The sequence below is a fragment of the Papaver somniferum genome, chromosome 2, assembly GCF_003573695.1.
Source record: "Papaver somniferum cultivar HN1 chromosome 2, ASM357369v1, whole genome shotgun sequence".
Classification (NCBI taxonomy): domain Eukaryota; kingdom Viridiplantae; phylum Streptophyta; class Magnoliopsida; order Ranunculales; family Papaveraceae; genus Papaver; species Papaver somniferum.
Window position 1 is genome coordinate 202,268,525 of NC_039359.1, and position 72,089 is coordinate 202,340,613.

Genomic DNA, 72,089 nt, shown 5'->3' on the forward strand with positions numbered 1-72,089 from the left:
TATAGTTTTCTCTATACACATTTGAGATTTCGAGCTGAGCTTACATATTTCTCGAAATATGTGTTGGTAAGCTTTCGCTTCGACCAAGTTCATCTTATATCATGAGAAAATTTCCGAGTGACATCTTACATGGTTTGTGTGATACAATCATTTGATGTAGGCTTGAAATGTTTCGATAATGATAATTTCAGTATCTTGAAAATTGCTTTGATGCCAATAGTGTGTCAAAACGGCTATTGTCATTATAGAAGAATGTTCCAGTGATTGAAATAAAGAGTTAATGTTGTAACCATCTTTGGATATAAGCATATATAGTGTGTTCGCACATTAGTGTATAAATCCATAAACCGGAATCCAAGAGTATGCATATGTGTGTATACGAAATTGGTGAAGGAGACAAGATAAGTATGCGTACCCGTACGCATACTGACGGAAGTTACCGAAAATATCTGCTGAGTTTGGGAATTACAAACTCCTAAACTAGTCACCTTAAGTATGCGTACCCGTACGCATACTGGCGGAAGTTTTTGAACCAAAAATTTCTGATGAGTTTGGAAACTTAATAAACTCAAAATCCGGTTGCTAAAGTACGCATACCCGTACGCATACTTAAGCTGGTTACTTTGTTAAATCGGTCAGTTCATGGACTTAAACATATAAATCATAAGGAACACAATCTTTGCAAACCTTGGCTATAATGTCCATGATTGATTCAAGTGAATCAAACCGATTTGGTTTCAATTGTGTTTTCTATACAATTGAACAACTCTTTAACTAGTTTCATTTGAGTCATTTGAACTAGTTATGGTTAAGATGAATAAGGTTGATATGAGAGTAATCATATGGCTAACCTCAGTTAACTATTTGTGAACCAACCTGGTGTACACGTTTAGGTACGGTTACATAAACCTAAATGAGGGTACGTTTAATTTGTGTGTAAAAAACTAAGTTCGATCTAACGGTTGAAAGATATTATCTTGGTTGAATCAGGTTTTTCATCTAACAGTAATTATTGAATGCTTTGTTACCAAGGTAACTTGGATTGCAAACCCTGATTTGACAACTATATAAAGGAGAACTCTAGCAACTGGGAAAACTAATCCCCACACCTCCTTTGTGTTAATAGTCGCATAACTAGAGTCGATTCTCCTTTAACCTTAGGTTTCTTCTCGAGACCCTGTAGGTTAACGACTTGAAGACTTCATTGGGATTGTGAAGCCAGACCCAACTATTATCTTTTTAGTTGCCTGATCTGATCTTGTTGTTTCTATCGTGTTGAGTGCAATTGAAATAATTGGCTCGAGATTTTATATCTCCGATAGGAAAGATAGAAAAATAATCACAAACAAACTTCGTCTCATCGTTTGTGATTCCATAATAACTTGTTTCGCTAGTCGATTAAGTTTATTGTGAGGTGATTGATAATACTAGGTTGTTCTTCAGGAATATAAGTCTGGTTTATCAATTGGTTCATGTTCACCTTGATTTATCAAAAGACGGAACAAAAACTCTTGGGTATATTTCTAAGGGAGACAGATTTATTCAATACTATAGACTTTTCTGTGTGAGACAGATTTTTCTATCAAGTGTTCGACTTTGGGTTGTAGCAACTCTTAGTTGTGGGTGAGATCAGCTAAGGGAATCAAGTGCGTAGTATTCTGCTGGAATCAGAGACGTAAGGAGCGCAACTGTACCTTGAATCAGTGTGAGATTGATTAGGGTTCAACTACAATCCAGTCCGAAATTAATTGGTAGTAGGCTAGTGTCTGTAGCGGCTTAACACAGTGTGATGTTCAATCTAAACTAGGTCTCGGGGTTTTTCTGCATTTGCGGTTTCCTCGTTAACAAAATTCTGGTGTCTGTGTTATTTCTTTTCCGCATTATATTTTGTTATCTAATTGAAATATCACAGGTTGTGCGTTAAGATCAATCAATTAGAATATCCAACCTTGGTTTGTTGATTTACATTGATTGACGCTTGAACATTGATCTTTGGTACCGTTCAAGTTACTCCTCTTATTCAATCGGGATCGCAGATTTCTATTTGTTGAGTGTGGATTGAATTAAGAGTTAGAGATATTAAACTCTTTGATATACTTTATTCTAAATTGAGTCTGACTGTCTAGTCGATTCTCTAGAAAGTGTGTTGGAGTAAGTCCTCTAAGATTTCCAAACGAATTGTTGGGTGTGGTTGTTAGACCCCCGCATTTTCAATTGGTATCAGAGCAGGCAAACACGTTAAAGACCTGATAAGTCTGTGTTTGTAGCAATCTGTGTTCCGAGGACCTGAAAAGTATCTCTTAAGATAAACGCATATTATATGTCTTCCAAAAGTTCGGATTATGCCAAAAATCTTGGGTTTTCCTCAAAGGATAACTCCTTAGTAGATTCTTCTGAATTCCGAGGGAAAAACAAGATTTGTGGAACTGTATCAGAATCCGAAATGGAACTCTCCAGATCATTAAAAAAATCTGCTGATATCATTGATGTTCAAGTCTCTGAAATTATGACTCTTGAAGAAAAAAATGATCTGCTCATTGATGAATTTGAGAAATCTTTTGAAAGGGAACGTGAACTCTATATCTTCATTGAATATCTCTCTAACGACATCAAAAAAATGGTTCAAGAAACTACTCTACAACGTGAAAAGATTAGTACTCTTGAAAATACTGTTAGAGAAGACTCTGTTAGAGAAAAGCATTTGATCAAGGCTCATTCATCAGAAATAAACAACTATCGTGTTGAAAAAGAGAAACTTGTTGCATCTCTGCAACTTACCCGAGAACAGTGTAACGCCTTGAAAAAGGAAAACTTTGTTTTGATGATTAAGTCATCTTCTACACCTTCTCCTGATACTCACAAGGTTTTACCTAGTGTAAAGAAAAATTCCTACAAGGAAGTACCTACTAAGAATCACTTGCAAAATGTGCATGTGAAGGATGAAGGTTTGGATCAAGGAAATCATGTCTCAATTCCACGATGTTGTTCCTTCTGTGGGAAAAAGAATCATTATGCTCTTGATTGTTTTATCAGAAGGAAACAGATTTCGAATCTTCATAATTTGCTTCTTTCTACTGTCAATGGAGTAAACCGTCTGACAACATCTACAGTGAGTTTCTTACCAACAGAAAACCAGAATCTTATAAAAAATGATCTCTCTTCAAGAAATCATCACAGGTTGCATATTCCTCATTACGGTATAAACTCTTGTGCCACTAATGAAGACTTTCCATGTGTTTATAAGAACAAGTCTGGTAAGTCTAGATCAAGAAAATGGAAATCCTCCAAATTCCCTTTTCTGGAACCTATTTCTAGAGGTCCTAGACTCAGTCCTCAGAAAAATCCTTTGGATGGACTTTTGAAAGGGTTTATGAATAATTCCTATGAAATACGTTTTAATCGATGGAAAGAAGGGAATATACAAGTAAAACGGTCAAACAACCTGTACAACCCTTCTCCCATGTTTGATAGTGAGATCACTTCTCACTCTTTGAATCTATCTTGAGAGGTACAAGGATGATGACTATGGGAGTCTCAAGATTTGTTGTACATCTTTGTGTGTTGTTTTCTTTTTTCAATCAATCAAAGTTATGCAAGCCTGTATCATGACTCAGGCTCTAATTTTAAGGATTATTGAGCAATATTGACAAATTTTGTATTTTTCCTCTTACTGGATTTAGTTTAAATCCATTCTTCTCTTGTGAACGGTTCATGAACGTCCGTTTCCTACTCCTGTGAGTTCATAGGGTTTCCTTAATGAGAAGTGTCTTCTCTTAATACATATACATAATACATATATTGTATTAGTCCATCCCTAACAAAAATTATATGGATAACTCTGCAAAATCTCAGGAGATTGTGCATCTTGATATGGAGGAAGACACTCAAGGATGTGATTCGATTCAAGAGCTGGTTCTAAAGAAGATGCTTGCAAGAAAGGACCACAACTCCTGGATTGATGATTATGTCAAGGATTTAACTCGTTTTCAAAACGATTCAAAGGTCGAGTTTGCAAATCTCCAACTGCAAATAAACCAACTCTTGGATGGTCAGGCCAAAATCCTTGCAAATCAAAATATTCTGATACGAAATCAGAAGAAGCTCATCATGGACTGTGTCAAAGCTAGATAACTTTCTCGGGTTGTTGATCGAAAAGTTTGTGTTCTAATTAACGAACATGGAGTGTCTACGGTCAAGAGAGTAAAGGAAATTAGTGATACCTTCTATGATGGATTAATTGAAAGGTGTGAGGTTCTAAAAGAACTTTGATTTTGTCTAGTAAAACTTCTTTTTATTTTTGAAGAATAACTAGGGTTTGGAATAGCCATTATTGTGAGTACACATAGCTATGTCCAATGATTTTCATCTTCATGTTTTTAGATTTATTTATTTAAATTCTAAGTTTTTTGGAAGATGATTTCTTACAATTTTTAATATTTATGATTTTATAAATTGTAAATTGTTATGGGATATGTTGTTTACGTCCGTGAACCTGTGACTGTCCCATACTTGTTCAAAAGTTATCTCTATTACGTCGATATGAATGTATTGATGGAAGATAGAATGAACTTTTGGCATTACAAAAGTTAAAGCATTTTATGTCATATTTTTATGGAAGAAAGTATAAAACTTTTGTTTACAAGGATGAAGCCTATTGTATGTCATTGTGCAAATAATGATGGAAAATAGGATGAATCCTTGTCTATTCCGCAGTATTTGGTCGATCTCCGATCCACATTTTTGTGCATATACTGTGATTGTTCCATAAGTTTTCTTATGTTGAGCACAACCAACTAAATTAATCATTCTCTTTTGGTTATTTTAGTTGTTTCTCGGTAAGTTCTCTTATGTCGAGCATGACCAATTGAATTGATCACTTTGTGGTTAATTTGGTTGTTTATTTCAATTAAATTAATCATGAGATTTCTGGTGATTAATTTGGTTGTATTTTTCGATTGAACTAACCATGGGTTCTCTTGTGGTTATTTCAATTGAATATTTTTGGATTCAAATTCATGTTCTTCATATGATTTGTTTGTCCAAAAGAAATCCTTATTTTCTTGTGAAAGTAAGGTCGCCTTTGTTGTTCCTTCGGGGATGACATTTTATGGGAGAGAGTTCATTTTGAACTTGTGCTTAATTTCCAAATCTTTGTAGGGAGTGCGGCTGCGGAATATTTAGGGGTTATCTTGTATCTTTATTAACTCCTTGATGAATGCATTTAGCTTCGGCTTTATGATTACATCTAAATTTGTTAGTATGTTAGTACACCTTTTGGTCATGAAGTATCTCCGTGGAAATTTCATTAGGATCCACTAATTTTCGTACCTTTGCCATTTTTTTTGACAAAAAGGGGGAGAATTGATGTGTAGTTCACACTACAAATACATATGGTTTACAGATTATATGTAAGGGGGAGTGATTTTCATGTTGAGATATGTATTGACTAAGGGTAAGCGATACATATCACCATAGTATTGTTTTCAAAGTTGTGATACAATTGAACTTTGATGCTGTGTAATGATACTATGACACTGTATAACAATGATTGGGAGCATTTTGTTTTCTCATTGTTATGCTACGAATCTTCAACAACTGTGATGCTGAAATTACAACCTTTAGGATCATGGACTACTTGGAAAGTGACGAAGATTTCGAGTCGCGTTGAAGATGCTAAGGAGATCAAGCATGTGGATGAGAAGCTACATTTTTTATCTTTTTTGTAATCCATATTGTATTGATAGTTTTGTCACTAAATTGACAAAGGGGGAGATTGTTAGAGCATTGCTCGGTCGAACTTGCATGCGTTGCTATCTCAAGAATATTTGTCAATGTTAGTGATCAAAAGTATAAGTCTTGATTTCTAGCCTATTTATAGGTGTCTCGGACTAGGACATAGATAGTGTAGTTGAGCTTAGATTTCTCGACGTCCATCTCTTGAAGACGAGAAACTACTAAGGGGAGCTTGTGGATCTTCTTCGACAAAAGGTATGTGGAGACTTCAACTCACCTATCACTTGGAAAGTCTATTTCTACTATTTCCTATATTGAGACATAAGTCGTGTTACGATATAGTTTTCTCTATACACATTTGATATTTCGAGCTGAGTATAACTCGCTTACATATTTCTCGAAATATGTGTTGGTGTTGATGGTGGTTTTTAGCTTAGGATTAAAATCGTAAAACCTTAGTCAGACAGTGACATCACACTTGAGTAATAATGTCACCACTAGCACATTTATTGAACCATTCAACATGTTTGCGTAAAATTACCGGGGTACCTTTTTTATATACCATGTTGCACGGCAGAGCCCTCGGTACTGACTGGCATCATCTCAACCATGCCAACCGCACCACTGTGCCAATAGCATGCCATGCAAGCCACATCTCCGCGCCAAAGGCATTCCAACAATGCCAGCCGCACCACCATGCCAATGGCATGCCATGCCAGCCACATATCCGCGCCAAAGTCATCCCAACCATGCCATCCGCACCACCGTGCTAATGGCATGCCATACCAGCCACATCTCCGCGCCAAAGGCATGCCAACCATGCCAGCCGCACCACCGTGCCAATGGCATGCCATGCCGGCCACATCTCCGCGCCAAAAGGCATGCCAACCATGCCAGCCGCGCCACCGTGCCAATGACATGCCATGCCAGCCAAATCTTCGCGCCAAAGGCATAACAACCATGCCATCTGCACCATAGTGCCAATGGCATACCATGCCAGCCACACCTCAAGCCATGCCGGCCATGCCTCCATGTCGTTGGCTTCCAAACGAAGGGTTGCAACAATCAACGACTACCCTTCCTTCTGATATGCAAATCTCAGCCGTCCAAGTTCGCCACCAAACACATGGCAAATTTTGGCCCAATGCCAAGCCCTAATTTTGGCCGCGCCTAACCTATGCCAAAACCCTAATGTTGGCCGCGCCTAAAACTATGCCAAAATCCTAGCTTGGTCGCGCCTAAACAACGCAAAAGCCATGTCGGCCATGCCTCCATGACGTTGGATGCCAAATGAAGGGTTGCAACAATCAACGGCCACCCTTCCTTCTGAGATGCAAATCTCAGCCATCCAAGTTGGCCACCAAACGCATGACAACTGTTGGCCCAACGCCAAGACCTACTTTTAACCTTAATTTTGGCCGAGCCTAAAACTGTGCCAAAATACTATCTTGGTCACGCCTAAACCATGCCAAAGCCACGTCGTCCATGCCTCCATGTCGCTGGCTGCCAAACGGAGGGTTGCAACAATCAACGGCTACCCTTCCCTCTGAAATGTAAATCTCAGCCGTACAAACTTGCCACCGAACGACTTGTGGCAATCTCTTGGCTACGGTGCCAACTCTTGGCCACGGTGCCAAATCCCTAATTTGGCCACGCCAAAGCCATGCCGTCCATGCCTCCATGCCGCTGGTTGCCGAACGAAGGGTTGCAACAATCAACGGCCAAACTCTCAGCCATCCAAGTTAGCCTCCAAACGCGTGGAAAGTTTTGGCCCAATGCCAAGATTTTGGCCGCGCATAAACTATGCCAAAACCCTAATTTTGGACGCGCCTAAAACTATGCCAAACTCTTAGCTTGGCCGCGCCAAAGCCATGCCGCTGGCTGCCAAATGAAGGGTTGCAACAATCAACGGCCACCATTCCTTCTGAGATGCAAATCTCTGCCGTCCAAGTTCGCTACCAAACGCGTGGAAACTTTTGTCCCAATTCCAAGCCCTAATTTTTGCCGCGCCTAAACTATGCCAAAACCCTAATTTTGGCCGCGCCTAAAACTATTCCAAAATTCTAGCTTGGCCGCTCTTAAACCATGCCAAAGCCACGCCGGCCATGCCTCCGTGCCGCTGGCTTCCAAGCGGAGGGTTGTAACAATCAACGGATACCCTTCCCTCTGAGATACAAATCTCAGCCGTAAAACTTCCCACCAAACGACTTGTGGCAATCTCTTGGCTACTGTTCCAACTCTTGTCCACGGTGCCAAAACCAAAATTTGGCCACTGTGCCAAAGCCCTTATTTGGCCACGCCAAATCCATGCCGGTCATGCCTCCATGCCGCTGGCTTCCAAACGGAAGGTTGCAACAATCAATGGCTACCCTTCCCTCTGAGATGCAAATCTCAGCCGTACAAACTTTCCACCAAACGACTTGTGGCAATCTCTTGGCTATGGTGCCAACTCTTGGCCACGGTGCCAAACCCCTAATTTGGACACAATGCCAAAGCTCTAATTTGGCCACGCCAAATCCATGCCATCCATGCCTCCATGTCGCTGGCTTCCAAACGGAAGGTTGCAACAATCAATGGCTATCCTTCCTTCTGAGATGCAAATCTCAGCCGTACGAGCTTGCTACTAAACCAAATGAATTGTGGAAAACTTTGGATACGCTTCAAACTCTTTGGCCACGGCGCAGACTTAGCTGTGCAAATTCTATGGTCACGTCACCAAACCCTAATTAGCCACGCCAAGAGCATGTGCAAGCCAGGGCAGCACTGTGTCCACGCCACTGGCTACCAACGGAAGGTAACCACAATCAACGGTTAACCTTCCTCTCAAGATACAAAATCTCGACCGTCGAAGGTCAACACCGAGATTTACAGCGTGACCTAAGAGTGAGGCGGTTAGTAAATACAAGAATTAATGGTGAAATGTTTCCTTCATTATGGAAACATCAATTCCAGACGTTACCCGTTACCGCTTTCTTCCATTTACTCAACCGTTTCCACTTTTTACGAGACCAGGGTACGTTTCGTTGCGACTTGTATAAATAGGTCTCACCTATTTCCACCAAAGAACAAGTTTTTGGTCAGAGAGAATACAACACTCAGAAATCACTTGTTATCTTTCCCATATGTTAGCTTTCCACTTTCTGATACAAGTCGTCAAACAACTACTCTTCCACAATCAACTATTCAGGTCTCAACAATCTCTTCGCTTCCCTCCCTAAGACCAACCCTTCTCCTTCACTTTGTGACCGAAGCAAGTCTGAAACGACCATTTCTTGGTTTAGGCTGCATTTGTACAGATTGATCTCTCGAATCAAAGTACTCCCTTATAGTACATTGTTTAGGGTTTAGACTCGTTTCTCACCCACACACTCGAAATTACCAAAATCAACAAAAACTGTTTTCACCCTTAAACAATTGGCGACCACAGTGGGAGATCAATCTCTCAGTTGCAATATCAATTTCCAATTTCCAGTTTCACCTTTCAATTCCAATTTCAACATGGTAGAACTCAGATCCGGGTCAGCAACAAGCCCTGAGAACACCAGCACGGAACTCGTCCCTGGTACTGACACTCCTTCCTGTGACATCAATACGTCACCTACTAATCCCAGCAGCACGAAAAGCGCTCCTCCAGGTGTTACACCACCAATCACCAGAGCCAGAGTTGTTGTCTCCCCTAATGTTTCTACGCAGCCTGCTAATCCTAACAGCACGGAAAGCGCTCCTTCAGGTGTTACACCACCAGTCACCAAGGCCAGAGCTGACACTACCGCCCTTAATGTTTCGTCGAGTATGGCGCCTCCAGTTAATCAGCCATAAGGACGAGAAACCGGAGGAGCCATAGGAAGCCGACCCCATGTCACCATCGTTGATTTGATGGAAAGACAGGAGGTTCTTGCTAGAGCCCAGACGGACATGGTTTCGACTCAGAAAGAGGTACTTTTCTTTCTCAAGACCCTAATGGAGCGGATACTACGGGAGTCGCGACATCCAGAGTCGATGAGGAAGACCTCCAATACCCCCTGGCGCCGACACCTCAGCAGGGCACACCTTTGCAGACGAAGAAACTCGCGCCAGAACCCCATTGGAGAGAAATTAAACGTCCAATTTTTTCGCGCGAGAAGATTTGGAGCAACTTCTTCGGAATCGAATAAAAAGTGATGATATAGACATTACTCAGCATCAACCCCCTTACCCACCTGAAATACAAAGAATTCCTCTTCCAAGAGGATACTCTTATCCTCAATTCACTTTATACGACGGCACCGGGAACGCACGTGAACATATCTCTCGATTCCTGGAGTCCCTAGGTGAACATGAATACAATCACGTTCTTCGTCTGAGAGAGTTTTTGAAGTCGCTTACCGGAAGAGCATACACGTGGTACAACAGCATCACACCAAACAACATCCCCAACTGGGGTGGCATGGTTACGGATTTCTAAGAAGTACTTATTCGTGTCTGGGCAAGTTACCTTCTTGGATCTAGGAAGGATGTTCCAACGAGATAAAGAACATCCAAATGATTTTGTAAAGAGATTCAGGGTTCAAGCGCTAGACTTTCACGACCCCAAACGTGACCGAACAGCAATTGGTGAATTCCTGCATCAACTGTATGGCTCCCATCTATCGCGCCTTACTAGAGAACCTGCGGTTCCAGAAATTCTCTGAACTCCATGCGGTATCCAAACGATCGGCCACGACAACACCAGCATTGTTAGAAAGAACCAGGCCAACCAGAGGCGAATATGCATGCGAAACTCGAGGAAGTAGGCGTCTCGTCAACAAGCAATAAAACGCCGGTCCCTCCTATGAGAGCGTAGTAGATGAAGGAGGAAAAAGGAAGGCCCCAGCGGCAGACCAACAGCCTAAGTACGCGGCACCAGCACGACGGGCGGCTCCGCCACGGAGGGCCGCCACCAAAGCTCCCATGCGTCATCACGAAGCTGAAGAAGATGTCATGTATTTCCCGTTCTCGATCGAGGAGGTGATTGAACTCTTAGAGGCATGGATCCAGGATGACGTCATCAGACTACCACCTCCCAGGCGCCCACCGATCGAAGCCGAGATGGCAAACCCCAAATACTTCCCCTACCACAGGTTTGTTCACTATCCGACTGGTGACTGCAACAGACTGAAGCATATCTTCAAGGAAAAAGTCAAAGCAGGGGAACTTCAGCTGGTAAACGAAGGAGTACATAAGGATCCACTTCCAGTCAGGAATTGTCGGATCTCTGGGGACTCCGTACACGAGACTGTACAATCCATGATGCAGCATGTATGCGAAATTCTCTACTTTTCCAAGGCACAGCGTCAAGATATCTTTACAGCCCTCAATCGTGTTGTGTCGGGCAAACGACTTTTTCCTGTTACGGAAGCCACGCCAGAAGACCAATCTCTTTCAGGGAACGATGCCGAAAAACACAACTGGGGAATGCTGATCACGGCCTATCTAAGAGGCCCTGAGCTCGACAACACACTGATCGACACGGCATCTGACTTCAATGTCGTTACCATCAAGACTCTGAGAGCTGCAGGAATTTTGAAGCAAGAGGCTACTCACTCCCCAACCATGGTCAAGAATTCGGAAGGAGAAGCAATGAACGCATACGGCTACATTAACCTCGAGATCAAGGTGGGAGATGTTATAACGCATAGCAAATTCCACATTATCAAAGAACTAGGTTATGACATGATCCTGGGGTGCTCGTGGGTATTTGACAACGAAGAAAAATTGGGAGCATCCCCTCTGCCAGTGTCGACACCCGAAAAAGTTTCCAACAAGCCGTCCAACCTGCTGTCGTATCAACAACTTACCAATAGAACTCGATCACCCGGAGAAATCCCTCTGGCTCTCGCTCATAGATTCCAAACACAAGGAAGTCAGGTCAAACAACCTTCTCTACAACTAGTCCATTCTTCTCTTAGCCCGTCATGGGGACTTAGTCTGATTATCGGTACGGACATTGTTAAGAGATGTGGGTGGGACGCTGGGCCTTTCAAGCGCTTCACCAAGAATTTGGAAGTTGTTATCGAAGATGACGATACCAAGAGCCAAGCGGTTACACGACGCCCAAAATTTCAAATTGGAGACATGGTAGTCAAGGCAACCTCATTTCAAGTCGAAAATATAACGGTGAAGATAGTTGTTCGGACTGATTCACCCGAAGAAAAGGAAGACGAGCCATATCTGGTGGCAGATGTTCTTTTGGGCGTTTACTGCAAACTCATCAATACTGACAAGTTGGAAGGCATAACAGTTCACTCGCAATAGCTCAAGCCCTTCAATACTTAAAGCACGGTTCTACTTCCTCCTCCAGCGTTCTTCTTTTAGTATTTTCTTCAGTGATTTCCCTTTTCACTCAATATTTGTATTCCCTCCAAGATGAATTCACCGCTTGCATTCTTAATTAGGTTTCCGATTTTTATTTGAAGCATAATTTTCCTTTCAAACGAGTTTTCTGGATCTCAAAATAAAACCCAAATAAATCCCGAAACATCGTGAAACCATTACCCATCAAATCACGACCAGAAAAGCCGAAACCCTGCAAAAAAAAAATACTTTACTCGAAATTTTGAAGGGAGGAATATACAAGGAATCATCAGATAACAGGAAAGGTATGGAATATCAAACAACTTATTTTGATGAAGGTTTTGGATCCTTTCGAAAAAGAGGTTTTATTAAAAGAAGCTAAATAAGTGGAATGTTATTTTTCGAAAACCTAATTTCTTCGTCAATACAAAGAAGATAAAAATGAGTATGTGAAACATCAAAGCGGCTACACGCCAAAGAGAAACGGCAAAAAGGGAAACTGGTCATCGAAAGCAGACGCCCGGATCACCAACGCCTCTGTCATAGCCCTTTCAAGCACTTTCCCCAACAATCTTTCGGACAACAAACGTTCCATTCAGAAGCCGCATCTGTAACAACGACTGCAACATCCCACCCGGATACCGCCTCAGCAGCAACAGTTTTCGCCTCCTGTCCAACACCCACTTCGACAACCATCTCAGCATATGCCACCATAGCTTCTCCAATGTCCCTTACATAAGTTTCGGCATCTACTCCAAAAGCTGCCTCAGTTTCGTCAACCACAGCGGCGTCTTCCTCGAAAGCTTTTTCAGCGGTCTTTCGAGGATATCCTGGTTCATCCGCACCAGAATCAAGGATTATGACACCATATCAGGCAGGGAAATTAAGCTGGCTCTCCCCTAAAAGTTTCACAGGCTCAGTCGTCCATCGTTTCAACCGAGAGGCGAGTCGTTCAGCCCTAGCACTGGGCTGTGAAGAAGTTTCGTTGCCCTGAGGTATCTCAACGCGCTGGGATGCTTCACCATCTCCTCGCTTTTCCTCCATGTCCACCAGATTCATGAAAGCCTGAGCATGCATCCGCACTCCACATAAATAGGTTGAAGGCATGTCCTGAATAATTTCTCCAGCTTCACGAAACAGAGAATTAATTTTGTCCAATGCCTCCTCATGAGAATAAAACCAGTTTTCGTCGATCCCAAAGATTCTCTCCGAAGAGTCAGACGTACGTTTGTCACTGTAAGGTCCCATTATGTACTAAAAAATCAAAAGATGGGATAAGTTTTCGCCATATCTGCACCATCAATCTACATGAACAAGAAAACAGAGTGAGGAACCAGGAGAAAGCACGAGACGATACTTGTAAAGAGGATAGACGTGATTTCAAGACGATCTGTACGAACGAAGGATTCAAGGTCGCATCTTATATTTAGCAGAGCGATGAAATCCGAAAAAGGAAAACTTTCTACTAGTCGTGAATAAAGGCGTGATATCGGCTGGAAAAGATATTTGTCTATGCAAGTCAGTTAGGGTTTGATAAAAAAAACGTAGAAGTACGTGTTTGGAACACGCTAGTCTGCGTTATCGCTTATGCTCTATTGTAAGCCCCAGAACTTGGAAGTGAAACCGGCAGTATAACATGAGGAGGAGAGCTAACACCTTTCATATGGACGTGATACTTTGGGATATGAATAAGGAAATGATTTCCTATCTAATCCACGCATGGAAAGAGGCAATCGGGCCTGCAAGCGAGGCCCACAGTCCGTGCCACGCAAATCCAACATCCCGCGCCACGCCAAGCCAGCGCTCATCCCAAGACGATCCAACGCTAACGGCTCCATTCCAAGCCGACCAACGCCAGCGGCTCCGTTTTAAGCCACACCATGCCAACGACTTGCCAAGCCAAGCCAAGCCAAGCCTGCAACGCCAACAACTCCGCGTTCCCCAGCCTAGCCAATCTGACGCCAACTGTTTGCATCCCGGACAGAAACCACCACTACCACTCTGCGGCCTAGCAAGCAGCACCACGAGCAGAATTTACGCAAAGCCACCAACACAAGAATCACGAATTCTCCTTACCTCTCGAATAGGTTAGACAGATCTTCTTGACCATCTTTTCATGACTTGCCATTTTGATTTTGTCTTTGTCTGTCACCATCTTATGCTTACCTCGCAACAATGCCCATGTTCCGAGCTAAGCAGGGGACTTAATGTTGATGGTGGTTTTTATCTTAGGGTTAAAATCGTAAAACCTTAGTCAGACAGTGAAGTCACACTTGAGTAATAATGTCGCCACTAGCACATTTATTGAACCATTCAACATGTCTGCGTAAAATTACCGGGGTACCTTTTTTATATGTCATGCTCCACGGCAGATCCCTTAGTACTGACTGGCATCATCTCATCCATGCAATCCGCACCACCGTTCCAATGGCATGCCATGCCAGCCACATCTCCGCGCCAAAGGCATGCCAACCATGTCAGTCGCACCACCGTGCCAATGGCATGCCATGCCAGCCACATCTCCACGCCAAAGGCATGCCAACCATGTCAGCCGCACACCGTGCCAATGGCATGCCATGCCAGACACATCTCCACGCCAAAGGCATGCCAACCATGCCAGCCGCACCACCGTGCCAATGGCATGCCATACCAACCACATCTCCGCGCCAAAGGCATTCCGGCTGCACCACCGTGCCAATGGCATGCCATGCCATCCACATATCCGTGCCAAAGGCATGCCAACCATGCCAGCCGTACCACCGTGCCAATGGCATGCCATGCCAGCCAAATCTCCGAGACAAAGGCATACCAACCATGCCAGCCACACCTCCGCACCAAAGCCATGTCGTCCATTCCTCCATGCCGCTGGCTGCCAAACGAAGGGTTGCAACAATCAACGCCACCCTTCCTTCTGAGATGCAAATCTCAGCTGTCCAAGTTCGCCACTAAACGCGTGGAAACTTTTGGTTCAATGCCAAGCCCTAATTTTGGCCGCGCCTAAACTATGCCAAACCCTAATTTTGGCCGCGCCTAAAACTATGCCAAAATCCTAGCTTGGCCGCGCCTAAACCACGCCAAAGCCATGCCGGACATGCCTCCATGCCGCTGGATTCCAAATGAAGGGTTGCAAAAATCAACGACCACCCTTCCTTCTGAGATGCAAATCTTAGCCTTCCAAGTTCTCCACCAAACGCGTGCTTTTGGACCAATGCCAAACCCTAATTTTGGCCGCTCCTAAACTATGCCATAACCCTAATTGTGGCCGCGCCTAAAACTGTGCCAAAATCCTAGCTTGGTCGCGCCTAAACCATGCCAAAGCCACGCCGGCCATGACTCCATGCCGCTGGCTGCCAAACGGAGGGTTAGAACAATCAACGGCTACCTTTCCCTCTGAGATGCAAATCTCAGCCGTACAAACTTGCCACCCAACGACTTGTGGAAATCTCTTGGCTACGGTGCCAACTCTTGGTCGCGGTGCCAAAACACTAATTTGGCCACGGTGCCAAAGCCCTAATTTGGCCATGCCAAAGCCATGCCTCCATGTTGTTGGCTGCCAAACGAAGAGTTGCAGCAATCAACGGCCACCCTTCCTTCTGAGATACAAATCTCAGCCGTCCAAGTACGCCACCAAACGCGTGGAAACATTTGGCCAATGCCAAGCCCTAATTTTGGTCACGCCTAAACTATGTCAAAACCCTAATTTTGTCCGCGCCTAAAACTATGCCAAAATCCTAGCTTGGTCGCGCCTAAACCACGCCAAAGCCATGTCGGCCATGCTTCCATGTCGTTGGCTGCCAAACGAAGGGTTGCAACAATCAACGGCCACCCTTCCTTATGAGATGCAAATATCAGTCGTCCAAGTTCGCCACCAAACGCGTGGAAACTTTTGGCCCAATGCCAAGCCCTAATTTTTCCCGCGCCTATACTATGCCAGAACCCTAATTTTGTCCGCGCCTAAAACTATGCCAAAATACTAGCTTGGCCACACCTAAACCATGCCAAAGCCACGTCGGCCATGCCTCTATGACGCTGGCTTCCAAGCGTAGGGTTGCAAAAACCAGCGTCTACCCTTCCCTCTGAGATGTAAATCTCAGCCGTACAAACTTGTCACCAAACGACTTGTGGAAATCTCTTGGCTACGGTGCCAACTATTGGCCACGGTGACAAAGCTCTAATTTGGCAACGCCAAAGCCATGCCTCCATGTCGCTGGCTGCCAAACGGAAGGTTTCAACAATCAACGGCTATCCTTCCTTCTGAGATGCAAATCTCGGCTGTACAAGCTCGCCATTAAACCAAACGACTTGTGGAAACCTTTAGCTACGCTGCCAACTCTTTTCCCACGGCGCACACTTAGCTATGAAAATTCTATGGTCACGGTACCAAAACCTAATTAGCCACGCCAAGAGCATGCGCAAGCCATGCCAGCACCGTGGCCACGCCACTGGCTACCAACGGAAGGTAATCACAATCAACGGCTAACCTTCCTAACAAGATGCAAAATCTCGACCGTCGAAGGTCATAACCGAGCCGGCAAGCCTCCCAAGATCAACTTTCCAAACAATAGCAACATGCTACACAAAACACTCGAGACATCAAAACATGTCACAAACTGGGGGATGCTCATCATGTTATTGGTCTGGCGCTTTACAGCGTGCGGCGTACACTACGCCCATTACAAGAAAGTGTCATAAGAGTGAGGCGGTTTGTAAATACAAGAGGTAACGGTGAAACGTTTCCTACATTATGGAAACATCAATTCCAGGCGTTACCCGTTACCGCGTTCTTCCATTTACTCGACCGTTTCCAATTCTTACGAGACCAGGGTACGTTTCGTTGCGACTTGTATTAATAGGTCTCACCTATTTCCACCAAAGAACAAGTTTTTGGTCATGGAGAATACAACACTCAGAAATCACTTGTTAGATTTCCCATCTGTTAGCTTTACACTTTATGATACAAGTCGTCAAACAACTAACCTTCCACAATCAACTATTCTGGTCTCAACACTCTCTTCGCTTCCCTCCCTAAGACCAACCCTTCTCCTTCACTTTGTGACCGAAGCAAGTCTGGAATGGCCATTTCTTGGTTTTGGCCGGATTTGTACGGATTGATCTCTCGAATCAAAGTACTCCCTTGCAGTACATTGTTTAGGGTTTAGACTCGTTTCTCACCCACACACTCGAAATTACCAAAATCAACAGAAACTGTTTTCACCCTCAAACAGTTTGTAAGCTTTCGCTTCGACCAAATTCATCTTATATCATGAGAAAATTTCCGAGTAACATCTTACATGGTTTGTGTAATACAATCATTTGATATAGGCTTGGAATGTTTCGATAATGATTATTTCAATATCTTGAAAATTGCTTTGATTCGAATAGTATGTGAAATGTAGTCATTATAGAAGAAGGTTTCAATGATTGAAATAAAGAGTTGATGATGTAAACATCTTTAGATATAAGCATATATAGTGTGTTCGCACATTACTGTATAAATCCATAAACCGGAAGCCAAGAGTATGCATATGTGTGTATAAGAAATTGGTGAAGGAGACAAGATAAGTATGCGTACCCGTACGCATACTGGCGGAAGTTTTCGAACCGAAAATATCTGCTGAGTTTGGGAATTACAAACTCCTAAACTATTCACCTTAAGTATGTGTACCCGTACGCATACTGGCGGAAGTTTTCGAACCGAAAATTTCTGCTTAGTTTGGAAACTTAACAAACTCAAAATCAGGTTACTTAAGTACTCATACCCGTACGCATAATTAAGCTGGTTACTTTGTTAAATCGGTCAGTTCATGGACTTAAACATTTAAATCATAAGGAACACAATCTTTGCAAACCGTGGCTATAATGTCCATGATTGATTCAAGTGAATCAAACCGATTTGGTTTCAATTGTGTTTTCTATACAATTGAACAACTCTTTAACTAGTTTCATTTGAGTCATTTGAACTAGTTATGGTTAAGATGAATAAGGTTGATATGAGAGTAATCATATGGCTAACTATTTTTGAACCAACCTGTTGTACACGTTTAGGCACGGTTACATAAACCTAAATGAGGGTACATTTCATTTGTGTGTAACAAGCTAAGTTCGATCTAACGGTTGAAAGATATTAGCTTGGTTGAATCAGGTTTATCATCTAACGGTGATTATTGACTTCTTTGTTACCAAGGTAACTTGGATTTCAAACCCTGATTTGAAAATTATATAAAGGAGAACTCTAGCAACTGGGAAAACTAATCCCCACACCTCCTGTGTGTTACTAGTCGCATAACTAGAGTCGATTCTCCTTTAACCTTAGGTTTCTTCTCGAGACCCTGTAGGTTAACGACTTGAAGACTTCATTGGGATTGTGAAGCCATACCCAACTATTATCTTTGTAGTTGCTTGATCTGATCTTGGTGTTTCTATCGTGTTGAGTGCAATTGAAATAATTGGCTCGAGATTTTATATCTCCGATAGGCAAGATAGAAAAGTAATCACAAAAAGACTTCGTCTCATCGTTTGTGATTCCACAAAAACTTGTTTCGCTAGTCGATTAAGTTTATTGCGAGGTGATTGATAATACTAGGTTGTTCTTCAGGAATATAAGTCTGGTTTATCAATTGGTTCATGTTCACCTTGATTTATCAAAAGACGGAACAAAAACTCTTGGGTATTTCTGTGGGAGATAGATTTATTCAATCCTATAGACTTTTCTGTGTGAGACAGATTTGTCTATCAAGTCTTCGACTTTGGTTCGTAGAAACTCTTAGTTGTGGGTGAGATCATCTAAGGGAATCAAGTACGTAGTATCATGCTGGGATCAGAGACATAAGGAGCGCAACTGTATCTTGAATCAGTGTGAGATTGATTAGGGTTCAACTACAGTCTAGTCCGAAGTTAATTGGTAGTAGGCTAGTGTCTGTAGCGGCTTAATACAGTGTGGTGTTCAATCTGTACTAGGTCCCGGGTTTTTTCTGCATTTGCGATTTCCTCGTTAACAAAATTCTAGTGTATGTGTTATTTGTTTTCCGCATTATATTTTGTTATATAATTGAAATATCACAGGTTGTGCGTTAAGATCAATCAATTAGAATATCCAACCTTGGGTTGTTGATTTACATTGATTGACGCTTGAACATTGGTCTTTGGTACCGTTAAAGTTACTCCTCTTATTCAATCGGGCTCGCAGATTTCTATTTGCTGATTGCGGATTGAATTAAGAGTTAGAGATCTTAAACTCTTTGATATACTTTATTCTAGATTGAGTCTGACTGTCTAGTTGATTCTCTAGAAAGTGTATTGGAGTAAGTCCTCTCAGATTGCCAAACGAATTGTTGGGGGTTGTTATTAGACCCCCGCATTTTCACCCTTAAACAATTAAATTACTAATCTACCCTTACCTTAATATAAAAAACTTAAAATCTAAAATCAAAATCAGTTTCTATCCTAAACATCTCTTCTTCTTCCTTCTGCCCAACCCTCGCGAACCGTCTGACAAAAAAAATTTCATCTCCAAAATTAGTTGTCGATTGGTAAAAGTTTGATCATCGATGAAATTCCACTATATAATGACTCGCACAATGCAAATAGTAGGAAGTGGGCATTCTGAATCCTCTTTTAATTCATCAATTGAAGAACAAATAGAAGATGAAGGTGCGGAAAATGAAATTTTAACCAGAAATTCAACCGACTGAAGAACCAACTCCAGAAATGAGGATTAAAAAGTATTTATTACAAACCCATATCTTCTTTTATTTTTTATGATTGATAGAATAGGTTTAATTCGAGAAAAGGTTGGTTTTTAACGATCGCAGATTGATGTTCGGCTGATAATTGAGACGAATTATCAGGCGAACTATTCATTGTTTTCACCCTGAAGGTGCTTATGAACAATTCGTCTTATAAGTTCATATCAATTGTCAACCGAACCTGACTCCATTTCTCCAGGTTCTATTAATAAGATAAGTTCAGCTGATTTGATAGTTTGTTTATAAGCCGAACTTGTATTTTTAAGATGGTTCAGCTAGTTCTTTAGTTGGTTTATAGGTCGAACCTCTAACTTGATTTTTCTTCTCAAAATTGATGTTTGTCGTTTTAGGATTTGGATGTCTTCTTTATGATGTCGAAGATAATATAAATGATAAAATGTGGTGTATAGAGATGATAAAGATTGAAATATCTCTTCTTAGGGCTTAGATATATTCTTATATAAAGCACTCAAAGTTAGGCTTTATAATCCTTCCGTCGTCGTATTTTCTTGAGATAAAATTCAATTTGGTGTCAAATATGTCCCAGAACAGTGTCAGGTTCGGCTAATACCTTGCCAACCTTTCCCGGCCAATCCTGAAAAGTGAAATTTACCCCAGGTGGTTGTCAGGTTCGGCTGAATCGATTAGATCACTTTCAAGCCGAACATATCTCTGTAAACACTTCGAAAATATTTATTTGCAAGCTCTAGGTTAGGCTAGCTCGTGTTGATGAGTTATCAGTCGAACCCTCTCTATGCAGACTCAAGCCTTTCGATCTTGTTTTAGCCATAACTTTTTCGTCCAATGGCAGAATGACCTCATTCTTTTTGTGTTGTGTTTGTATTTTAATTCTCTTGAAGTTGAAGATAAGATCTCCTTGATTTTAATGAGCTGAATTTGGACCCTGGTATTCTCCATCATTAGACTTCACTTTCTTAACACTTTTAGTAATTTCCACTTTTTTTGTTTGATTCATTATATAAAAAGCCTAACCCCTAAATGTGTATGAATTTAAGTGTTTTAAGGAAAATCAATAACATATATGTTCGGCTGATATGATTTTTTGAATATGAGTCGAACTTCGAAAAATATATGGTTCGGCTGATACGATATTTAGAGTGAAAACCGAACCTAACTCTCAGGAGAAGGTTCGGCTTGTAATGAAAATTTATTATTAGCCGAACATTTAACTAGTAAGTAGGTCGGAAGTTACAAACTATAAGTTCGGCCAATAACTATTGTATTTCGGCTGATAATTTCAAGTCGAACCTATCTCTGGTTCGCCAAACTTGGGTGAAAAAAATAATTTTCTTGATGATTTTAACTTACATAAATGAAATTAAACATAATCTGGGAGTATACTTGTGTATTGTTAGCATTGGGTTTCTCATCGTTGTATCCATCTTCTGGATTTGACTCATAAAAATACAAGTTTTTCCTCACTTCCCCTTCTTCTTCTTCTCCAAAAAACCTAACCTTTTTTTTCTTCCCCAAAAATTATCATCAGCACAAAATGTTATAACTTAATTATCTTAATCACTAATCATTTATATTAAACACTAATCAAAATTATTCATTATTATTATCACTAATATATAAAGGGTAAATTTGCCATTACCAAAAATATTTGGTTAAGAGGCTATTGGATTTACTATTTCCAACCCGTTTTTGTCTTTATTCAGTATGCCCTGAATTTTTTTGTATGCCCTAAAACATGGTTCTTTTTGACTCTTCGGATGATCAAAACTCATTAAAAAAAATAAAAACAATTGTTGCATAGTTATCTACGAAGTTTCTCTCTCCTCTCTGGCGAAAAATCAGGCGAATGACTCAGACATAAATCGCTTTGACTCGTTAAACGCTATCTTCAGAATTTTGATTTCAAAATTCTCGTCTTGCATGTTATAATCTAATCCTTTTTTCACTTCTTTACTAAATGTTGATTCTAATACTCTTTTTCTATTCTTCTTACTAGGTCCTGGTTGCGGTGCTAAGAGTTGCTTTGGATATTGGAGTGGCTTTTACCAATGTCCTTTGATCCCTTCTCCTTTATTGTTTCCACACAACTTTTGATGTCTGATTTGCACAAAATGATCCAATACCAACCTTTTCAGCAAAATCTTCCACACAAATATCTTAAAGTATTAGTTCTTTTCGTCTTCCTTCTTGTTATCCTTGTCTACCGACAAACCAGCCGTTTAAACTTTAACCTTATACCTAAACTTCTCTGTTGTCACAAGAATTTAGCCAAATGTAAAACATTCATATATCAAATTAAAGGTGGTAATTTCTTTATATTTCATCTCTACATCGTTCTTTTCTCCCATCTTTTATATTTTATTTAAGCTTACCTTCAATGGACTCTGAGATAAGATATTTTCAGGAAAGAATGGGATACACGTCCATCACTGACAGGCTTAAAGCTTTGAAAGAGCCACAGTTGTCATCTGAAGTTCTTTTACAAGGAGCAGCTCAATTCAAATTAATTTTTTTTTTGAGAGGCTTACTGTTCTAAAATATATACAGTGGTGAACTTGATAAGGATCTCAAGAAATTATGGCCGAAAAGTAAAGATATCTTTATTAAAAAGGAAGATAATGACTGCTGGCTAATTAAGTTTCATACCCAAGAAGAATATGTTTTTTTTGCTAGGTAATAACAAATTTTATTAAACCAAAGAATAATATTTGAAGATTACAAAAACAAGCCCATTGAATTTACATGGGCTTTTTGATACACTGAAAGTAAGCAAAACAATAACTAAACTTAGTCAAATCTGTAATAGGGATTTTCTGGTATTTCCATTGTTTTGATAAAATCTGGTTTGGAAAGATAACCTCTTTTTTGTCCCTTAGCCATTCCATCTCCTTTTTTGCCATTGAATCCGCTGAGAAATTTGTCTCCCTGTAGCTATGAATAAAGTACCATTCTTGTAGAGTGCTTTTTATCTTGTTCCATATTGTACAAGCCCACCAAGGAATATGTTCAGATTGAAATGTTGTTATTGTTTCCTGAGAATCAGTTTGGAAACAAACTTTAGGAAAGTTTTTGCTAATTGCACATTCCCCTGCACAAAGTACTGCAAAGACTTCTGCCACAAAATTTGTAGCCAGAACCAAACCACCATCCATTGCATAAATGTATTCTCCAATTCCTTGTCTGCATATAAATCCAAATCCAGCATCCCCTAGATTTCCTCTAGAAGCACCATCACAGCATATCATAATAAATGAAGGATGTGGCAGGAAGAAATATATTTCCCTTTTACTATTGGACTCTTATGTTTTGAAAACTTGAGAATATCATTAAAAGATCTAGGATTTGTGAACTCAAACATACCTCCAAGCCAGCTCCAAGTAAGTTCACTAAAATCACAGAACCATAGAATATGTTCTAGATTTTCCTCCTCTTTGTTACAGAAGGGGCATCTTGATGCTATCTGGAATTTCTTTTGTTCATTGTTTCATCTGTTGGAACAACTCCCCTCAAAATCTTCCAAACATTACTAGAGACATTTGGATGTACACTCTTCTGCCAAAATGTTTTTGCCCAGTTCACTGGTTGAAAATTTTCCTTATACAATTATGAGCAAAAGCTACAGAGAATTTACCAGATGAAGTTACACTCCATATCCTCATGTCTCCTTTATGATCAATAACTGGAAGTTCTGTAGCTGCAAAAAATTGGAAAAAGTTTGATGGAATCTGCCATTATCTATCTTTTATCAGTTCTGCTACCTTCATTTCTTTATTGTGTATCATAATATTTTTATCAGGGAATATATCCTTTAAAGCTTTTTCTTCTACCCACACATCATCCCATACTGTAATTTCAATACCATCACCAACCAGCCATCTAGTATGCTCAGTTACCTCTGCAGATACCCAAGAATAATATGATGTGGTCCTTAAGTTTCGACCCTGGTTTATAGAAGGTGATTTACTTGTTTTAGAGCCTTGGAACCCAAAGATACCGAAAAGTCAAGTGGATTTAAATAAACAACTTCTTTGGCTTGGTCTTTATAACATGCAACCAGGATTTGCTAATCCTGACATTGTCAAAGGAATAGCTGGAGCTATGGGAGAAGTACATGAATTAGATCCGCCTGACTGTATGGTACCAAAAGGCAAAGTTCAAAAAGCTCTGGTTTTGATAGATATTCGAGATCCTCTACGTGGAGGTTTTTGGATGAAGAATGCAGCGGGTGAAGAATTTTGGATTAACTTGTTTTATGAAAAGCAGCCTTTTAATTTATGTGGATTTTGTTATAATATAGATCATAAGGAGGTTGAATGTAAGACTATAGAAAACTTTCTTCAGCAGCAGAGAGGTTATCTTTCCTCTACTGCAATTCTAGATCCACCCTCATGGACTAACACGGATATGAGAGGAGTAAAAATGCTCATATTAATCTTCCTCAAGCACAACAGGAGCAGGAAAATCAGCAAGTAATGATTATTTCCTCAGCTAAAGGTCCAAATACTGGAAATCAACTTCCAATGAGTAATACTAATGAAGCTGAGATAGTTTCAAATGAGAATGCCAGCATGCATGCTATAACAGTTAATAAGAATCCAGCATAATAAACGATGACAGTTTCAAAGAATACAGTTGTTCTGAGCCAACAAGATACAAACAATAACTTGATTAATATTCCTTTGGAGTCTTCTCAAACAGCTACTACAGTTGGTTGTGACAATCAAGGTATGTTACGGGTTAATTTTAATAAAACAACTGTGAGACAGGATGTAGTCCATAGACATGGGAAAAGAATTAGAATGGAGGATGGTGGGCCTAGTAACACTAAATGCATGGATTAGCATATCAGACATAATCCAGATAGTTGTGATGTTTTATATTTCAATTTAGATATAAATGTAGAGCAGTATTTGCAGGCTTTAAACCCTCATATAGGTCAGTAAACTGGATTTAGATCTAATATGGATCTTCTTAAATCCTATATTTTCGTAGGAGAATTTGATGTCACTTTTGATGATTTCAATATGAATAACATAGATCCAGATTCAATTCATCCAACTAGAGCCTATAAAAAACCTCTACATGAACTTATTTCTCAGTTTGAAGATAATATTTCAAGTCATATTTCTACTACTTCTGATGATGAATCTTCAGCAAATCCACATGTCAACCTAGAAGGGTCTCCTCCATCTCTTAACTCTTATCCTTCCTTTCATGGTACTGTTTCAGAGCAAAACCATTCCAAACGGTTCAAAGCAACTACTTCAAGCAATGATGGCCAGGTATTAAATCTACATTTCATTTCTTTCACTCATTCTAATAATTATTAGTGTTTCATTATAAAATATTTTGTACTCTATTGTTAGTCATAGTCAACATTACGATTCACATCTCATTTACATTTCAATCAAGATAAAATGAAGATTTTATCTTGGAATATACAAGGATTAGCCTTCAAAGATACTAGAGATTATCTAGGGGATATTATTCACCATAACAATCCAGCTATCATCTTTATAATGGAAACAAAAATTGGAGAAAATAGGGCTAAATCTCTGACCCGAATTATAGTTATCCAAATTCACTGTTCATTAGTTCAATTGGGCTGTCTGAAGGATTAGTTCTGTTGTGGAAAGATGGATTTCCATGTGATATTGTGCATCAAAGATAACATGATTCATTTAATCATTTCATTTAATGCTCCAAAGAAGGAGTGGCTTCTTTCATGTGTTTATGGTTCAACTCATTATGAGATGAAAAAACAGCAATGGGAATTCCTTAAGGATCTCAGTGATAATGTTTTTCAACCAAGGATTGTCATAGGAGATCTTAATGTTCATTTGTCTAGTCTGGATGCCTCTACAAGCAGAAACTCTCTAGATAATTGGGTTTGTAACATCATTAACATTGTCGGATTAATGGACATGGGTTACTCTGGTACTCATCATACATGGTCAAATAGGAACAATGGTAAAGGTTACATACGAGCTAGATATCATGATATGTCTCTTCAGAACTCTCATTGGATTAGAGATTATCTTGACTCTAAGGTTCTTCATCTTCCTTTTTTGGGCTCAGATCATTTTCCCCTGCTGCTCATTACAGAGACCAATGTTATCAAGCCTAGAAATGTGTGGAAATTCTATAGATGTTGGCATAGAGATCCAAATTGCTAATATCTCATTTCGAATACTTGGGATTCCTTTTTAGAGAATGAAAACATCACATAAAAGCTTTCCAAAACTAGAAGGACCCTTTCTAAATGGAATAGACAATATTTTGGTAGAATCGATTTTCATATACAACAGCTTCAACAACTTTTATCTAATCTCCAAGCTTTTCCTTACAGTGATAATATTTCTCATGAAATTCATCTCACTGTTGAAAAGCTAGATTACTGGAAAAAAAGTTGAAGCTGACTTTTGGTAGCAAAGATCAGGAGATCATCGGATTAAAGAGGCAGATAATAACACAGCTTATTTCCACTCTAGATCAAATAGAATAAGATCTAGAAATCATATTTCTGCTCTTAGAGATGCTCATGGACAATGGTATCATACTCCAAAAGATCTCGAAAATCTTCTTACTAATCATTTTTCTATTATTGCTACCTCTACCAAGCCTGTTTTTACTGAGGAATCCTTTAATATTATTCATCCGGTCATTACTTCAAAGGAAAAAGAAGCTTTGATATCTATCCCAACTGATGATGAAATCTATAATGTGCTCAAAAGTATTCCTAGATGGAATGCACCGGGCCCGGATGGATTTCCGGCAGGTTTTTACCAAACACAGTGGCCTACTGTTGGAGATGATATAAGTAAAATGGTGAACAATTTTTTTCATTCATAAAGAAATGCCTCCACACATAAACCAAACCACTACATGTTTGATTCCGAAAAATCGTCATCCTTCAACACCAAATGATTACAGACCCATTGGGCTTTGTAACATAACCTACAAAATAATATCAAAGCTTTTAGTTACCATAATGAAACCTCTGATGGAGAAAATCATTTCCCCCACACAAGATGCTTATGTCCCAAAAAGATACATTAATGATAATATAATCATGACACATGAGCTGATACATTCTATGGAAAGATCTAAGAAAAAACAAGGTCTAGTTGCTCTAAATTGGATATGTCGAAAGCCTTCGACAGGGTGGAATGGTCCTTCATTGATATGATGCTTCTTTCCCTGGGGTTTTGTGAAGAGTGGCGTATTATCATCCAACAATGTATTTCGACAACAACAGTTTCGATTCGTTTGAATGGTAGCATATGTCAGCCTTATAATCCTACTCATGGTCTTAGGCAGGGAGATCCATTATCTCTGTATCTTTTCATCATCTCAATGGAATATCTTACCAGTTCTCTGTTGCACGCTGAAGCTCTTGGATCTCTACAAGGAATCAAAGTTTCTAAAAACTCAATAACTATTAATCATCTGTTGTTTGTAGATGATTGTATGTTATTCTTCCATGCGGATACTGGAAGCATAAATCAGGTTAAAAATAGTCTACAAGAATTTATCCAATTATCTGGTGAGATGATTAATCTTTCGAAGTCTTCGGCTTTCATTACTGGAGATCTTTCCTCAGATCAAAAAATCTCAATTCGAAACATGTTGGAAGTCAAACAGCTTTATCCGGGTCTTCCTATTCTCCTAGGCAAATCCAAAACAAATTCCTTCAGTGCAATTAAAGACTCATATGAAAATATACTACAAGGTTGGTGTTCTAAAACACTGAATCTAGATGCTAGAACAACATTAGTTAAATCGGTTCTGAATTCGATTCCGGCTCATTACATGAGCAATTTTAAGCTTCCAAAAAATATTATCGCCGAGCTTGACTCGATTCAGAGAAGATTTTGGTGAGGACGAAAAAATAATAAAGGACTAAATCTTATAGCTTGGGGGTCTCTTTGTTTTTCTAAAAAAGAAGGGGGGTCGGCTTTTAGAAACTTAGAGTTATATAACAAGGCACTAATTACAAAGCTAGCCTGGAGATTATGTATAGAAGAGGATAAGCCTTGGACTAAAATTGTGAAGGCTAAGTATTCTCCTTACTGTAACTTTCTTCTTCTTCAAGAACCTCATAATAATTCTCCATTGATCTGGAAAGGACTTGAATTAGGTCTTCAAAATGTTAGGAAGTTTCATAGATGGGATGTCAGGCGTGGAACAAAAGTGTTAGTTTGGTATGACCAATGGGTTATAGGTTTAGATGTTCCTCCCACTCCAAATGATAATTTTTCAGAGCCTCCTAGAATAGTTTATGTTTCTGATCTTATGATCCAAAATCCAAAGAGATGGAATGCTCAGCTTGTGCAGGATTTATTTCCAAGAGAAACAGCCGACTTAATTCTCAAAATGCATCTAGTTCAATATGGTAGTGATAAACTTATTTGGGAACCAAACAGATCGGGTGAATTCTCTGTTAAATCAACCTATAATGCTTTGGTTAGGCAAACTCGGGTTACTAATCGCAGAGTTTCCAAAATCTGTTTGGAAACAAATGTGGAAAATGAAAGCTCCTTACAAAGTTAGAGTATATATTTGAAAGTGCCTCAGCAAAATAGTGCCTACTAAAGTAAAGCTACATAGATACAAAATGAAATTGAAACTATTTGCCCTAAATATATACAAGCTGAGGAAACATTAAATCACTTACTTATAAATTGTGATTACTCAAGGTCAGTTTGGCTAAGTATGAATGTGAATGTTGCTGCCTTAAAAGAACAACTTACAGATAGATGTTACTGACTGGATTGCAAGATGGTTTTCTAATTTTAGTACTGCTAATGCTCAGAGATGGAATAATTGGGTTTTAACTGTGATGATAACTTCCAGGTTTCTTTGGAAAAACAGGTGTCTTAAACTATTTGAAAATAAAAACCAAAATGTATATTCTACAATATATTCCATTAAGACCATGGTGATGCAGTGTTCAGAAGAGGATACTAATTCGATGGTTCAATATAACCAAGTTTGGTCTCCTCCGATGAAAGATGAACTTAAAATAAATTTAGATGCTTCTTTTGATTATAATACTTCTAAATTTGGTGTTGGTTTGAGCATACGTGATTCAACCGGCAACTGTGAGGGCATCAGAGGAAGATTCTTCCATGGAGGAATAGATCCAGAGCAGGCTGAATGTCTGGCCTTGAAGGAAGTTGTATGTTGGGCCAATGAAAAAAAGCTTGCACAAAATAACTTTTGAAAGTGACTTTTTAAATGTAATTAACTCGGTCAAGCATGCCACCCCTTCTATCCACTGGATAAATCAAGGGATTGTAGAAGAAATAAGACATCTGCTTAATTCTCCTTACTTTTATGAAACCATGTTAAAAGATCTGCAAACAATGTTGCGCATTTGCAAACAAGTCTAGAACTGAGAGAACTTCTTTTGAATATCATTGTAACATCCCAGAAATGTTTATCAAGGAAATGATGATCAATCTGAAAATATCTTATCAAAAAAATAAAATAAGAAATAGGCTAGATTATCCTATACTGAAGTTTACAGACTTGCTTCTTGCGAGAAAATTAGGCAATACAAAAAGTCGGTCATACAAGATTATTGTTCGATATATGCAATATCAGCACATATGGGGTTTACTGCTCCATTTTACGCTTGGCACCATCGAAGGTATTCCTCAGTAACATTGCAATAGTCATTGGGCCGACACCTCCCGGAACTGGAGTTACCCATCCAGCCACCTCACATACCTGGTCAAAGTCCACATCGCCCACTGGCCTGTAACCTGTCCTATGACTTGGATCAGCCACAGCATTTGTCCCAACGTCGATAACAGCAGCACCGGGTTTAATCCAATCACCCTTAATCTGGAAAATAAGCACTACACTAGTTACAGATCAAGTCAATGAACTCCAAAGAAGAAATAGAAGGAAACACTCATGTAAGTACTGACGGTTTGTGTTTGCTGTATGCCATGCCGATATTGTAAGTTTTGTTCTCATCTACTCTTTCACTTAGAAGAAGTAACAACACAACATAAGCCATACACACGTCTGATATAAGAAATGTTGCATTCTACCGAATATAGACTAAAAACCAAATTCCTGGAAGCCTAGCCATCTAATACTATAGCAAATGAAGAAGCATGAATTTTGTAGCGAAATCCCCACATACCAAATGCGCTTTCCCAGCTGCAGAAATCACAATGTCTGCTTCACGGATGATGCTTTCGAGGCCAGGTGTATGAGAGTTAATGATAGTCACAGTAGCATCAGCTTTCAGAAGAAGCAATGACACAGGTAAACCAACTATATTGCTTCTCCCAATAACAACTGCCCTCTTTCCCTTCACACTTATACCACTGCGACTTAGAAGTTCAAGGCATGCCTGTAAAAGAATAATGGAGTAGCTTTCAAAAATCCAAATAAAGAATCAGATTAACACGGTGTTTACATTCTTTCAGTAAAACAAGTAGTAAGTTGTAAACAATTGTCCCACCGAAAAGGACAACAACATAAAAGCAGTAGGAACGCAAAGTGCAATACCTTTGGGCCACACGGCTGAAACAGGGGATCTCTGCCTTTCATGGCAAGTTTACCAATGTTCATAGGATGAAGCCCATCTACGTCCTTCTCGATACTGATTTCATTCATCACATTTTCTTCAACCATATGGCTTGGCAAGGGAAGTTGCACTAGTATCCCTGCCCAAAGTATAAGCAATAGCAAATGGATAAGGGCGGTGTCAGCCAATGATAGAAATAGTAAACAACAATTGGTTTCTATGATGCATACACCCAAAAGTGCACGTATATATGTGGAAACAAATCAGAATTATAAGAGGGGGTGTGAAACAAAAAAAAATGGAGATCCAAATACAACTACCTAGCTTATATGCTTTTAAACATTAATATGCATGAAAGAACGTTTTATAGCATAGAGGAGATCCTTTGGACTAACCATGGACATCAGGATTAGCATTTAACTCGTGGACTTTGGCGATCAATTCAGCTTCAGAAACTTGTTCAGGGATATCAACATTGAATGACTTAATCCCAACTTCAACACAAGCTTTTCTTTTCAAATTCACATAGCTTTGAGAATCTTTCCTAGAACCTACTAGAACAACAGCAAGTCCAGGAACCTGATAATAACAAAATCAAATATCAACAAATACTGAGAACATACTATAATTCGAGGCTCGAAAGTATAGCAGAGATCAACAAATTGTTCCTTTGAAACGGAAATGCGATTTGAATTAATGTGCAAAATAAAGGAATTGTAACTAGGTAGGGTTGAAAAAAAGCAAAGACTCTTTTAAGTAATCTAACTTGAACCAAGAATGATATCCAAACATTCTAATATGAACACCCATTATGGATCTAAGGTCAAAAACCAATTGAAATTTCAGCATGAAAAGAGAGAGAAAAGATGAATTGTGTGTTATATACCATGCCATATTTCTCAGACAGAAGCTTAACTTCAGTAGTAATTTCAGAGCGTATTGTTTGAGCTATAGCTTTGCCATCAATAATACATGCTTTCTTCTCTTGCTGCTGCTTTTCAGAAGAAGGCGCCATTAGTTAGTGTAGATGATTCTCAGAATTTGTCAAACTCCAACTGTCCAACATTAATTTTCAGTACTTAACTTACTATTTTTGGTTTTGTTTAAGAAAAATGGAATATAAAAATCTTACATCACATGTTCACGGTAAGCTTAATAGGAGGGTCACTAGCACATTGCCACATTGGTCTTCTCTTAGGTCGACACGTTGGGAATAGACAACATGCTCTTCTATGAAGCATTGCCACATCAGTCATCGGCCTTCTTGGGTGCTGTTGTGTTCGCTGGCCATTCATAGACAGGATATTTTTCTGGTTTGTTTTTCGGACTTCGCCGCTGTACGACGCTGTCTCATCATTGGTAGACGGATTCGTTAATCATATGGGCAGCCTGCTAGGTAAAAGATGAACAACTATATGAACTAAGGCAAGTGATCTAACGATATAACTTCAGGGATGAGCCAATCAAACTTCAGTTGATAGGAGTTACAAACTCTGACTCAACCTCAAACCTTAAACTGAAGAAAATATCATAATTTTCTGAATGGAACTCGCACCTAAAATAGAGAACCGAGTTGGTAATTACAATGGTGCTCCTCTGTTATCTGCTTTTCTGCAGGGCGTGAGTGAGTGAGCTAACTAGGAGCACACAGCTCATATAAAAAAGATTACTGTAGGAGAAAACTATTTGATAAGTTAGATTCCGTTTACATGATTAACAAAAAAAATGGAAATACTATCACACACTATAGCAAATGTCTTTGAAGCTCTCCAACTAAACCTACCTGATATTCTAAGAGTCTGCAGCTACTAATCTGTGTAGACGCTTTCAGACAGAAAAGAATTGGTTCAATTCAATATTAAGCTGCAGCATGGGTTTATGGTTCTTCGCGTTTCTGTCAGCCAGTGATCCATTTCAATCATACACTTTCAGTTATAGCACTCACCTTCAGCAGATATTATTGGACTATTGAATTCAATATGAAAAGTTGATAACCATCGAACTTCTTACAGAGTCTAAACCAAATCAAATAAGATAGGCCAGAACTATCTTATTCTATACCAGAAGTTTTATGGGATTTTTGGCATGTCATACAAGATTTTTGTTCGAGGAGGAGCACAGATAGAGAGTTTACTGAGACATTGTACGCTTGGCACCATCCAAGGTGTTCCTGAGTAGCATCGCAACAGTCATTGGGCCCACACCTCCAGGAACTGGAGTTATCCATCCCGCTACCTTAGATACCTGTTTAAAGTCCACGTCCCCCACTAGCCTGTAACCTGATTTTCTACTTGGGTCATCCACAGCATTTGTCCCAACATCAATAACCGCAGCACCGGGTTTAATCCAATCACCCTTAATCTGAAAAATGACCAATGTACTAGTTATGGTTCAAGTCAAGGAATTCAAAAGAACGGGTAGATTAAAACACTACATTCAAATTTTGCAAGTCATACAGATGGTTTGTATTTGCTTTATAATGTGATGTTGAGATTTTAGGCAGAATGCTACTTACTTGAACTTTAAAAAAAAAAAAAAGTAAGTAAAACAACTGGCATAATACACACTTCTACTATAGAATATGTAAGACTAGCTGTTTTACAGTTTCCAGATCATTTCTATTATAACAGTTCTATCAAAAAAAAAAATTCTATTTCATGACAAATATAGTCTTCCTCAAAGAAAAATGTTAAAACAACCATTACGAATAGAAATAACAGTAACAGCCCCCATATTATACAGTGGTAACAACCTTCTTCACTCCTTGCTTCTAAGGGGTTCCCCCGGCAACAGGCTTAAACTTCAAACTTAACAAGGATATTTTGGCTCATTATATGTTACATCTCAGTTTACAGACTATAGACCAGCCATTAAGGATGTAAAATTTCAGTGGCATACAGCAATGGGATGAAACTCAACTTCATGTAAGCTTAACCATCTAATCTAAATACTAGAACTGAAGAAGCAATGAAACATGAAATGAATCTGTCATACCATATTTGCTTGTCCGGCGGCAGCAATAACAATGTCTGCTTCACGGATGATGCTTTCAGAATCAGCAGCACTGGTACGTGAGTGAACGATAGTAACAGTAGCATCAGCTTTCAGAAGAAGCAATGAAACAGGTAAACCAACTATATTACTTCTACCAACAACAACTGCCCTCTTGCCCTTCACACTTATACCACTATGACTTAATAGTTCAAGGCATCCCTGTACAAAAGCACAACATTTTTCAATACAAAACACTAGCTGGAGGCCTAAAAAGTCTTTGCACAAGTTCAGATTGAAAAAAAAAAATTGTTGACATAATTTTTACTTTCTTTCAGTAAGACAAATTGTTTCTTGAAACAACTGTCTCCGGAAAACAAGCATCAAAGGTAAGAAAAAAAGAAAGTATAATAATACCTTTGGGGTGCAAGGCTGAAATAGGGGTTCTCTGCCTTTCATTGCAAGTTTACCAATATTCAAAGGATGAAATCCATCTACGTCCTTCTCGATACTGACCTCACTCAACACGTTTTCTTCACCTATATGGCTAGGCAAGGGGAGTTGTACCAGTATTCCTACCAAAAGCATAAACCACAGTTTCTAAGCAAGCAAACGTACAACTAAATTAAGAAAACGTGATAACCGTACCATCCAAACAAAAAACAAGTAAAAGAAAGTCGGATTAATGATCAATCAACCAGAATATTAAAATAACACCAATCGTTTGATGCTGAATAATATCCTATGACCTAAGTTTGACACTTACCAAACCATAGGTTCGCAGTCTGCAATAAACAATCTTCCTTCCTTCTTTATTCTATAAACTAAAAGTTCTCAGTTAATACCAGAAAAGATTGGTTTAAAGGAGGTAATGATGCTCTTTGTCATGATATATGGGTATAAAGAATGGAAATACCTATCCTTTTCGTCCCGATCAATATACCAGACCGAAAACATTGTTAGAAAGTACTCAACATTGTTAGAAAGTACAAGCTACGTAAGAATGTAGAGCTAACTGAGACCTATTTGGTACTGATGTTCCAGAAATTCACTTTCCCTCCATGCTGGCCATCAAGTAATTCAACATTCATTATAATGAATCTGAGGATTTTACTCTAAAATCAAAAATCAATTGCAACCTAGCCATTTTAACATAAAAAATATTGAATCTTGGATAAACCCCAACCTTTCACATGCGTCTGCAAGTAAAGAAAAAGGGCGTTTGACATCCGGGTGACAAACACGCCAAGCAACTAATTCAGTGCAATAGCATAGAGCAAGTAATTTAGGACTAACCATGGACGTCAGGATTAGCATTTAATTCGTGAACTTTAGCAATGACTTCAGCTTCGGAACTTTGTTCAGGAAGATCAACATTAAATGACTTAATCCCAACTTCAGCACAAGCCTTTCTTTTCATATTCACATAGGTCTGAGAATCTTTCCTACTACCTACTATAACTACAGCAAGTCCAGGAGCCTGAGTTCAAAATGCAAAAGAAATCATCAAATTCACTTCAAAGAATAAGTACTTTTGGAACTGAAATCGACTTCAACAATAAATTAAGGTTGATTACAAATCAAAATTATAGATCAGATGAATTCGAGAGAGGGATGTGAATTGTCTGTAATACCTTGCCATATTTCTCAGTAAGAAGTTTAACCTCAGCAGTGATTTCAGAATGTATGGTTTGAGCTATGGCTTTACCATCAATTATAGATGCTTTCTTGTTCTCTTGTTGTACTTCAGACGAAGTCTCCATTAATGAATGATGGTGATTCGATTTCAGAAGTAGAACCAGAAAAAATGATCTGAAGTCTGAACCTCTAGATCCCTGGTTATGGTTACGTGGGATACAAAGGTAGGTGAGTGTTTTTCTTCGGGCAAAACCCGGACAAGCTCAATTACGGGTAGTCCCCGGCCCTATAGGCGGCACAGACCCAAAGGCGGCTCTATGCACCGAAGGGGACGAATAAGCACGTGTTTAAGGTGAAAGGCAAAAACAAGAGAAAAGAAAAATCTTATCCACAAGAAGGCAGTCCTGCTGTATAGTCATTTAATGTTTGTTAATGATATTTTTTTATTTGAAAGGTGTGACATATGAAATTTAAAGAAACTGTTATGAGAATTTGGGAAATTTTCAGGACAACTAATCAACTATAATAAGTGTTTTATTCACTTCAGTAATACAAGATTTAAGGAATTGTTACGATGGAAAATTTCGGAGGGACCAAAAATATTTGGGTGTGTATCCTCTTCAGAAACGGTAAGAGAGTTCCATAACAACCTTTTCAGCTTCAAACTGGACTCTAACAATGTATCCTCTTCAAAGTGATTATAGGATCAATAACTATGATTTCCTTATTTAGAAGTTTAGTTACAAACATGCAGGTTGGAAACAACATTATGTATCTGATGGTGGTAGCACAGTTCTATCTAAAACTACACTAGTATGGATTGCAACTTTCCATTTAGGCCAATCTGCATTTTGTATTAGAGTATGGTTCGATATTATCATGCTTAACGATTTCTTGAACAACAGTATATACAAATATATCATCGATATGCGTGGAGGATCTTTCCATTAATGCGTATGCACTCTCATAATCAATAGAGGTTTTGTTGTTTTCTAGAATAATTTTAAATATCTAAACCTTCTCCAGTATCGATTCATAAACATGACTGTAATAAGAGACAATCTCGTGAGAGGGATTATCAGCATTGATGATAAATTGATTCGGTTGTGCCTTACTCACTCTTTCTTCCTTGGGTAATTATGAATCAAACCAGGTGGTCTTCTCATTTTCTTTTGAGAGGTCACGGCCTCAACCATAGTTCTACCAAGTGTATGATTAGCACCTTTATTTAAGGTGGTTTGCCCCGTGGTAGGAATTTATAAACCCGCAGGCACGCTTGCAGTTGGTATGTGTGATCTTATCACTTTGACTACATTTTGAAGATTGATAATTCTTTTCACTTTATTTTCACACTATGGGACGAGTGTATCAAGGTGAGACAACATGGGAATATATCACGACAAATTCGGTCGTTCCCTGAAAAATACGCAAGTCTGGCGGTAAAGAGATCGCCTGTTAAAGGTTCTAAATAGCGGATAGCTATTGGGGATTCATATCCAACATAAATACTTAATCATCTTTGTGGACCCATTTTAGTACATTATGGGGGCATAATAGGTCCATATACGGCACAACCAAATATGTGTAAACGTGAAATGTCGGGCTCACATCCAATTACCAACTAGTGTGCACAAAATGGTTAGTTCTCAGTGGATTTAAAGCGAATAATAAAGTTGCACGCATTAGGGAATATCCTCGAGCAGTTATAGGAATGTTGGTACACATGACCAATGCCCTAGCTATCATCAGTATCTTTTGATGGTAGCTTATGCGGAACCATTTTGAGTGTGAATATGGGGTACGGGATGCTCTATGTATATTTTTATTAGACATATAATAATCATCGAATCCTTTTGATGCGAATTCTCTAGCATTGTCAAGTCATATCGACTTGATAGGGTAATCAGGGTGGTGAACCCTCAATAAAAATGAAAATTCTCGTTTACTATCTTTAGATGGGATGGTATCGATCATTTTTTTTTTTTGCTAAAGAACAAGCTTTGAAAAATTAATGATGTATTTTTAATATAGTTAATGAAACAGAATTGGAGAGAGGTTACGCATCAATTGCTTGAGAATACCAATATTGTGTTAGAGTAACAGTTTAACAAGTTAGTGACTGGTAGACGTTGTTACTTTACATTGTATAACAGTGTTTTTCCTGTTGGTGCATGAAAATGGGTAACCCTAGAGAAAGGACGGCGACATAATCTGTGGGGATACCTTCATGTAAATTGGGGACTTGGGGTACTAAGCCCAACCCTTTAGAGAAGTTGGGTTGCCCCAAGTCCAAATTCCAAAAGGAAAATAACTTAAGTTTTTGGTCTTCTTGGACTCGTTAGTCAAGGGTGACTGGAAGAAGAGGAAAATGATAGTTTGATAATATTGTTAGAGCATAACTCGGTTGAGCCCACCAAGCGTTGGTATATCAAGTTTGGTTGTCATATTTTAGTGAATCAAAACTCATGTTAAGAGTCGCTTGATTATGTACTAGAGTCAACTTCGTATAGGTTAGCTTGAAAGTATTAGGATAATGAGACATTACAAGTATTGCGAAGACTTGAAGATGTGAAGAAGCAAGGAGCTACAACGACAACAATCATCCTTCCACTTGAGGTTAGTGATACTTTACTTGAAATGTTTCATTCCCTAACGTATCTTTCAAGTCGTGCATGTTGAAAACAAAACTGTGAAGCATATTTGAACTCTAGATAGACATAGTATTAAGGAATACGATACGAGATTTATTGCTTAACCATTAAACTTTGTAGATACGACATCGCCATAATCATTTGAATTCTATTGTGATTATGTATGTGTATGAGATGAGGATTTCATCCTAGGGAACAATGTTTTACATGTGTTCTAAGGAAGTAAGTTCATAAACTTGTTTGTGAACCAAAAAGGAAATTGCCAGGTGTTATTGGTTTTGTTATTCATTGCATACCTTATGAACAACCAATATGTGTGATTGAGTATAACCGTTCATGACTTGTTTGTGTTCTTGGTAGAACTATTCACAAAGGCCTGACTTATGTATTGGTATGACTTTTATTAGTGAAACCGATATTAAGTAATCACCTGAGATGGTATGATCGGGTTTGTGATTTTATGTCTGACCAAATATGGGAAAGGGGAACCGATCCTAGTAAGAGGTGCAGTAGGTCAAAAAGGGGAACCGAACCTTGTATGAGGTGCAGCAAGGTTTATAGCAGAAAGGGGAACCGATCCTATGAACATGTGCAACACGTTTTTAGGCAAAGGGGAACCGATCCTATGGACATGTGCAACACATATGAGTTAGATACCATATATATGTGGGGAACCGATCCTAGTACCTAGTCAACCGAATTTTGGAAAGCTAGTGTGACTATACACAGTACTCGCATGGAAGGTAGATCCTAGTCTCAGATGAACCAATTCTAGACGTGTTTGGAAGTGTGGCAAATCGGTTTCAAGGTTGTAAGTGTGAAAGAGAACTTACAAAGTAAGAATGTCGATATACTTTGAACACGTGCTATGAATGTTTATTTCTTTAATTGTTCAAAATTATTCCTTAATATCTAAGGGAAGAGAATCCCAGGATCGAAACATAAATAAGTTAAGAATCTTTTAATTAAGTTTATTAATTTCATTTTGTAGGGAAATAAGAATTGGTAATGTGCATTTATTAATTAGAGATTTTCCGAGAGATTTCGATCATTATTTTTGGACATAGCATTTCCAGGAATTATGGAAACCGAATTTGAAATTATATTGCATATCTTGAGAATATTTTCGGTTTTGAAATTCCTTGATGTCCAAACTTCCTTGTTTATAAATACTTGAAGTTTTCCTTTCTAGCAAACTAATCCTTCGTAACAACAAGCTTCCTCTTTGTTGTGTTTTTACTGGTGTAGATGCCTATTCGGAGAGGAGAGTAACCTAATTAGGCGAAATCTCTTACGGACACTCAGTTTAAAGTATTCTTTGGGATTGAGAAACTCTAGCGTGTACCGTTCGTGGGAAACTAGATAATTGCGGTTTATGTTTTGTTTTCATTGATTTGATTGACTAACGGTGGTTGAACTTTGATTGCACCTAGTTTGTTTATGCTTGAGAATCTTCTATTCTGATATAATAAGATTCACTCAAACTAGTTCAAAGTTTCGACATGGATCTTTATACCGTTGTTAGTTCTAAAGACGATCTTGTGATAATCCATTGTTAACAGACTCCGTTCTGTGCGTGATTGATCACAAGAGATTCAAGTGATTGTGTGCAGGTTATTACTGAAGATCTAATAAGATTTGAAGATGAAGAAGATATTGAAGATTTCTGATTTGTGGGTTCATAATATTTGGTGTGCACAATACTTGTTTCGGTAAAAGAGGATCCAATTAATAATCGATTTATCTTTGTGATAGATTGGATTGATTAATTGAGTAGATCGACATCAACACAATTCTTTGTATTAATAGTGTCGTTGGCTTAATCTTAAACGATTAATTCGGTAATTGAACATAAGATAGATCTAAGGACCTGACGAAGGAGTTTATGTTAAGATAAACAGAAGAGCCTTTGCCCGACTCATATCACTTGGTTGAAGAGAGTTGACACCAAACAGATTTGTTGTTCCTTTACTGTTTGGAATACGATCCAAAGTAATTGGTCCAAGTACGTGACTTATTTATAAGTTGGAGGCGTGGTAATACAGACGGAACTAGGTGAACTATAGGTTTAGTTGCTTGGTCTCAACTATACGAAGTTAGGTGTAATTTTGTGTAGCGGCTTAATACTGAGAGTATTCAATTATGGACAAGGTCCCAGGGATTTTCTGCATTTGCGGTTTCCTCGTTAACAAAATCTTGTTGTGTCATTATTTGTGGGTGAAAACCGTTTCTGCCGATTTTGGTAATTTCGTGTGAGTGGGTGAGAAACTTGGTCTAAACCCTAAACAATGTACTGCACGGGAGTACTTTTGATTCGAGAGATCAATCTGTACAATCCTGGCCTAAACCAAGAAATGGCCGTTCCAGTCTTGCTTCGGTCACAAAGTGAAGGAGAAGGGTTGGTCTTAGAGAGGGAAGCGAAGAAAGTGTTGAGACCAGAATCGTTGATTCTGGAAGTATGGCGTTTTGTGACTTGTATCAGAAAATTGGACTGGCTACCTGAGTGAAAAGCTATCAGGTGATTTCTGGATATATATTGTTCTCTGACCAAAAACTTGTCGTTTGGTGGAGATAGGTGAGACCTATTTATACAAGTCGCAATAAAACGTACCCTGGTCTCGTAGGAAGTGAAAACGGTTGAGTGGTGGAAGAAAGGCGTAACGGGTAACGCCTGGAATTGATGTTTCCATAATGAATGATACGTTTCACCATTACTTCTTGCCATTACTAACCTCCTCACTTTATGAAACTTTCTTGTAACGGGCGTATTGCACGCCGCACGCTGTAAACCGCCAGACCAATACCATGATGAGTATCCCCCAGTTTGTGACATGTTTTGATGTCTCGAGTGTTTTCATAGAAAACATGTAGAACTTTTCTACGTGTGACAAGTTGAAACTGAGAGGCTTGCCGCATGTAAATAGCATGTGATGTTATTAGGCTCGTCTTGGATGGTCGCCTAAAACATTCCACAAGCTCGCCGACTTGGTGGCGAACTTCGATGGCTAAGATCGCATCTTATGAAATAAAGGTAGCCGTTGATTGTGGTTACCTTGTGTTGGCGCTTGAAGATGGCGCAGTGGCGTTTAGGTGCACGCTAGTAGCAATGCGGCATGGCTGGCATGGCTCTGCATGTCAGTGGAACGGTGGTGCAAGTGGCGCTTGGCGTAGCCATGGCCATTAATTTTAGGTGGCTGGTCACCTGAAAGTTGCCACAAGTCTGTCAGCTCGGTGGCGAACTTGGATGGCTGAGATTGCATCTCATGAGGAAGGATAGTCGTTGATTATGGCTACCTTCTGTCGGCGCCTGACAACTTTGTCTAAATTAGGGTTTGGTATGCCGAAACCCTAACTAGCGTATATGGCATGTCGTTTGTCATGTGCACCTGGCATGGGCGTTTGGCAAGTTAGGCATGCCGATTGGCATGTGCGTCTGGCACGCGCATTTTGGCGGGTTTGGCATGCTGCATGGCATGTTTGGCATGCCAATTAGCATGTGCGTCTGGCACACATGTTTGGCGGGTTTGGCATGCTGCTTGGCATGTTTGGCATTCCGATTGGCATGTGCGTCTGGCGCGCACGTTTGGCGGGTTTGGCATGCTGCTTGCCATGTCTGGCATGCCGATTGGCATGTGCGTCTGGCACGCACGTTTGGCGGGTTTGGCATGTGCGTCTGGCATGTGCGTCTGGCATCCACGTTTGGTGAGTTTGGCATGTTTGGCGTGCCGATTGGCATGTTGGCGCGGGTTTTTGGAATACCATCTTAGTATGGCAACCTCTTTTAAGGCTGTAGCGGATTTAATTGTCTAGTTTGGCTAAGCATAGTTTCGACCACAGAGTCTAGTGTGCTGCGAGGGGCGCGAAACCCTAATTTTTGCAAGTTAGTCGGGTTTATGAGTTTTTGGTGAGTTGTCACAATAATTGGATGGATTTTGTATGCTGCCACAAAAATCCTTATTTACAGAATGCATTGTGCTTTCCGTCTGAGCATTTTGTGCAATGGCCTTAATTTTGGTACTTGGAGGTTCATGTTACTCTGCTGCGAGCGAACATAAATCCGTCATGCCATACCGATATTAAGGGTTCTGCCGGGGAACATATCACAAGAAAGTACTCAGTGAGTCTTGTATTGGCGAGGTGCCGAAATTTACAGAGCGTTTGGGAAGGTTGCTACATTCACCAGTCTGGATAAATTTCATGTAAATATATTGAATGGCTCAATAAATATGCTGGTGGAGAGGTTAGCACTCACGGCACCGTTTTCTTGCAGAGTGACGTCAGTTGCAAGGTTTTACGATTTTGACCCTAAGCTAAAAACCACCATCAACATTAAGTCCCCTGCTTAGCACGTAACAATGGAATTGTTGCGGGGTAAGCATGAGATGGTAACAGATGAGAGTAAAATCGAAAGAGAAAGACATGAAGAAATTGCCGAGGAAATTCAACTAACCTTTGGTCGAAGGCATGAGGAATCCGTGATCCTTGAGTTGGCGGCTTTTGCATAAATTCGTCTTAGCCGTGGGATGTTGGTTCCAGTGCGGCGTCTTTGGATACTGGTTAGTGAATGGTTCACGGCGCTGCTGGCTAGGTTACGGAACGTATAGAGATGGCGCTGCTTTGAACGGCCAGGATGACGCATCCTTGGCTGGTGGAGATGGCGTCGCTGGATTAGACTCGGAATGGCCGAGATGGCTGCTGGCTTGGACACGGACTTTTGGCGCGGGGATTGAACGTGGAGACATTGGCGTTGGCTTGGCGTGGAGCCTTTTGCTTGGCTTGGGACGCGGAGCTGTTGGCTTGGATTGGCCGTGGCGTTGCTGGCTTGGCTTGGCCGTCGCGCTGCTGGCTTGGCTTGGCTTGGCCGTGGAGATTAGCGCCATGGAATGTCAACACCGCGGGCCCAGCTACCTTACTTCGTGCGTGTCTCAAAAGAGAAACCTTTCTCTAGTCGAACTCCAAAACACCATGCCTATAAAAGGCGTTACCTATCTTCCTTAATTTCGTATTGTTTTCTTTGTTTTGACATCTTGGTGCTAGCGGCAAAGGCTTGGATCGGCGGAGAGAGCAGCAGCGGAAGTAGGGGAGCGTATTTTAGGTATGTTTCTCAATGTTTCTTCCTTTGTTTTCTCTTCTGTGTTGGTGTAAACCCTAGTCATAGGCATATCCTCCATAAACCCGTAGAAATACTCTTGTATGAATTATTCTTCTATGCTAGCAGTATCGTAAATAATATTAGCTGTCACATTGATGGTAAGGAAGCCAATTATTATGCAAAGTAGGCGTGCACGAATGGGTGGCCGCCATTAGTTCTTCTCCCACGAAAACCTAGCTTTAGGGATTCCTTTTCCTTTTGTGGCCGTGTGCACAATTTCTGTGGTGGGAAACACTCTCCCTTTGGTCGAGAGCATACTTCCTGCTGCGAGACACAGTTTTTGCTAGGGGCACGTTTACCGCGGAAAAACATGGCTTGTTGAAGCGAGTATCGGTCTCCACTCTTTTGGCTATGCGTGTTCCTTTTGGCTACGTGTGCTATGACTTGCAACCAAAATAAATTGGCTTGCGACCAAAATAGATTCTCCGCCGATGATAAAGTAGTCCTCATGCACCCCCCCCCCTCCCTTTTTTTTGGCAGTAACTTTTCTTCGTTTTGCTCCATTTTAGTTACTTTGGAAGTGAAAGCAGTATAAGAAAATCTTGTTAGGATGTCACCTGAGAACAGTCATGTCGCTATGTCAAAAAAAATTAGAAACTCCAAGCCCAACACGGATGACGAATTCTTTACACAGTCTGCCACAGTTAAAAGAAACCATCCCAAATATGTGGCTATCCTTCTGGTGGTTCAGAAAATGAAGGAGACGCCCCATCAGTTCGGCCAGGGCGCGTGATACGATTTTGTCTTCAGAAAAATGAGTATCCTGCTTCTCCTATTGACTTCAGGGCTTGTCAGAGTCCATTGTGAAAAAGCGGGGGTCTAACAGCACCATCCAATATTTCTCTTAGCAATCTGTATGGACTAACTCCGAAATACTTTCAAGAGAATCAACTAAACAGTCAGACTCAATTTTAGGTAAAAGTATCTCAAGGAGTTAATATCTCTCTATTGTTTTGATTTACTCGAGCTAATAGAAATCAGCGAGTCTTTAATCAAACACAAGGAATAACTTGGATGGTACCAAATACCAATATCTAAGGATCAATCAATGACAATCAACAACCAAAGACTTGATTACTCTAATTGATGATCTAACGCACAACCTGTATTATTTCAATTATAAAGATAAAACAATATAATGCGGAAATTGAAATAACACAGACACCAGAATTTTGTTAACGGGGAAACCGCAAATGCAGAAAAACCCCGGGACCTAGTCCAGATTCAACACACATTGTATTAGGCCGCTACAGACACTAGATTACTCCAAGCTAACTTCGGACTGGACTGTAGTTGAACCCCAATCAGTCTTCCACTGATCCAAGGTACAGTTGTACTCCCTACGCCTCTGATCCCAGCAGGATACTGCGCACTTGATTCCCTTAGCTGATCTCACCCACAACTAAGAGTTGCTACGACCAAAAATCACAGGCTTTGACAATAAACAAATCTGTCTCCCACAGACAAATCTATCAAAGGATCAATCTGTCTCCCACAGATAAATCCTAAATGTTTTGTTCCGTCTTTTGATAATAATCAAGGTGAACAGGAACCAATTGATAATCCGGTCTTATATTACCGAAGAACATCCTAGAATTATCAATAACCTCACAACAATCTTAATCATATGGTAGCGAAACAAGATGTTGCGGAATCACAAACAATGAGATGAAGATGTTTGTGATTACTTTTTATATCTTGCCTACCAGAGATATCAATCTCAAGCCAATCAATATGATTGTACTCGTACGATAGAAGGTGCAAGATCAGATCACACAACTACGATAAAAGTAGTATCGGTCTGGCTTCACAATCCCAATGAAGTCTTTAAGTCGTTAACCTGGTTTTAGAAGAAGAAAACCAAAGGTTAAAGGAGAATTGACTCTAGCACGCAAACTAGTATCACATGTAAGGTGTGGGGATTAGTTTTGCACAATACTTGATGTCTCCTTTATATAGTCTTTCAAATCAGGGTTTGCAATTAGGTTACCTTGGTAACAAAGCAATCAATATCCACCGTTAGATGAAAGCCTGATTTAGATTCAAGCTAATATTTCTCAACTCTTAGATATAAAACTTAGCTTGTTATACACACTTGACAATGCATGCTTCTAGCTTTGTTAACCGTACCCAAATGTATCCACTTGTTGGTTCAACAATAGTTAACCAAAAGGTTAGCGATATGAGCATTTCATATCAACCATTTTCTTATTCACCATAACTAGTTCAAATGACTTCAAAATGAACTAGTTAGAGAGTTGTTAATTTGCAAGGAAATCTCATGTACTACACAAGACACAATTGAAGCAAAGATGATTTGATTCACAGAGATGATTTGATTCACTTGAATCGGTTCATGAACTTTTATATCCATGGTTTGTAAACTGCATTCCTTAGTATTTTTAAGTTTAAGTTCAGAAATCATCTTCGGATATATAACCTTCTCAAGTTCGCAGACTAGGTTCACGGACTTAAGTTACCGGGCAGAGTTTACAAACTCCAGCAGAAATTCTCGGGTATGAGAACTTCGCTGGTTCGCGGACTTAGATTCACACAAATAGTTTGTCAACTCCACTAGAAATTCTCGGATTTGAGAACTTCGGCAGTTCGCGGACTTGGCTCACGCCATTCTTCCGGTTCTCTTGATCAACAAAGTTCGCAAACTTTGGTTCAAGGAATAGGACTTATACATAAATGTGTTTCGACAACAATGCTTATGTCCACCATTGGTTATGTAATCTAAACTCTCATTTCAATCATTGAAATATTCTTAGAGGACGTTATATAGTTGTTACACCATTTCTCGTCAAAGCCATTTTCAAGATGATTGAAACAGATCATGACTTTCGTCACATGGTAAAGATAAACTTGATCGAAGCGTAAAGCTTACCAACACATATTTCGAGATATAGATAGGCGAGGTATACTCGGCTCGAAACACCAAATGTGTATAATCCAAGTCTATATATATATAGCATACGACTTCTTGTCTCAAAGAGTAGGAGATAGAGTAGATAGACTTTTGAGTGACATATAAGTTCAAGTATTCACATACCTTTTTGTCGAGAAGTTCCACCGGTTCCTTGAGTAGTTCTTCTACTTGTATGATGAATCGCCATGAAGTCTTTGATCTCAACTAAACTTTCTATCCTAGTCCGAGACTTAGCTATAATAGACTAGAAATCAGGACTTATAGTTTTGATCACTAACATTGACAAACATGCTTGAGATAGCATTGCATGAGAGTTCGAACGAGCAATGCTCTAACACATTGTGTTCTTTTGACGAATGGATGCGGTTCATGATAAGTCAAGACTGCGTAAGAGACAGTCTGACCAGGGCGCAAATCATCAATGCGGCCATGGCTTCTGCAACACTTCAAATCAGGAAGGACATCGTGGGCTTGGTCACTTTTATGTCCAGATGGTGTCCGGATACTTATACGGCCATATGCAGGTGGGGGTGAAATGACTATTTCTTTAGAGAGTGTAGACGTCCTGCTGAGTCTTCCAATAACAGGGAACCTTGACATTACTTTGTCTAATGAGGAAGAGGAAATGCGTACCACTCTCGTTGCCAAGTCGGCAGGGTTTTTTTGGAAAAATTACGAAACGAAGTGCTTCTACAGCTGGTGGGTGTCTGAATTGTTCTCAAAAGACTCGTAGACGAATCAGATAAACGATACGCTCCATGTCATTGCGTTTTTGGCCCTGTGATTATCCAGAGATATTCTTGATGATGGCTCTGGCAAGAAGGAGATAAGACAGGAGCTCATAAAACTGGCTATCAAATTGGAAAAAGGTGTTTCCCTCCCCCTCGGCGGCTTGTTTCTTGGATATTTGTACACCCATCTGGATCACTTGACCGTGGACATGTTGATGTAGTTTTAGAAAGTGGTAAGTAAAGTATCGTTCACTTGGACTTGTGTAGACTCGATTCTAGACTTAAATATTAATTCTAATGAATATATACAAAAATATGATAGCAATATCGGGATAAACTGGGACTCAAGATTCCACCAAAATCATAACATAAATGTTCATATATTAATTCTTTTAACAATTATAGCTCAATAAATAAAGACACGGACTCTTATTTTTTCCAAGGAAGATTCTCAAAATATTAGTTGTAAATCATAAGCATGGGACATCAAAACATCTAAGAAAGAATGACCCATCAAATGAGATGACAACTAATTATTCAAAATCATAATTCCATTTTAATTAGTGCAAAAGTCATATAAGAATTAAATATAATTACCAACGTATGATATTAGGCTTCCTCCTTCATCCCAGTGTTGGGGTTTAGCTCCTCATATCAAAAACACGCTCAAAATAATAACTCATGGCTGAATAGGTGTTTTATTGAAGAAAATCAAGTTTGTAACAGTTATAATTGTTACAGAACCCGCTGTTACAGAGCCTTCTGTTACAGAGAAATATTAACAGTAATAATTGTTGGCAAAGTGTTACAAATTTGAAAGAAAAGGTGACGATGTTTCTGTCTTCTTCTTCCTTCTTCTCTGTGATGATCGTAAACGCCTCTGCAACCTTCGTTTCTTCTCTGCAACTACTCCCTAATCCTTCGTATCGACCCCCAACTACTCGATCCTCCTATATGAGACTCGAAACAACTTATATATACTCTACAGGTGACAATATTTCGAGAAAGATTTCAATTATCTTCCCGTTATCTTCTTTGCAAGTCACGGACTTTTATACCTTTCCTTTTTCTTCTACGCATAAACTGAGTTGTCCAAGCCTCCAGAACTCTCTCAAGACCCTAATAAAATCTTCATATAATATCTTCTTTCCATCCTTCCACGTAACTTCCACATATTGAAACACAAAAATACCCGATATATTATCATCTACTCTGTTTTAAGAAATCTTTTTTCTTTCCATGAATAAATCCCTCAACTTCCATGTTTTGATAAAACAGGACAATCACCGTACGATCCCATGAAAAAATCCATGAAAATCTCTCTTCAATCTTTCCCAGGACCCGAGAAAACTATCCTCCCCTGTGTTGTTGAGAACTGATTATCCAGCTCATTTCAATCGATCCAAACTCTCATAATAATCCTGTCTGCTCTTGATAAGTCAGCCCATCAAAAATCAGCCATTGAATCTCGTTATTTCACGTCCAACTGATGCTCCCAAATTCACGCAGGTAATAATATAGTTTCCCGCCAAAATTGTGTTTGAACGATGAAGAAAAAGGGGATGCCCCTATCCTCTGATGGGGTGTAAATAGCATGCGGCAACAAATAGTAAAGAGGATACCCCTTATCAGTAAGTGCCTCTTAGTAATTGAAGTGCCCCTTATCCAAACTGAGAGTCCGAATAGTAATTTTCTCCCATGAGCGCAAATACCACTTTTCGAGCCAATTTTCCCGCAAAAGCTTATTTCTCCAAACACACCTAGAAACATAAAATACCAAAATAAGTACAAAAATGGGTACTAACAAAATAGAAAATCGAGATCAAAATAGACATATGAATGCGTCTATCACATGTATGCTTCTAATGGTCATATTAAAGTAGACTCGTATGTCCACATCACTTTTCTTCAAACGTGGCTGTGGGAACATTTCAAAAATTACGCTCCTAAGCCGCTGACTTTATTTCCTGAATCATACAACGGTTCCAGGATACTCCGCTGGTTGAACAAGCGTCCAAAATTTGGGTTGAAGCTCATCGACTTCCTCGACAATGCGTATGCGGTTAGCTTTCGTCCTTGGGCTCTAGTCCATGCATCCATAGTTCAGCCGAACACTTTCGATGTTGCCAAAAATATGACTTCGCTTTCTGTTGGAGAGAATATGACCGTTGGAAAGTTGTATTTATGCGAAGCTGTATCCCCGGACACATGCCATCTTTCTTCCGGGGGTCTTTCAAGGCAGTCCCTTATAATATTGACAGGGAGGCTCGGCATATGGGATTTGACCAAGTGGTCCTATTTACCAGTTAGTCGGTTGCTCCGGAAGAATTATTGACAGCTGTTCTGGATGCCCGTGTTCTTGCGCCAGGTAAAAGTCTTCCTTTCTTTCTCTCATAACGAAGTCCAGTGACAACCTCCAGGTATAACGTGTTCTGGCAGGATGAGTTTCTCTCCATCCATGGATTTGTGAATGACGTGGTAGAAAATTCTCGTGGCAAGCCTTCCCCTGCGACTTTATAGGAACATCCATTGTTGAGGGAGCCTTCTACTGCTAAGCGAAAATCTCCTAGCTCGGATGTGGACAGTCTCCAGAAAAAGGAGAGAAGGTCTAAAAACCGTGCGGGTGGTTTTCAGTCGGATTCGACGGCTCTTGTGACTTTTAGTTCTTCCAATATGCGAGTATGTATGATTTTCTTCCTGATTTGGTCGTCTTGCATAAATATTCTGAATTGTTGCCACTGAACATCTCTTTCCTTTTGATTCAGAGTCTCAACAAGATAAACGCCTTTACCAGACTTGCAAGTGGCCAAAAGGTGATGCCTTCTGAAGGAAAGTCTGGCGATACTGAGCCTCTTAGCAGTGAAGAGGAAGATGAATAAGAAGAAAACTCGGAGTCTGACGGTGATGGGGGAAGTTCTTCAGAGCGGGGCAGAGAGTCCTCTTCCAATCCCAGTGGTCCCACAGATGAGTCGGTGAGTCTTCCACACGTTTTCCTCTTGGAATATTTATTTATACTGCACAAATATTCAATTGGTGGTGTTTATAGGAGGAGGAGGCTGCTTCTGAAAATAATTATGAGATGGAGATTCACGGCGATGAAGATATAACCGTGTCTCCAATCATGGAAACCGTACCCACTGGTAACTTGGAGATGGAGATTGATCTTCGTGAAAATGTTGCTATGTTCGTGATGATAGAAAGCGCTCCCATGGCTGCAGGTGTGATTGTCTCCAAGGAACCCCTACTGGTCACGGAATCAATAGCAGGCGCCACTTTTGACCCTCCATTTTTGACTCCTCATGAAGGTCATGTGCTGATTGGGGATTTCAGCGTACCAGTTAAGTATGCGGCGCTGTATACCAAGATATGTGAAAGGTATGGACATATTGCCACATCCAAAAGGATCACTAGACGATTTGCACTGGTCAAGCGCGTGGAAGAAGCTTTATCTTTGATTCATGACATGTGCAATGTGACTGGCCATACTGTTTCTGAAGATGTAATCTCAAGATGGAAGTTTCACTGGGACGTGTGCGTGGGCTTTGAGTTCAACGTCTCCTGGTTCTGTGAAGGTCTTTCTGAGGTCCAAAGGTTGCAGGCCGAAGCGGCTGACGGTCCTTCCGCGGATTTGATTAATCAACAGGAGGCAGAAGTCAAGAAGTTGTCCCAGGAGTTTAAGTTGAAACAGGAGGCTCTCCAAAACGCGAAGGAGGCTTTCTCTAAGAAGAGCAAGACATTGCTGAATGATTTTACTTGAATATCTTCTGTCTTCTGGACTTATTTTTGCTTAAGTTTTTTTTTTTGAAAATGCAAACGAAACGCCTAGTTTATGGTTTGATTCTTTTTTTTTTTTTGGATTGATAGATAACTGTTATCTATGAGGGTTTTGGATTTTTCTTTAGAATGTATTTTTTTTTTAGAATAATGTCGTTTTTGATCATGACCGCTAGTAGCACAAATATCCCAGGAGAGTCATGGAACCATGAATGTTGTATGACGGTAGAAAGTATGGGATGAAATTTTGGGGATGACATGGCAATCGGTTCCTATTATCAACGTAAAAACTTGAAGTAGCAGATTATGTACTTTGTCTAACGAGACTTACTCGCTTTTAGGGTTTCCCAACAAAATGGATCTTCCGGGCGTAAGTATGAGTTTTGTGGGTGACGCCGTTGTGACTGTGAGAAGTCCCCAGTCATTCTTCATCGTGTAATAACTGACAACTGAGCCGTTGAACCCTGCGTCGTTTGATTCTACCACCTCGATATCCGGGTTGAAGAATGAAATTTGGAATTGGAGGTTGATATTCTAACCGAGAGATTAATCTCCCACTGTGGTCGCCAATTGTTCGTGAGTGAAAACCGTTTCTGCTGATTTTGGTAATTTTGTGTGAGTGGGTGAGAAACTTGGTCTAAACCCTAAACAATGTACTGCACGGGAGTACTTTTGATTCGAGAGATCAATCTGTACAATCCTGGCCTAAACCAAGAAATGGTTGTTCCAGGCTTGTTTCGGTCATAAAGTGAAGGAGAAGGGTTGGTCTTAGGGAAGGAAGCGAAGAAAGTATTGAGACCAGAATTGTTGATTCTGGAAGTGAGCCGTTTTGTGACTTGTATCAGAAAATTGGACTGGCTAGCTGAGTGAAAATCTATCAGGTGATTTCTGGATATGTATTGTTCTCTAACCAAAAACTTGTCATTTGGTGGAAATAGGTGAGGCCTATTTATACAAGTCGCAATAAAACATACCCTGGTCTCGTAGGAAGTGAAAACAGTTGAGTGGTGGAAGAATAGAGTAACGGGTAACGCCTGGAATTGATGTTTCTATAATGAAGGATACGTTTCACCATTACTTATTGCCATTACTAACCGCCTCTCTTTATGACACTTTATTGTAACGGGCGTATTGCACGCCCCACGTTGTAAACCGCCAGACCAATACACTGATGAGTATCCCCCAGTTTGTGACATGTTCTGATGTCTCGAGTGTTTTCGTGGAAAACATGTAGCACTTTGCTACGTGTGACAAGTTGAAATTGAGAGGCTTGCCGTAGGTAAATAGCATGTGATGCTATTAGGATCGTCTTGGCTGTTCGCCTAAAACTTGCCACAAGCTCGCTGGCTTGGTGGCGAACTTCGATGGCTGAGATCGCATCTTATGAAATAAGGGTGGCCGTTGATTGTGGCTACCTTGTGTTGGCGCCTGAAGATGGCGTAGTGGCGTTTTGGTGCACGCCAGTAGCAATGCGGCATGGATGGCATGGCTCGTGCATGTCAGTGGCACAGTGGTGCAAGTGGCCCTTGGCGTAGCCAAGGCCATTAATTTTAGGCGGCTGGTCACCTGAAATTTGCCACAAGTCTGTCAGCTCGGTGGCGAACTTGGATGGCTGAGATTGCATATCATGAGGAAGGATAGTTGTTGATTATGGCTACCTTCTCTCGGCGCCTGACAACTTTGTCTAAATTAGGGTTCGGTATGCCGAAACCCTAAATAGCGTATATGGAATGTCGTTTGGCATGTGTGTTTGGCAAGTTAGGCATGCCGATTGGCATGTGCGTCTGGCACGCGTGTTTTTGCTGGTTTGGCATGCTGCATGGCATGTTTGGGCATGTACGTCTGGCACGCACTTTTGGAGGGTTTGGCATGCTGCTTGGCATGTTTGGCATGCCGATTGGCATGTGCGTCTGGCACACACGTTTGGCGGGTTTGGCATGCTGCTTGGCATGTGCGTCTGGCACGCACCTTTGGCGGGTTTGGCATACTGCTTGGCATGTTTGGCATGTTGATTGGCATGGGCTTCTGGCATGCACATTTGGTAAGTTTAGCATGCTGCTTAGAATGTTTGGCGTTCCAATTGGCATGTTGGAGCAGGTTTTTGGAAAACCAACTTAGTATGGCAACCTCTTTTAAGGCTGAGGTGGATTTAATTTCCTAGTTTGGCTAAGCATAGTTTCGACCAAGGGGTCTAGTGTGCTGCGTGGGGAGCGAAACTTTAATTTTTGCAAGTTAGTCGGGTTTATGAGGTTTTGGTGAGTTATCACAATAATTGGCTGGATTTTGTATGCTGCCATAAAAATCCTAATTTACGGAATGCAGTGTGCTTTCCGTCTGAGCATTTTGTGCAATGGCCTTAATTTTGGTACTTGGAGGTTCATGCTACCCTGCTGCGAGCGAACATAAATACGTCATGCCATACCGATATTAAGGGTTCTGCCGGAGAACATAGCATAGGAAAGTACTCAGTGAGTCTTGTATTGGCGAGGTGCCGAAATTTACCGAGCGTTTGGGATGGTTGCTACATTCGCCAGTCTGGATAAATTTCATGTAAATATATTGAATGACTCAATAAATATGCTGGTGGAGAGGTTAGCACTCGCGACACTGTTTTCTTGCAGAGTGACGTCAGATGCAAGGTTTTACGATTTTGACCCTAAGGTAAAAACCACCATCAACAGTCATTTACTTTATATTTCCGCATTATAATTGTTTTATTATAATTAAAGTAAATTACACAAACGTTAATTCCTATTTACTTGATAAGTGAATCCTATTGTGTTTGGTTAAGTCCGAACCTTTTTATCAAGTAACTTACTTCGTTGTTGTATTGTCTCGATCTCGTATCCATAGACGATCACACGAAGTGTGAACCGATTAGTTGTATTGTGTCGACTCAGTCCATAGACAATCATTTTCGGAGAAAGGACTTATAGTTAGGAAAAGTTTTAGCTTGAGGTGTATTTGGGTACCCTCGCCTTTTCAATTGGTATCTTAGTAGGAAATAATGTGGAACAAGGTAAAAGAAAGCAGTACTAGATTGCTATAAGCAAGAAAAGAATTCAAGCAAGAAGAGAAAAATAAGTTTTGTGTTTAATAATTTGATTGAGTAAAAGATAGCTCTTACAAGACTTAATCTAGCCTTTATATAGGCTTGAAGAATAACTAAAGTAGGAAACAAAAAACTAAAAGGAAATCTAAAAGAATCCTAAAAATAAGAAAGACTGAAACTAGGAAACCATGGAAGCCAAACCTCTAAGCGGAATCTTCTGGAATTGTAGTATGCCCTGCATCAGGAAAATACGAAAATATCTAACAATCTGCGTTTGGTGTGATCCAACCTATAAGATATGGGCCAAAGCAAAGTTAAGCGAGAGCGAAAACTAAAGAAAGGCTCAATTAACGTATCACAAGATATGTGCTCTAAAGGAGAGTGTTCTTCGATTTCAGATTATTCAAATGATGAAACTTCTAGCGAAGCATTTTTGAGGTCTATTCTTGAGATCTCTGATGAAATATCAAGTGTGAAAACTTATGAACTAAAAGAATTGAGTAAATAATTCCTTTTCTGCTCAAATGAACTTCTCTCGACTCTTGAAAGAGAACGAGATTTAACATTGAAGTCTGAAAATATCTATAAAGAGAATGAATCACTAAAACAAGAATTCACACAATAAGTTTGTGACTACGAATAAAAAATGAATATTGAACGTCATCATGTAGAGACTTGTGAAAAAGATCTGGAAAGATCTCAAGAAAATATCAGTCTTTTGAAGAAAGAGCTTGATAACTCTAAAATAAAATTGAACTCTCAACAAGAGTGTTTCAACGAAAAGGAAGAAAATTCTCTTTAACATAAATTGTTTAGAGGAATCTCTCAGCACTACTCTCAATGAAAACGTATCATTAAAAGAGGAAATCTCTATGTTGAGAAAAATGAATGCAAGTTCAAACAACTTATCTTCTTATACGTGGTTTAGGATTTTAAGAAAATAATATTCCAGTTTTATAACAATGAAACCAAGTTTGTCAAACTGCATGTACTCAAACAGAGGAGTCTCCAAAAGAAAATACTCAACGCAGTTGCTCAGAAATCTGCAGGGAAAAAGAAACAATCGATGAAGAGGAAGAGAGATCAAAGCTAAGGAAAGCAAAGAAAGATAAAGGAACTTTCAACAATCTTGCACAACCAGGTAACTACAAACATTACAACTTCCATAATATTAAATGTTGTTATTCTTGTGGTGGAAAAAATCATGTTCAGAGATCATGCAAGATTCGTAAGATGCAAAGTGCTCTTAGGTTCGTCTCAAATTAATTGGGAAAAATAAACCTTGATCCTCATCTCTTAACAAATAGAGCAAATGACTATTATGATGATTTTTGGTCTACTCAATTTATACCAAAAACATTTAAAAAGGGGCATAAGAAAAATGAGTTTAAACGGGCAAGACTTGTCTCTCATTCTTTAAAAGAACCAGTCTCTGAACCATTCTTAGATTATGGAAATATTGCATATCTCAAGAAATGAAAGAGAAAGAACATCCAATAATAATGCACTGTTGCATAAGAACAAATTTCATTGTACCCAAGCACTCCTGTGTTATAGAAATTTGTTTTAAAATAGGTATTTTTGATTATTTCCTCTTTGAGAAAAATTACCGAAAATCTTTGTATATAAAGGTTTCCTTTTTAAACAAGTGGTAAGATCTTATAAAGTCCCTATACTCATTCGAAATCTTCATGGTTTTCAACAATGAACTATTTAAAGAATATTATATTTGATTTGATATATTCATGTAGATTTCATGATCTGCTAACTAGAAAAATTCATATAATTCTTTTCACTGAGAATAAAAGGTCTTACAGCGAGTTTATGGGAGAATAATGTATCCAGGAAGTGGAAGTTGTATTAGATTCCTCCAACAGAGGAAGATTCGAAATCTGTTCTGATTTGTGCTCATATCAGATCATTCCCTCTCTTACTGAAGTAAGGGCTACTAGCTTATGTGAAGGAGTTCTCGAACTGATAGGACAAAAAGAACTCTTGAAGGAATTATCCTCTGTTGCTCGAAAGGAAATTATTTTTCATGTTGTTTGCTGGGCATCGTATAGAGATTTTCATGATCTTCTAATGATCAGTTTTCACTCCAACAATTTTGAAATGTTTGAATTGAACCTTGATGAAATCATGGAAACAGAGGATAACAAGGATGAATGAGTTTAAATTCTTATTCACGGAAAAATAGACATCAATTTTTGATTTCTTTCATTGATTGTATTAGTCTATTATGAATAAAATTATTTGATTTATAATTTTTCTTGTGATAGTTTTCGGTTTACATAGCTGATAGACACATTTTTATGTCCGATTTGTCTCGATTCTATATATTGTTAGGGCTCATTTTTGTACTTATTATGGTGTTTTATTTATTTGTAAGTATTTTTGGCTAATAAACATTTTTGGAAAAAATTGGCTCGAAAAGTTGTCGGAAAGCAGCCGGAGGACATTTGCTATTCACACTCTCACTTTGGATAAGGGGTAACCTAATCACTAATGTGCATCCAATTTCCAGGCAGTTGCTAATCGCACCCTTACTCTGGATAAGGGGCAACCATCTTCAACATTTCAAAAATCAGGTTTTTGGCGGGAAAATAGTGCAGTTAAAGAACAGTTTTGGCAATCGTGATTTGGAGGAGTTTGAGGTCGATTAAACCTCTGATTTTCATAGGATAGACTCCTTATGGGTCTAGTAATCTGATATGGGTGTTTAAATCGATTAGACTGGGCTCAATCGACGGATTTTTCTCACAACAGAAAATATGGAAAGTCACGTGTGTGACCTGTTTTAGGGAATTTTAGAGAGAATTAAAGCGTTGTAAACCTTCCCAAAGATTTGTATCTATCTAAGGAAGAGTTTAGAATAAAAAGGAAAGCTCAGAAACGCGTAGAAATCCTGAAACAAGAAATTGCCGCAACTTGGCCGTGAAGAGAAGGAAAGAGATTTTGGAAGATTTGGGAGAGATTTAATCGGTATTTTTGATATAAATAGATGTCTTGGGTCATATAGAAGAGGTATCGAGAGTTTGGGAACCTAAGGAGAGCCAGAGAAGAAGAAATCAGAGCTTTACCAAACTTTGTTTCTGCTGCTGCTGAAGAAGAAGAAGAAGAAGAACGCGAAGAACATTGACGCTCGGTAAACAGTCGCAGAACAATGTCGTTGTTTAACAGCTGAAGAACATTAAGTTGTTTAGGGCAGTCTTATTCTAGGGTCTTAAAATCAGCGACAAAGCAACAGTTTTTCTGTAACAGTTCCATTGTAACAGCTGTTTTGCAACAACAATACACTGTTGCAAACAGTCTGTGTTATTACTTTTCACTATTTTGATCATCTTTTGAGCAACAAACACATATTTTGAGATCGTGATTAATATGAGGAGCTAAACCCCATTGCTGAGGCGATAGAGAAAGCTATTTTCCAACAAAAAGTGGTATATTCTATTTTCTTTTTATTTGCAATAATTATATGATTATTTGCATTGAACTATTATTGAATATGATTTTTATTTGAGTGATTGTGATATACTTTGATGGAGTATGCTTAGTTTTAAGACTTTTGATGCTTAATACTTGGTATTTACAATTATTACTTTTGAAAATCTACTTGTTGCAATATTTTAGAATCAAATTAAACAAGAAAATTGCATAAATATAAGTATTGGTTTAATCACTTTGAACTTGGAAAATAGTGGAATCTTAGCCTCAGTGTTTCTTTTAGTATTGATATCATCTTTGATTGAGTTTGTTAGTGAGTTTTCTATTTTAATGTTAGAATTTAAGTCTAATTAATATCCTTCACAAGTATGAGAATCGAACCACTTTTACCACTATCTACAAATCACATCAATTTTTGGCGCCGCTGACGCGGACTTGTTTTTAGGGTTTTAGATTTTATATTTTTATTGTCCTTTTTTATGTTTTTGGGTATTTATTTTGTGTCTACAGGTTCTGGATCATAAAGAAAATTGAGCCAAGGATTTTGGTGATTTCATAAAGACTTGGAGCTAAAGATTAAAGCAAAAAGAACAGAAAAGAAGACAATTTTATTTTAGGGTTTGTTTATTTTATTTAAAAAAAAAACTGTATTAGGGTTTATTATTTTTGTAATTTTTCTTTATTTTTTTGGACTTTTGGACTTTGGGACATTATTTTTTTTTATTACCCTACGGAAGGGTACTTTAAATATAAACTATTTGCAGAGAAGGAGGACAATTACGATATTGTCTCTGCACCTTGGGTTCGTACACTAGACATCGGAGTCAGTGGCCTGAGTCGACTGCAACCGATTCATCCCCCGTCTGGAACGGGAGGTAAGATTCTAAACACTCGCGAATCCCCTGTCAGCGAGTTACTGGACTCCTTCGTATGCATATATGTTGAGGACTGAATACGAACATTTATTTTTCTAGTAAAGGGCAAGGCCTGTCCATACAAGATAAGGGTTCGGATTTCATCACCGTTCTCTTCTTGCCCGCTTTAGGAACACGTAACCTACGCGAACCTAAGCCTAAAATTTTGACTAGAACGAGACCGATAGGGTAACGAGCTTAACAGGAAAGTCATTCGAAAAATATTGGTTACTCTTTTAAGCATACTTCGAAGTTCTTGACGGTTTCTGTAAGTTGAATGTGTGACTGCGCCACCTTGTAATACCGGTGAGGCCTTGGGTATCAAAGCTCCACCGAGCTTCCCTCGCCTCTATTCAACTTACGTTAACTCGGATTGATTCCAGAGGGGTTTGCTTAAATTGTAACGAATTCCCATTCGAAGGATTAGGAGCTGGTCTAGAAACAATCTGAGTCGGCCTTGATCTGTGTTTGCTTACCCTTCCAATTTAGAAAATTCTATTGTATGCCTGAACGTAAAAGAGACGCACTAGGTATATTTGTTAAAGAGAAACCTAGTAGTTCGAAGCGTCTTGATTACCTTAATCTAGAAAGTCCGGCTTTTGAAGAGTCTGTTTTTGAACGTTCTTTGACTGAGGAGAGAATCCATGTTGCTCCGATAGCGCCAGAAATGGAAATTTTGAAAGCTTTGTTGAATCCAACTAGGACTACCCGTTGGTGTGAAAATGGGATTGCACACTAAACTTGCAAGTATACAAGGTCAAGCTTTATAATATAGGGATAAGAAAGGGATCAGTCCACAGGGAGTAGGAGTGCTTAAAAGAAATTTTCCTAAGCTATCAATGGGTGCAAAGCACTATGGCAGTGAGCAAAGCAAGGTAATGTGGCAGATGCAAAGAACTAAAACAGTTAACACAACAAAGCAGTTAACACAAGATGGCAAAACAGCAAGGAACCAAGGCTGTGAGCCAAGGGCAGGGGTGAGATTGTGCACTGACTTCAGTGCACACAGCTTCAAAATGCAAGAACTAAGCAAAACAGTAAAGGAAAGTAACTAAGCAGTGAATAAAAGCAGAGCTGGAATTGTAAGTGACTGAAGAAAGGAATTGTGGCTAAGCTAATGGCTTAGAATCCACCTTGGTGTCCTAGCCAAACAATGTAGTTCTAGGTTGAAATTAAGACCCTAAGCATACAATTGGAATGGAAAGAAAATCAGCTTGCTCAACTAATGTGCTCCTAGCATTGACTGTCTTTTGACAGTACAATCAATCACAAGCACACATATGAGCACTAATCTCTCCCATTGCTCAAGAAAAACAAGCATTAAGGCTCTAACCTAGCAATTCATCATCCAACAATGCACTAAGGCTTCATCTGAGCCTTAGCTGCAGTAACTTAGTTCATGAAAAACATGTTAACAGTATCAACATTCATCACATATGCTAATTGAAACAACATTCTCAACATTGAAGATAAAAATCAAAACATCATATAACATTCACTATCAACTGTCATGCAATAACTGAAATTGAAATTGTGAAATAAAACAGAACAAAATGTTTTTCTGGATAGTCCAGAGATCATCCCCCTCTACCCCTCTACCCCTCTACATCACCCCCTATTTATATCACCAAATACCCAATTTTTCCGAAACCCTAGAATTGAAATTAGGGTTTTCAATCTCCGAAATTTACTCACCAAAACTTTGAATTGACGTCGCCCCATGTCTTCTCTGCCTCTCTCGGTTCTTCTCCTGCTCCCAATCGCTACAATTGCTCCCTAATTTGAGGTGTTTTATCAACCCTCACCTAGGTCAGTTGGTGAGAGAGGTTAAAGCGCTTCGAATTATGGGGATGGGTCGTGTCGGGTAATGATGAAGATGGTGGAGTTGGTGGTAGTTGGTGTAGGTAGTGGTGGTTGTGGAAGTGGAATAGGTGGTGGTACGGCAGGGTATGGTGGTTCTGTTGCAGAGAGGGGGAGAGGAAGACGAAGGTGGAGGTCGATATGGGTTAGGGTAGGGAGCTGTTTGGCTAGGTCATAGGGTTCGAGTATTAGTGTGTTAGGCGGGTGTATCAAGATGTGTGTACCACGAGCTGAAGCCGCTGAATATGGAGATGGTAGGTGGATCAGACGGCTAAGAAAGAAGCAGCTTGTAGCGACCGTAGGATGTAAAATACAACGAAGTCTACGGTGCGAGATTAGGTTAGGTGTTGTAGTGTTTAGCGGAATCATCGGGATTTGATGCACAGGCATAGGAGCGACCGTAGGATGCTGAAATGCTTCGATCTGACGGCTGAAATCCGAGACGGGCTTGGATATAGAAAATGGGTTTGGGTGAGGGTTTTGGGCCTTGGGTATGCCAGACCCATGTCTTCTTTAAGAACAATTCTTCCTCTTCAAGCCCACTTCTAGCCTTTTGGTCTTGTGCACGACATTCTTCGCGGCTTCCTTGTGTAATTCCTCCCGTCTTTTCACTACTTTTCTTCTCTTTTCGCTCCGCAATTCATCCAAACTTTATTTATTACCTAAAAATGCAAAATTAAGTAAGAAAAATATTTATTCTTGAAAACAATGAAAATACAGAATATGGGATAAAATGTAGAATTACTGCGCAAAAGATGAGTTAAATGTCAACAAAAAGGGATAAATATATACAATATTTGGCACTCATCAAATACCCCCAAACCTGAATTTTACTTGTCCTCAAGTAAAACAAAACTAAGGAAATCCTACCTATACCACTGTCGCTAGTCTCTCGAATGCATTTAGCGTATGCACTAAGCCTTTTAAACCACTAAGTGTCCCTAGTGGACGAGTGAAGTCTCGTGAAGGTTTGCTTAGAACGTACCTACAAAGTTCTAGGTCAAAATATAAGCTCAGATTCCATCAAATGTGACATGTGCGAGATAGTTTAAGCTCACAGCAAAATGGAGATGTTAATCTAGCTATCAAAGGCACAATCCTAGCACTGATAACAAAAAAAAGACATGTGATAAGAGTGTAAAGTGTATCTACACATGTGTAAAGAAAGATCGGATGTTATGACTACTAATCACCAAGAGATAGTTTCTCAGGCTAAGAACCGAGGTCGAAATCTAGCTAGCTGTCCGGACTTTACGAGAATTGTGAATGAGTTGGAGGTATTTCACAATTACTCGCGTTGTACATCAATGGCATACACCCTTCCTTGCTTATTACAATGAAACAACAAAATGACTATTTACATGACTCTTATTTACATTGACTACTCTCTTTTATTTTTGGAACAAGAGAGAATGGAATTGATAAACACTTGATTTTTTTTGTATTTTTCTGATATTTTCTTTTTTTCTGAATATACATCGTTTTTTTTTGTTTTTTTTTTTTTTTGAAGAACTTTTGATACAAAGGGAAAAAGAAACAAAAAATTACATGACACTTTGCAAGAGGTAGCCCTTTTTGATGCACCCAGTTAAATTCGATGGTTGTCTTTCTTAATGTAACCTCCACCTTCTATCCCAACCAACCAAAGAACAAGCTAGTCAAGTTTCGTTCAGTATTCTAAAGTGATTGGCAATCGTGACTTCCTATCAAACACCTTGAAGATCGAGGCCATACATGTATTGGTAGATCGTGCGCGTGCAAATTTCTTATCACTATGTGAATTGTGCTAGAATCAGGGTGCCTAAATATCTAGACTAAGACTCCTAATAAAAATACATATTTGCACAAGAGTCAACATTTCAAGGTAAATGAGCTCCATTTTTATGTTTTTTTAATTTTTTAATTTAATTATTTTTTTTTTTATTTTGATTTTTCAATTTTTTTTTTTCAAAAAGATGGAGTTTTGTTTTCAATTATGGCATATTATCGTGGTATCTACTCTATACCCCCAAACCTAAACTAAACATTGTCCTCAATGTTTCAAAATATGGAAAGAATTATAAAACAATATATGAAGAGGAACATGCTGAGTAGAGTAAAAGGAGAGAGAATACCCGATTGTACGGCGAAAGCTCGATTAAAACTCCGTTATTCAAGGCAAAAATCCATCATATTCGGAGTCACAATGGATGAGCACAAAATATATACAAAAGGAAATTTAACTAACACATTATCTACAAGAAAATTTGGTTTTTTAATGGGATTGGACTTTTTGGAAAAATTTGGTTTTGTCGGGAGACATTTGGTTTTGATGGGAAAAAGAAAAAATTTGGTTTTTAGGGAAAGATTTGGAAAACTTTTTGGTTATTTAGGGAAAGAGTGGACCAAATTAGTCCACATAGACCGGGTCCTCCAGGTTGGTTGTTTCAATGTCGGGTGGGAATGGCTCAAGGAATGGCTTTAATCTCTGCCCGTTGACTTTGAAAACGTTCTTGTTGGAAACATCCTCCAGCTCTACAGCTCCATGAGGAAAAACTGTGCGTACTAGGTACGGACCCTTCCATCTGGAACGCAGTTTTCCTGGAAAAAGATGTAATCGGGAGTCATACAGCAAGACTTTCTGACCAGGAGTGAAGGATTTGCGTAGAATACGCTTGTCATGAAATATCTTCATCTTCTGCTTATATAACCTGGCACTGTCATAAGCCTCATTTCTCAATTCTTCCAACTCGTTGAGTTGAAGTTTCCGTTGAATTCCAGCTTCGTCTAGAGAAAAGTTCAGTAGCTTGATTGCCCAATAAGCTCGATGTTCTAACTCCACAGGTAGATGGCACGGCTTTCCATACACTAGACGATAGGGGGACATGCCAATTGGTGTCTTATAAGCTGTTCTATAGGCCCACAAAGCATCATTCAATCTTAATGACCAATCTTTCCTAGACGGGTTAACCGTCTTTTCTAGAATGTGCTTGATTTCCCTATTAGAAACTTCCACTTGTCCACTGGTCTGAGGGTGGTACGGAGTAGCAACCTTGTGAGTTATCCATACTTGCGTACTAAAGACTCAAAGTATTGTTACGAAATGTGCCACCGTCACTGATGATAGCTCTAGGGGTACCAAAACGTGCAAATATGTTTTCCTTTAAAATGAAAGTACCACCTTGTGGTCATTTGTTCTGGTTGCTATGGCTTCTACCCACTTAGAAACGTAATCAACTGCGACTAGGATGTACAATCTACCGTCAGAAATAGGGAATGGACCCATGAAGTCGATCCCCCAAACATCAAAAATCTCCACAATCAAAATGGGGTTCAATGGCATCATGTTTCTCCTCGAAATGCTTCCTAGCTTTTGACAGCGTTCACAAGCAACACAATAATCATGGCAATCCTTGAACAATGATGGCCAATAGAATCCACACTGCAAGATCTTTGCAGCGGTTTTCTTGGCACTGAAATGGCCTCCACATGCTTGGTCATGACAGAAAGATATCACATCTTTCTGTTCGTGTTGGGGACACATAATGATTTGGTCAGTACTTAAACAAATATGGGTCATCCCAAAGGAAATGTTTAACTTCAGCCAAGAACTTATAGCGGTCTTGTCTCGACCAACGTGAGGGCATCCTACCTGTAGCGAGGTAGTTAACAATATCAGCAAACCAAGGAAGGTCTGAGATAGACATCAGCTGTTCATCTGGGAATGATTCTCTAATCAGCTCAAATTCATCAATAGACTCTAAAGTTAATCTAGACAAATGATCAGCAACCACATTCTCACAACCTTTCTTATCACGGATTTCGAGATCGAATTCCTGTAATAATAGTATCCATCGAATAAGGCGAGCTTTAGCATCCTTCTTGGAAAGAAGATACTTCAAAGCCGCATGGTCTGTGTATATGATGATCTTAGACCCTATCAGATAAGATCTAAACTTGTCTAATGCGAAAACGACGGCAAGCAATTCCTTCTCGGTAGTTGAATAATTGAGCATCATTAAGGGTTTTGCTAGCATAGTATATCACATATGGTAGTCTATCAACTCGCTGTCCTAAAACAGCCAACAGCATAATCAGAGGCATCACACATAAGTTCGAACGGAAGCTTCCAATCGGGTGGTCGGACTATAGGAGCGGTGGTGAGAAGGGTTTTTAATTCCTCCCATGCCTTCACACAAGCAGCATCGAAATTGAAGGCAACATCTTTGGAGAGACTGCACAGAGGTCTGGAGATTTTGCTGAAATCTTTGATGAATCGCCGGTAAAAACCAGCATGACCTAGAAATGATCTGATCTCCTTCACAGAGCGAGGTTGTGGTAGATGTTGAATGAGGTCAACTTTAGCTTTATCCACTTCAATTCCTTTTTCTGAGATGATGTGTCCTAGAACTATTCCTGAATTCACCATAAAATGGCATTTTTCCCAATTTAGAACAAGGTTCTTTTCTTTACATCTGGATATCACGAGGGCAAGATGCTTCAAACATTCGTCAAACGAGGAACCAAAAACAGAGAAATCATCCATAAAGATCTCGAGAAAACTATCTATCATGTCAGAAAAAATGCTCATCATGCAACGCTGAAAAGTAGCAGGTGCATTACACAACCCGAAGGGCATACGTCTATAAGCAAACGTCCCAAATGGACACGTGAATGTAGTTTTTTCCTGATCTTCTGGAGCAATGTGAATTTGGTTATAACCGGAAAAGCCATCTAGAAAACAGTAGTGACTGTGTCCAGACACACGTTCTAGCATTTGGTCAATGAAAGGGAGCGGGAAGTGATCTTTCCTTGTTACTGTGTTCAACTTCCTGTAGTCGATGCATACTCGCCATCCTGTGGTTGTACGAGTAGGGACTAATTCATTCTTGTCGTTCTGAACTACAGTAATGCCTGACTTCTTAGGCACAACTTGAATGGGACTAACCCATTTGCTATCAGGTATTGGGTATATGATACCCGCATCAAGTAGTTTCAGGATCTCTCCTTTGACTACATCTCTCATGTTAGGATTAAGTCTCCTTTGCATTTCCCTAGATGGTTTGGCATTCTCTTCAAGGTTAATGTGGTGCATGCAAATGGTGGGACTAATTCCTTTGAGATCTGAGATGGTCCATCCTAAGGCCTCTTTGTGTTCCTTAAGTACTTCTAAAAGCTTACTTTCCTGTTCCGTGTCTAAACATGATGAAATAATGACGGGTAAAGTATCAGAAGAACCTAGGAATGCGTACTTCAACGTACTAGGCAATGTTTTCAATTCAAGCTTGGGTGGCTCAACAATGGATGGAATAAGCTTGGAATCAGAGAGTAAGGGTGGTTCCACTTCATATTTCCTTTCAGTGATGTCCATTTGAGGTACAGATTCGAGCAGAGATAGGACGTCACTACAGTATGCATCATCATAGGAATCTGGTTAAAGTTCTCCATACATGCTTGAAAGGGGTCGACGGATAGAATGTTAGTCAACGAATCTTGCATTAATCCTTCAATCATATTAACTTCATGCACATCATCATCATCAAGATTCACAGGTTGTTGACTAATATCGAACACATTCAATTCTACCGTCATGTTACCAAAAGACAGTTTCAACACTCCATTACGACAATTAATGATCGCGTTGGACGTAGCCAAGAAAGGACGTCCTAAGATGACAGGAATGTGACAGTCTGGGTTTTGTACAGGTTGAGTGTCTAAGACAATGAAGTCTACGGGAAAATAGAATTTGTCAACCTTGATCAAAACGTCTTCGACCACTCCACGAGGAATCTTGACAGATCGGTCTGCCAGTTGTAGAGTGATAGATGTTGGTTTCAACTCCCCAAGACCTAACTGCTCAAACAGAATATGGCAGTAGGTTAACACTTGCACCTAGGTCTAATAACGCTTTATTGACCGTGTGTTCTCCTATAGTGCAAGAAATTGTTGGACATCCTGGATCCCTAAACTTGGGTGGAGTTTTGTTCAGAATGATGGAACTCACCTGCTCAGCTAAGAAAGCACGTTTTGCACATTGAGCTTGCGCTTTTGAGTACACAAGTCTTTGAGGAATTTGGCATAAGCAGGGATTTGCTTGATTGCTTCAAGAAAAGGAATGTTGATGTTGACTCTCTTGAACAGATCTAACATCTCATTGTAATGGGTACTTTTCTGTTGATAGATCAATCTTTGAGGAAATGGGGCAACAGGAGAATGAGTTGGCAAAGGGACATTCACAGCAGTAGAATTGTCAGGCTTTCCAACTTGCTCAGATTCTTTGGTTTTCTGGGGTTGTGGAGACAGCGTGGAATTTGTATCAGATTCATTAGGTTCGCCCACGTTGTTCTCGATGACTTTACCACTTCGGAGGGTGGTAATGGCATGGACTTGATCGGGTGAGGTTTCAGTGCAGGATGTTGTGCCTGTTTGAAATATCCTCTTTGGATTTTGTTGGGGTTGGCTCGGAAGTTTACCCTTTCTCTCTCCTCTCACAATTTGATCCATCTTTTGATCTAGATTTTTCTGACTTTGCATCAAACTCTGGAACATTTCCTCTAGGGTGGATAATCTCTTGTCGGTATTGTGTTGAGGATATGATTGTTGTTGAGAGTTTGATTGTTGTTGAGGGTTTCTCGGGTGTTGATAACCTTGATTGTTCTGATATCCCTGATTGTTTTGATAGCTCTGATTGGGTTGAGATGGTCCTCCCTGAGTGGGTCCTTTTGACCATGAAAAGTTAGGGTGGTTTCTCCATCCTGGATTGTAGGTCTGTGAATAGGGTTATGTTCTGTTTTTGAAACATGGCATGTGCCTGTTCAAGCCTAGATTCCTGGACTGCAAGCAAATCGGGACAATTTTGGAATTGATGGTTGGGATCGTTACAAGCGGCACATACAGACGAAGCGACATGTTCTCGGAGAGTAGTGGTGGAAGGTTTTGAATTTTTATGTAGTTCTAACTCTTCTAATCTCCTAACTATTGATGCCATGTTTGCTCTTCCCTCGAAATCTGCTTCAATCCTAAAAGCCTTCGCTTCGGATGTAGTCTTTCTGGGTTCACGGATGGATTCCCACTGTTGCGTCTTTTCAGCTACTTCAATCAAGAAGTCCCAAGACACATCAGCAGTTTTGTCTACGAATAGACCATTACACATCGACTCAACCGTTGTTCGGGTGGACACATCTAGACCTTCATACAAAATTTGCACAAGTCTCCATTTTTCAAAACCATGATGGGGACATTGGAGCAATAATTCATTGAATCTCTCCAAGTATCTAGCTAAGGTCTCACCCTCTAATTGCACAAAGCTATTCAGATTTTGACGAATTGTCGCAGTCTTGTGATTTGGGAAAAACTTTTTGAAAAACTCCTTTATGAGGTCATCCCATGTCATGATGGATTGAGGCTGTAAAGCATAGAGCCAGGCCTTTGCCTTATCTTTCAGGGAGAAAGGGAAGAGCCTTAACTTTAGGGTTTCGTCGGACATTTGAGTGAAACGCAGAGTTCCACAAATTTCCTCGAATTCTCTCACGTGGTGGTACGGGTTTTCATTCTCAACACCTCTAAAAATAGGAAGCATCTGTATTGTGCTCGATTTCAGCTCATAATGGCCATTATCCTCGGGTAGCACAATACAAGAAGGTTGACTGGCTCTAGTTGGGTACATATAATCCTTGAGGGTACGGGGTTCTCCCATTGTTTCGGTTTGATCTGGGCTGTCTACTTCAGAACTCAGAATTTCGATAGGTTCTCCTTGATTAATTCTAACAAGTCTGTTTGTTTGGTCTCTATAAGTCACAATCATGTCCTTGTAGGTACCTCAACTAACATGTTGGTCAGACAGAGCAATCGGAAACAATTTGGCCCACAAAGGTTACGAAGATTTGGTTTTGAGTGAGTTTTGGTTTTAATAAGGGATTTTGTTTTTGGTTTAAAATTGGGCTTTGGAAAAAAAAATTTGAACTAAACCTAGCATAAATTAGCACAACCCATAAAAGAAAAAAAAACAATAATAATTAAGACAAGCCCATAAAAGAAAAAGAAAAAGAAAAAGAAAAAGAAAAAGAAAAATAAAAGAAAAATAAAGACAAAAAAAATAATTACAATCCCAAATAAAAAAAGAAAAAGAAAATAAAGGAAAATAAAAATTATTACAATCCCAAATAAATAATTAAATTAATTATTACAAGCCCGAATTTGAATTTAAATGAGGCCCAAGTGGGTTAACTCATGGGTTAGGCTTACTTGATTTTTGGAGGGAAGCCCAAAAATAGGCTTTTGGTCCCATTTTAGTTGCACAGCCCAGTTGGGCTTTAGGATCGTCCTTAGCAGCTTCGCGCTCAAGCCCAGTAACAACAGGTGGAACAGAGCCCAGCAGCAGCAGCAACGAAGCCCAGCTCACAGAAGACCACGAGCCCAGCAACAAAAGAAGGCAGAGCCCAGCAGCACTTGGCAAGCCCAGTTCAGTTGAAGTTGGTGAAGCCCAGTTCAGAGAAGTACAAGCCCACCAGTAGAAGGCAGAGCCCAGCAGCTTCAGTTGGCAGCCCAGTTGCTTTGGCTTAGCAGCAGCAGCAGCAACTCAGTGGCACCTGCAAGTGAACAAGAGTGCAATGATATCAGAAGACAGCTTCAAGCACAGCAAGGTAAGATGCAATTTTCAGCAGAGTATGCAGTGGTAGATGAAAGACAGCAAAGGAAAAGAAATTCAACACACAGCACCACTCCCCGGCAGCGGCGCCAAAAACTTGGTGTGAAAATGGGATTGCACACTAAACTTGCAAGTATACAAGGTCAAGCTTTATAATATAGGGATAAGAAAGGGATCAGTCCACAGGGAGTAGGAGTGCTTAAAAGAAATTTTCCTAAGCTATCAATGGGTGCAAAGCACTATGGCAGTGAGCAAAGCAAGGTAATGTGGAAGATGCAAAGAACTAAAACAGTTAACACAACAAAGCAGTTAACACAAGATGGAAAAACAGCAAGGAACCAAGGCTGTGAGCCAAGGGCAGGGGTGAGATTGTGCACTGACTTCAGTGCACACAGCTTCAAAATGCAAGAACTAAGCAAAACAGTAAAGGAAAGTAACTAAGCAGTGAATAAAAGCAGAGCTGGAATTGTAAGTGACTGAAGAAAGGAATTGTGGCTAATCTAATGGCTTAGAATCCACCTTGGTGTCCTAGCCAAACAATGTAGTTCTAGGTTGAAATTAAGACCCTAAGCATACAATTGGAATGGAAAGAAAATCAGCTTGCTCAAATAATGTGCTCCTAGCATTGACTGTCTTTTGACAGTACAATCAATCACAAGCACACAGATGAGCACTAATCTCTCCCATTGCTCAAGAAAAACAAGCATTAAGGCTCTAACCTAGCAATTCATCATCCAACAATGCACTAAGGCTTCATCTAAGCCTTAGCTGCAGTAACTTAGTTCATGAAAAACATGTTAACAGTATCAACATTCATCACATATGCTAATTGAAACAACATTCTCAACATTGAAGATAAAAATCAAAACATCATATAACATTCACTATCAACTGTCATGCAATAACTGAAATTGAAATTGTGAAATAAAACAGAACAAAATGTTTTTCTGGCTAGTCCAGAGATCATCCCCCTCTACCCCTCTACATCACCCCCTATTTATATCACCAAATACCCAATTTTTCCGAAACCCTAGAATTGAAATTAGGGTTTTCAATCTCCGAAATTTACTCACCAAAACTTTGAATTGACGTCGCCCCATGTCTTCTCTGCCTCTCTCGGTTCTTCTCCTGCTCCCAATCGCTACAATTGCTCCCTAATTTGAGGTGTTTTATCAACCCTCACCTAGGTCAGTTGGTGAGAGAGGTTAAAGCGCTTCGAATTATGGGGATGGGTCGTGTCGGGTAATGATGGAGATGGTGGAGTTGGTGGTAGTTGGTGTAGGTAGTGGTGGTTGTGGAAGTGGAATAGGTGGTGGTACGGCAGGGTATGGTGGTTCTGTTGCAGAGATGGGGAGAGGAAGACGAAGGTGGAGGTCGATATGGGTTAGGGTAGGGAGCTGTTTGGCTAGGTCATAGGGTTCGAGTATTAGTGTGTTAGGCGGGTGTATCAAGATGTGTGTACCACGAGCTGAAGCCGCTGAATATGGAGATGGTAGGTGGATCGGACGGCTAAGAAAGAAGCAGCTTGTAGCGACCGTAGGATGTAAAATACAACGAAGTCTACGGTGCGAGATTAGGTTAGGTGTTGTAGTGTTTAGCGGAATCATCGGGATTTGATGCACAGGCATAGGAGCGACCGTAGGATGCTGAAATGCTTCGATCTGACGGCTGAAATCCGAGACGGACATGGATATAGAAAATGGGTTTGGGTGAGGGTTTTGGGCCTTGGGTATGCCAGACCCATGTCTTCTTTAAGAACAATTCTTCCTCTTCAAGCCCACTTCTAGCCTTTTGGTCTTGTGCACGACATTCTTCGCGGCTTCCTTGTGTAATTCCTCCCGTCTTTTCACTACTTTTCTTCTCTTTTCGCTCCGCAATTCATCCAAACTTTATTTATTACCTAAAAATGCAAAATTAAGTAAGAAAAATATTTATTCTTGAAAACAATGAAAATACAGAATATGGGATAAAATGTAGAATTACTGCGCAAAAGATGAGTTAAATGTCAACAAAAAGGGATAAATATATACAATATTTGGCACTCATCACCCGTCCTTCGTGTATTAAGTTAGCTGAAACGGAGGCACCCTATGAACTGAAACCTGGGACCTTACAAATGCTCCCAAACTTTTTAAGGAAAGAAAATGAAAACCCTTATTACCATGTTAGGGATTTTGAGGAAATTTTTAGTACTTTAAGAATTAGAGGCTTAGATGATGATGCTTTGAAACTTAGGTTATTCCCATTTTCCCTGAAAGATAAGGCCAAGTCGTGGCTGTATAGTTTGGACTCCGAGTCAATTGAGACATATGAAAAACTTACATCTGCCTTTTTCAATAAATTTTTCCCTAGGCACAAAACATCGTCTATTAGGATGCAAATATGCACATTTTCACAACAAGAGGGAGAATCTTTATATAGGTATTTGGAAAGGTTCAATGATTTATTATCCCAGTGTCCTCATCATGGTTTAGAAAAGGTTAGGCTAGTTCAGATCCTTTATGAGGGTTTAGATTATTCCACAACGACCATGGTTGAGTCTCTATGCACTGGTGGATTTGAAAACCAAACTGTTGATGCGGGGATAAAATATTTTTAATGAAATCGCCGAAAAAACCAAGCAATGGGAAAATAGTAGGGCATCCAGAAAACAATTCTTTTAAGTAGAGGAAACGTTAATAGGGTATAAGGAGGCTATGAATCAGATGCCAAAATTGCCGCTACAGCAAAAAGGTTAGAAGCCTTAGAAGTGGGCCAGACTAGTGGTAGAGTGGAGCCTTTTTGGGAAGGCCAGAATATTGAAGAGCAGGCCAATGCTCTTTATAATAACACTAGATTTGATAACCATCAAAAGATTGACCCATATTCAGAAAACTATAATCCTGGTTGGAGAAACCATCCGAACCTTTCGTGGTCTAAGAGCCAAAGTCAAGGTCAGTTTAGTAATTCTAATGATCCCCCAGGTTTTGGGTATACTAAGAATCCTTCAGTACTAGCTCAGTTTCAGAATCAGTCAGATAAGAAAATCCTAAGTTTAGAGGAATCTCTCGCCTTGTTAACTCAGCAAACTGCAAAATTCCAGTTATCCGTAGAACAGAGTCTACAAGCTAGTAACATGATAGGACAAGAAAATAGTTAGGCTATTTCCGAGTTAAAAACCCAGGTCGGTCTGATAAGTGATTCTTTGAGAGAAAAAGGTAAGTTTCCTAGTCAAACACAACCCAACCCTAGAGGAGTTCATGAATTAGGTGCAAAACCATCGAATCAATTGAATGTTGTTAGAACCCTTAGAAGTGGTAGAGTTGTAGACAATAAGGTAACCATGCCCGATAGTGAACATACTGTAGTTCACCCCTCAGGATATCACCTCTCAGGACCAGTAGCTGAAGAGACTGATAAAGTTTCTGATGATGTGAATTCGGTTCCTGAAAGGTCTGATTTTAGGGCTAGAGCCCCATTTCCTCAGCTATTAGTACCAACAAAGAAGGAATCGAACTTTAATGACATAGTGGAGGTTTTTAAGAAAGTTACCATAAACCTTCCCTTATTATATGCAATTAGGAAAATTCCTGCCAAGTTCCTTAAGGATATGTGTACGCGAAAGCGAAAACTTAGCGTCCATAAGAAAGCCTTTTTAGCTAAGTCACGTAAGTTCAATCATTCAGAACACCACAACTCCAAAGTACAAAGACCCAGGTTCTCCTACCATTGCTTGCACAATAAGTAACTTCCGGGTAGAAAAAGCTTTACTTGACTTAGGAGCCAGTGTGAACTTACTACCATTCCATGTATACTTATAGCTAGGACTTGGTGAAATGAAACCTACTCAGATGACACTGCAGTTAGCTGATAGGTCTGTTAAAATCCCTCGAGGTGTTATCGAGGATGTTCTTATTGAGGTAGACAAGTTTATTTATCCAGTGGATTTCGTGGTCCTTGATAGCCAACCTGTCCCTGACCCAGAGAACCAGATACCTGTGATTTTAGGTCGCCCATTTTTAGCTAC

At 39.6% G+C, this 72,089-nt stretch overlaps 2 protein-coding genes across 2 annotated transcripts; both read right to left on the reverse strand.

The window, feature by feature from the left end:
• Positions 1-29,176: 29,176 nt before the first annotated feature.
• LOC113350245 (bifunctional protein FolD 2-like) lies at positions 29,177-31,406 on the reverse strand. Its single transcript, XM_026594360.1, has 5 exons — positions 31,205-31,406; positions 30,714-30,897; positions 30,300-30,457; positions 29,929-30,141; positions 29,177-29,621 (listed from the first exon to the last, which is right to left on the reverse strand). The coding sequence occupies exons 1-5, from the start codon at positions 31,331-31,333 to the stop codon at positions 29,391-29,393; spliced, it is 915 nt and encodes a 304-aa protein (XP_026450145.1). The 5' UTR covers positions 31,334-31,406; the 3' UTR covers positions 29,177-29,390.
• Positions 31,407-31,987: 581 nt separating this feature from the next.
• Positions 31,988-35,256, reverse strand: LOC113350244 (bifunctional protein FolD 2-like). Its single transcript, XM_026594359.1, has 5 exons — positions 34,944-35,256; positions 34,606-34,789; positions 33,727-33,884; positions 33,313-33,531; positions 31,988-32,679 (listed from the first exon to the last, which is right to left on the reverse strand). Exons 1-5 carry the CDS (start codon positions 35,070-35,072, stop codon positions 32,449-32,451), a joined length of 921 nt encoding a protein of 306 aa, XP_026450144.1. The 5' UTR covers positions 35,073-35,256; the 3' UTR covers positions 31,988-32,448.
• Positions 35,257-72,089: the final 36,833 nt, after the last annotated feature.

What these genes read in the sequence shown, in the direction of transcription:
- LOC113350245 (XM_026594360.1), bottom strand. Translation starts at nt 31,333, where the DNA reads ATGGCGCCTTCTTCTGAAAAGCAGCAGCAAGAGAAGAAAGCATGTATT. An exon ending in TGCTAATCCTGATGTCCATG is followed by an intron (nt 30,458 to 30,713) that starts GTTAGTCCAAAG and finishes TACTTTGGGCAG; the next exon opens with GGATACTAGTGCAACTTCCC. An exon ending in TTCAGCCGTGTGGCCCAAAG is followed by an intron (nt 30,142 to 30,299) that starts GTATTGCACTTT and finishes ATTCTTTTACAG; the next exon opens with GCATGCCTTGAACTTCTAAG.
- LOC113350244 (XM_026594359.1), bottom strand. Translation starts at nt 35,072, where the DNA reads ATGGAGACTTCGTCTGAAGTACAACAAGAGAACAAGAAAGCATCTATA. An exon ending in TTACTGAGAAATATGGCAAG is followed by an intron (nt 34,790 to 34,943) that starts GTATTACAGACA and finishes TTTTGAACTCAG; the next exon opens with GCTCCTGGACTTGCTGTAGT. An exon ending in TTCAGCCTTGCACCCCAAAG is followed by an intron (nt 33,532 to 33,726) that starts GTATTATTATAC and finishes GCTTTTGTACAG; the next exon opens with GGATGCCTTGAACTATTAAG.